The sequence below is a fragment of the Lycium barbarum genome, chromosome 3, assembly GCF_019175385.1.
Source record: "Lycium barbarum isolate Lr01 chromosome 3, ASM1917538v2, whole genome shotgun sequence".
Classification (NCBI taxonomy): domain Eukaryota; kingdom Viridiplantae; phylum Streptophyta; class Magnoliopsida; order Solanales; family Solanaceae; genus Lycium; species Lycium barbarum.
In genome coordinates, this window is record NC_083339.1 from 141,783,169 (window position 1) to 141,853,817 (window position 70,649).

Genomic DNA, 70,649 nt, shown 5'->3' on the forward strand with positions numbered 1-70,649 from the left:
TGATAATTGTATCGTGTGTATATGTTGAGCGAGTTTTGTTATATTGACTGGCTGAAAATGTGACGTATATGTATTTATGCGTGGGTTGATAGAGTAAAATAAATCTTAAAAGGGAGTTAGAAGGGGTTAATGCCGTAAAGCTATATTAAAGCAGGCTCACCGTTCGTCGGCTAGTTGATGGACTTCTTTATGTTGAGTAGTATTGCTTCTCTATTGTAGATTTGAATTATAAGGAATTACCCAGGGATGGAGGACACTATGGTAACAATATCATCTCTTCTCATGAATAGCTTATGTTGGAATACTTTCCCGCAATTCGTATCTATTGTTTGTCAATTGAAGAATGATGTTCATTATGGTATTCTTCACGTCAAAGTTGAGGCAGTTGTATTTCCAATCATTTGAGTTGATCTTTACCTTACGTGTAATCCGTATCAAGTATATTTCATATTCTTTACATTTATGGTCTTCTTGATTGAAAGCTAAAGAACGTAGCGACAATAATGAAAATCGGAGGGTAACGACGACAGGTCACTCCGACTCTTTTTATGATGTCTCTTCCGAGGTCAGTCTTGCATTGCACTTATATATATATATATATATATATATATATATATATATATATATATATATATATATATATATATATATATATATATATATATGTATATGTATTTATTTTCATTACCGAGCCGCGCTATAGTCGGCCGGGTAGGCACTTATATGTGCACCTAGACATGTTTCTTTCTTTACCGAGCCGTGTTGTAGGCGGCCGGGTAGGCACGTAGCTGTGCATTGCCACTGATCAGTTGGGCAGAGATGATGATATGATGATGAGCTCACCCCACAGAGGGATATATATATAAGTGTGAGGAATGATTTTACGAGCATGCATTTACATTTATGTCATGGTTATGGTCGCCCTCAGTGGCCTCGTTCAAAGTTTCAGGTTGTCTCTACATCTTTTCCCATTTTATCTTTATCTCTTATTCTTATGTTAGGTTTATGCTTATCGCATTACATACTCAGTACATATTTCGTACTGATGCATTTTGTGCGCTGTGATCATGCCCACAGGTACAGGTAGACGGATTGGTGTACCTTTCTCAGTAGGATACCAGAGTTCAGCAGGGATGTTTGCACTCCATTCTCTGGAGTTGCTGGTCAGAGTCATTAAATAGGATGCATGCATATATATATATATATATATATATATATATATATATATATATATATATATATATATATATATATATATATATAGATAGATAGATAGAGAGAGAGAGAGAGAGCGAGAGAGTATGACTATGGGTACGTCGGGGCCACTATCCCGACCAGTTGATGCATATTAGTGCTCTTAGAGGCTTACAGACTATCAGTCAGTGTACAGGTGTTGTGTTTGGCCTTGTCGGCCTTCTGACTAGTTGTCTTTCTTGGTTGTGGCCTTGTTGGCCCTTGTAATGCGTATATGTGTTATTGGGCCTTTTCTGCTTGCAGGTTGTTATGATATACTTCTTACTATTGTTATTCAGCGGCCTCGTCGGCCTATGATTTACGTTACAGAGTTTAGATATCACAGTTGGTTCGCTCGACCCTTTGGGTGCCGGGTGCCGGCCACACCCCGAAGGTTGGGGTGTGACAGATGCGGTTTGTCGGTTTCCTTTATACACCCCTAATTATTACTAATAATATGGATCTTTCGTTTTACTCTCAGATGACATGCCTTCATCCATGAAAGCGAAACATAACCTTAAGAATTGCTTGGTTTGCTTAAAATTTTAGAATCCTAATCATGCACACCAAAATATGACTTAATATCTCTAAATTTAAATATCTATGCCAGCACACCAAAGTACTTCAGTATATAAAAGTATAATAGAATATCTTTCTTCTTTTTCTTTGCGAATACTAAGGAGACCGTCCTCTTTAATTTGTTTCCAGTAGAAATGGGTATACAAGCTAATACAAGAAGTGAAAGAATTTGTAAAATGTAATCCGATTACTCCTACATAAAAACAATACCTCATATGTTGATCATTATTCCAACTACAATATATTGATACCGAACACAAAATTAGAAGATAATGACGAGAACTATAATAATATGAGTATGACAACAATTACGAGGAAGATAATAACAAAAATTACTGCAATTACCTTTTAAGAAACATGATACTAAAAATGTTTTTACACCATCGATACGTAATTAATTACACTAATAATTTTAATATTTGTAGCATATAGAACTTTTCTATAAACAGTAGCCAATTATGTGTTGGTAATTGCTTCCTTAAAAATATTGAAGCATTGCGGGTATCGGATTCAACAATATTCGGCCAGATGTACATGCGTGTTTGTTTTTCGTTTTAAGACTAAGATGTCTAAATTTAACTATAATATGATTTTTAAGATAGTATATTTAAATTTGAATGCTAAATTATTAAAATTCATAGTTTTCTCTACATTTAAATGTGTACAATCTATATTTATTTAATACTTAACTTAAAATTTAGATAAAATAATACTTAAAAATATAGAAGAAAAAAAAAAACGAGCAGCTTCTTCTAATGGCTTTTGTCTGAAGGAAAGAAAACCACAAAATTTTTCACATAAACGTAGTGCCCGGAGAATAAAAAAGGACTTATAACGAGGGACTTGTGGATATTCAGACAACATTTGATAAATTGGATAGGCTTAATACCCAGATGGATCCTTAAACTTGGCATGTTTTGTAAGATAGGCATATAAACTTACAAGGTGATCAGATAGACACTTAAACTTACTCAAAGTGTATTTTTCAAGTTTTCCAGTTATTTTGAAAACAAAAACTATATTTTTCAAACACTCACAATTTTCATGGCCAAACAAGCCCTAAATATATCACAAAATATTTTTTTTAAAATGCAAAAATAAGGCAAACGCATATACATGAGACTATAAATGTGCACTTAAACCAATAAATACTCGCTAATCACAATTTTGCAGCTTTCAATTAACTCGTTTTTTTTTTTTTTACACTTGAATAATTAAAAAACAATAATTTTAACCAATAAAAATCCTTAAAAAAAGAAATTTCAAATTAAGAAATTTCTAAGTTAAGTATTTCAAGTGTAAAAGAAATTTCAAATTAAGAAAACTGTAAAGCCGAGAAGAAAATCCTTAAAAAAAAGAAATTTCTTAATTTGAAATTTCTTTTTTTAAGGATTGTTATTGGTTAAAGTTATTGTTTTTTAATTATTCAAGTGTAAAAAAAAACCGAGTTAATTGATAGCTGCAAAATTGCGATTAGCGAGTATTTATTGGTTTAAGTGCACATTTATAGTCTCATGTATATGCGATTGCCTTATTTTTGCATTTTAAAAAAAAAAAAAATTGTGATATATTTAGGGCTTGTTTGGCCATGAAAATTGTGAGTGTTTGAAAAATATAGTTTTTGTTTTCAAAATAACTGGAAAGCTTGAAAAATACACTTTGAGTAAGTTTAAGTGTCTATCTGGTCACCTTGTAAGTTTATATGCCTATCTTACAAAACATGCCAAGTTTAAGGGTCCATCTAGGTATTAAGCCAATTGGATATGAATGGCATTGTAGTTGAGATTAAGATTCTCACATAAATTGGATTCAATATCCCTTAATCATATACGAAAACGTAATTGGTCATGGGACAGATGGAACTAAGTGACATTGAGTGCTTCAAGTTGACCTCTATATTTATGGCTAAAGAAGTTCAAAAAGTATATACTTTCACTAAACCCCGCCACTAGCACAAAGATACACTAGTGATTATAGTGGTACTCCATCTACTAATTAACTTCAAATCATAGATTACTTCGTCTTTTGACGTCCCACAATCTAGAAATTAAATGATGGGATACAGGCAGACTGATGTTAACTCTCACACAGAACCGGTTTGGTCCTACGCACAAATGCAGAAAAGGAAAATTTATAATTTCGAAGGACTTGAGATGGATGAGATGTTTCTACAGCCCCACCAACTATTTCCTGCACTGATGAGCAAAACTCAAGAACGGATTATTTATTTGTTTGATGGATCATCAGGTACAGAGCATGAGCGAAAAGCAATTTTTAAGCACCAGGAAAAGGAACAACACTGGCCAAAAATGAAGAAAAAGGAAAAAAGAGTGAAGAATATGGTGAAAATCCTCAAACGAGCTAAAGGTCCTCATTCCACCTTATATTTGAGAACATAATGCCTCACTCTTCATGAAGTTAAAAAAAGACGAATAAAGAACTCACTAACAAGTCTCTCTAGTCTCTTGAAGAGTATCCATCTGATCTCCGTCCTGGATATTAGGTGAACGATGAAGCATCACCCTTCTTGAATTTAGAACTATGGTTTGATACATCCATCTTTCAAAATGTAATAATGCAAGAATGCATCTCATTTAACTACAGTAATTGAACTTGTCGTTTCTGAGATATGTGTTTCCAGTTCATTTACCCTGGACAAGTTCTTTCTTTATAATGATTCACCGTCAATTGTCAAAGCTTAAGCTACAAGGATTTTTCTCCTGACAAGTTCCTTAATCTTGGCTAAATTGTAGTGTAAAAATTTCAAAGCTCTTCATTTCAAAATTTGAAAGGCATATCACAAGGTATGGTGGTAATCATGACCCTCCAGAATCATTAATAGTTCAAGAACGTTAAGATTGAGGTACAATATAGAAAATCTTATGCACGTGATTAGTTATCTTATGAAAGACGGCATGCTAGAAAATAGAGATACCAAAACAACATCGAATCAGAAGACGGACCTCATGGACCTCTCTGCATTCTGAAAGCTTTCTGCTTGAAAAGGATTTTCCTAGTTATCTTTTATTCTTTAGCCTCTGAAAGTTCGGCTTTATGGGCTGGCTCGAAACAATTGCCTGACTGTTAGTATTGCTGGGTCCAAAGGGGATCAAAGGCTTCTTTACTGAAGAGCTTGACACTGTTTGGGAAGCCGACAATGTAGGGGAAGCTGCTTTTCTTTTTAGCTGCTTTGGTATCTCCAGCCTTTCAAGGATTCGTGAAGTTTTGTCATCAAGTTTCACAGTACTTTGTGGGTGAGATAAAACCTTCTTATCCAACTTCGGCTTGGAGATACAAGTGGGAGAAGACATCTTTGGCATCTCAGATACAACCAGCTGTTCCCATTCTTCTGTAATTTTAGCACTAGTTTTACCATCAGTCAATTTGCTATCAAACACATTGTCTTCTATAACCTCCACATTGTTGGCTTGTACTGATAAATCTTCTAGCATAGGGTCTTGCAGGGCTGTGTTTGATGCTGTAACCAGTTCTTTAGCCTTAGCAGGTATTGGCCTGAGACAGCCAAACTTTTGAGATGAAGGTGCATGACAGGCCCATGAGAATAGTGAAAAGAAGTAATTAAACTCAATGCCTACATAATGCTGATGTACACGTGATCATCATGTACACGAGCTCCTACAACATATATCTTAACCTAAGGGGCACTTAAATGGATATTGTGGAGTAATCAACAGTTCACCTCAGCAACTTAGTGCAGTTTCCAGATAGATCACCAGCAAACCTTTCAGGTCCATTATTAGCGGAAGAAGAAAACGAATGAATTTCAAGAAACAACTAATGCATAGATCTCATATGGCTAATTGGTGAAATATATTTTACAGCATGCAGATGAAGAAAGAACTCTACAGAAGAGAACAAAGGTTACCCAAATTGTAGGCTCTCTTTGACAAGCAAGTTTAGTCTTTGATGGAAGCCCCTGTCGTGCTGAACTGGATCATAATTTCTTAATTCAATCTGGAATATAATAACAAAGAGCATCAACTTAATCTGGAGAACTACCAAATTGACTTTGCTCTATGCACCAAGGAAACACAGCTCAGCCCTTTCTTTATATCTAGCAAAGTGCAAATAGATTAGGGATAGAGCTACGTTATTATTAATGATGAGAATGTGAAACAGCAAATCCTTTAGAAAAATAAAATGAGATCCAGTTATTGGCGCTTGATGTATTTATAAATGGATGCTGCTTCATCTTCGATCTCATTAATGCATCTAACTTGGCATTGCTCCCAGTAAGGAACAAAGAGGTTTGGAAGAATCAACTAAAAGCATAGGAATAGAAGTTCCCTAATGAAACAGACCTTAAGCAAAGAGGCTTGCAGAGAATTTTCAATATCCTCATTGACTCGGATGCAAGCAATATTAGTGATGTCAGGGACAGGCAAGACTTCCTCTGATCCAGCAAGCCTCTGCAAATAATTGTGCAGTGACATTACATAATAAAGAGTAGAGAAACATATTGTAGGATAACTGGACATAATAAGACAAGAATAAACCAGAGATCGTTAGAACAATAGAATTTTCTCATCACAGGTTATAATGTGGTGACACATTGGACTTGGGTACCAGCCAGAAAACATAAAGACGTTAAAGGAAACAACAACAACACAACAACAGTAACTAATTGCACGTTCTCATTGGTGGCATCTCGCTAGTTAAACTTAGTAAGGATTATCTGTCACATGAATATTTAAAAAAAATATGAGAAGGAAAGAAAGCACTAATGCTTGATCAAAATGAAGAGAAATGGAAGGGAAACAGATGCTGTTGACTTCTTTTTAGCAGGAAAATAAAGGTTCAGATGTTGGAGGGACTACGTACTTACTCTGAGAATCATCACTCCTTTCTCTGAAGGTAAAAGAATATAATAGCACAGGAAGGAAGTTTGCTTTGCAGTTTCTACGTTACAATTTGATGAGCACACCAAACCCTGGTCAAGGGAATGCAGTACACCACACAGCACTTGAAAAACTGCCAAATCACAAAGCCAGATTATGATCTCTTCATCAAGAGGATTTACAGTTTAATCTCACCGACTGTGTAACATAAAAGTTTATAAGCTCGGCAAGTTTATGCAGTATATATGGAAATGCATGGCAAGAATAATGGTAGGCATTCTGCTTACGTTTAACATTTAGCTCTGATTTGTCAGTATCATCCAACTCAGAGAAGGCTGGGGTAACAATGTAGGAAGCACCTAAAATAACCCCTGACAAGAAAAAAAAGCATATATTGAGTGTAGATCACCAATGATAGAAAAAGGAAAAAATGCATGTTCGAATTAGGTGCCAAACTGATTAATCATGTGCATCATCAGAATCTCCAAGTGAAGTAATTAGTGCAAAGATAGGGTATCAATATAAGTTTTGTCTTTGTTAGGTCTTTGAATTCTCATAACGAATATATTTTCAACTGGGACTAGACATTAACAATATAAATTCTAAACATTGGTATCAAAATCATAAACTAGATGAATCATATATTATCATCTAGGAAATGGCATATCTTGTATTCTTTAATTTTTAGGATGCAAACATTACAACAGAATGCTTTTTAGTTTCATTCAAACTTACCTTCATCAAGTGAGCTCAAGTAAGTTCTCTCAATAACATTGAAGTTAATTGGTAAACAAAATTTCTGAATGTCCTGGCAACATTGGAAAGAGGGCATATAGAGGACTGAATGTTCTCCTATCTTCACAGAGCTATCAACCAAATCCAGTGCTCCAAGCTCAATGCCGGTTACTGGACAAGAAGAGATATTGGTCCGAATCATTTTTGAGTTGTCAAATGGAATGCCATGACACCTGCATGACTGTCAAAGGAGTGACAAATCTAAGAAATTTCACATGACGCTTACCGCTAACTACAAGAAAGTAAACAATGTATACTCCTGCACACCCAGCGGAAGTAAAAATGGGTTACTGATGCAATTAATGGTAGGCATATCAATAACATTCACAGTAACATATCTTATAACAATTTGCAAAGATGTGTATTTTATTGCAACCAAATAAACTGAATTCACATATCAACATGCTCGGATGGTCAGATTTATGGCAGCTTCAGAAGCACTAACAAACATTATGTGTAGCTTCTTAGGATAGAAGATGCCTTCTAAGAGAAGCTTCTCTAATAAAGATAAATTTCAGCAATATGCTTCGTATCCAAAACAAGTTCTCAGCTGCAATGCCCATAATACAGATTGGCACTGCCAAAACGATTCTGCTTGAACACTTCTGAACTTCCTAATAAACAAATTGGATAATTTAACACTGCATTCTTCCAATATACTATCCTTGGAACATATTTGAAATTCTACAGGGGAGCCTGTCTGGATAGAGACATTTGGGTTTTAGAGGGATTTTCAGATATTTGAGATTAATCTGATATAAAGACAGAAATGAATTGATAAACTGATTTTTTATTTCAAATCTAACTTTTCTTAGGTATATCAACAAGTGTAAAGGATTTAACTATTAAGCCTTGGAATTTGAAAAACATAAGACAAATCTACAATTAAGCATGATCAGAAAATTAACAATGCCGTCGGACTAAAAGAAAGTAAAAGGATTCTGCCATTTGTGGGGAAGACAACATAAATGGAAATAGTTGTTATAACGGTAACAATTTGTTATTACAGAGAAGTCAAGAAAGAAAGTACTTTGTGCAGATGAGGATCGCTCTTTGGATAGGAAGACTAAATGAAGATCATATCAAACACAGAGGACCGTACTTGATGGTGTTCCTTTTCAATAATTCATCCACTTTCTAGGTTTGACCAAATAATCTGTTGCATATTCTATCTTCCGTTAATTGATTTTAATGTTTTTTCCATTCTAAAGACTAGCACTGAAAAGTTAATGTAAGCTCTGAAGTTTGTTAATATTTCCTATAGGACAAGAACATACGATCTATGTGAGGTTTCAGCACTATGTTATAGTATAATAAGGGAACTACTTTTCTACAATTGCAAAAGCAACAAGTACTTCAATGATTTTGCAAGGTTTTGCGTGACTTCCTACTCAAATGTGAGACCCAAAAGTGATATGAAAACTAAAGGGAAGACCAAAATTAGTTATTAGTGTGACACAATTCTAGACAGGCATAAGGGCTTTTTGTCAATCAAAGATTTACTATTAGAGATTGGTTCAAGAAACTAATATGGGAGTGCAATTATACTAATAAAAGGTATATCATCACGCAAAATTGTAAGCTTACTCAGAGGGATAAATCGTAAACTTACTCTGAGAAATTAATATAATATCTCATGGTTAAAATCATAGAATTTAAATTATCACATGTTTGCTAACCAACTTAAACTTACTCAGAGAAATTAAGATAATATTTCATGGTTAAAATCATAGAATTTAAATTATCACATGTTTGCTAACCAACTCATCAGGCCATCACACAACACGTAAGTAGTTTAAATACATCATAAAACAAATCCAAAACTTGAAGGCCAATTACCAATCAGTTAAAGAATGTAACTTAACAGTAGCAAGAACCCTAAACAGTGAGAACACAGCGATCTTACTGAAGAATCTATAACCAATAATTCTTATCATCCTGCTCATCAAGACTTTCACCTTTAAAATAAGAAGACATTCTTGAAATAAACCAATTGTTTTGCATAATATCGTAATGAACTTTATTTATACCTTACAAGGAACGAATTCATCGATTATCTGATTGAAAGAGGTGCACAAGTTGCAGGATATCTGGTTTATTGAGCCTAAAAGATTGCTCTTAAAGACAAAACGAGCCTGCAATTGTTCTTCCAAGTCCTCCTTCAGTTCCTGAAACCATTTCTTTACCAAGCCAGACAAAGCATGTGCATCTGCAGATCTATTCGTTATAAATATCAAGAGAAAACTTGATTTTACAGAGAATTATACAAAGATGTTAGGGCCAAGATGTACTCATCCATTGAACTAAACGAAGGAGATTTAACCTTTATGATTCAAATTCTATTATAACCAGTCAAGGATATGTCATAATCCATCAAGGAAAATTTAACCTCTTTGAATACTCAAGCAAGTAAATGTTTTAGCTGCTATTATCATTACGTTAACAAGGATCCAAAGACATAAGAAAGAACATGACGAACCACAGATGAAAAAGGACAACTTATCATAGTTTCATTTTAGAAATACATGGGCATTAAAATCATTATCACTGTTGAGTAATTTGAATCAGTGACAATTTTATGTCTTATAATTGTAAATGTTACAACCTACAACCAGAAGAACAGAATAGGCATTTCTGAAATCTTATCTGGAAGCCAACTTCCTACTGACTGAAAGGATCGGAACAAAGTGCTCTCTATGGTAACTAAGGGTACAAAATCGATTCTATGAATCTGATATAGAAACCAATAAAGATAGGCCTTTCTCAATTAAACAATTTATTATATCTACCCTCAACAAGATCAAGATGAGGAAAACCAAATTTTAAAACATATTTGAACAATTTATTATATTTAACCTCAACACTCAGTGAACAAATATGTTTAAAAGTATCATCTTAAATACTCCTATACAGAAAGATTAAGTTGTTTCCTTAACCTGGAATATAGTTTTGAAATGAGCAGTTCTCGAGATCACCAATCTGTTTCAGGAATTTGTTAATACTTCCAGGAGTATCAACAAGATGACTTGAATTTTGCTCCAGAAAAACAAACTCTACCGAAACACAGTTATCTGCTGCATCCTGTCAGCAATTCAAGAGGTTTAGACTTTTTTTTGGACACAGGCAAAACATTACCATTTGTTCATTATCCTTCTAAATTTAGTAGTAAAACTGAACAACTAATATATTTAATCATCACCGCCAAGGCTGGAGAACAAAAGTAGAATGGATAATGATAGGAATGCAGCGAGTAGATGCCTCACCGCGAGAGACTTTTTGGTAGCAGAGTCCATGGTCTCAAATATGGAGGAACTAATCAAAACCACCTTTCTCGTAATATCTTTACTATGAACTCCCCATGAGTACAAAACTCTGTCATTTAGGATACTGCAAAGTTTCAAATCTGCAAGTGCCAAACGGTGCGCACACTAATTGTAACAAGAGCGATCAAATCAAATTAAGTGTGCGCATGTAGCAGCACAGCAACTTGAATATATTTACATTATAGAAACCTATAAAAAAATCACATAAGAGTTACCGCTACAACATAGAGCTCCAGAACCGTTGAAATCAGGTAAAAAGGCATCGGAAGGCAAATTATTCACGGCATGGTGGAAATCACGGAGACTGAAGTTGCCTCGTGGACTATAAGCTACCTTAAGCTGCGTACAACACTATTTATCAGTTTACAGGACTACTTTACAAGTTTATCAGGTAAACATAGTAGTTATACGCATTATAGTCTACAAATGAATACACGGACCTGAGCATTTAAAAATTCGAGCGAATAGAGAAAATTGCCTCGTGGACTATAATTAGCTACCTTAAGCTGTGTACAGCACCATTTATCAGTTTACAGGACTATTTTTACAAGTTTATCAGGTAAACACAGTAGTAATACGCATTTCAGTCTACAAATGAATACACGGACCTGAGCCTTAAGAAATTCGAGCTAAATATAGGGAAAGTTGCCTCGTGGACTATAAGCTAGCTTAAGCTGTTTACAACCCTATTTATCAGTTTACAGAACTTTCTACAAGTTTATCATGTAAACAAAGTTGTAAGACGCATTATGAATACACGAACCTAAGTATTTAAAATTTCGAGCTAAATATATAGAAGAGATATTATATTTACTTCATCAGTGCGTGAGATCCGATTTTTGAACACATAGCAAAGTCCAATGCTATCAAGCAAGGGTTTCGATCTCGAACTGCCTGTACTATTAGTTGAAGACGATATCGCGTAGAAATTTGCGAGCTGTAACATCGACTGGTAGAGAAGAGAACATGATAAGTATGCGATTCGAAGTGAAATTAACGATAATCATGAAAAAAATTAGACAATGCAATGCTTTGTAAACTCAAATAATTCAACAGATTGATCAATTGCCGTATAGCATTGTTCATGCGTAAATGCATGTGGATATAAAGCACCTGCTTCAAATCGCGAAATTCGAAGATGGTGAAAAAATAGATAACGCAAGCAAGTCAAAAAATCAATCAACAGATTGAATTGCGGTATAGAAATTGTATATGCGTAACAATGTGTATATATTCATTCACCTGCTTCAAGTCGCGAAGCAATGGAGGTGATAAGCTCCGTAGATCCAAGACGAAGCAAAGCATCACCATTTTCTCGATCTCTCACTCTGTTACGTTACATGTTTTTTCCTCCGGTACTCGCTTATTTATAAACTGCTTTTGGCGCCTAACCTTTCATCAGCCTTCCTTGGGATTGGGTTTTTCACTTGTACCGTTGGCCTTCCTTAAATATAAAACTGACCCCATCCTTTATTAGTTAAGTGACCAAAATAATGGCTTTTGGATTAGAAAAGTTTTAATATTTGTTTAGTTTTACTCTAATTTGTGTTTTTTAAAGGGCAAAGTGCATATTTGGATACGATCTGAGAGATTTTTTTTTTTTTTTTGGAATAATTGCTTTTGGTTTTTTTCTTTTGAAATGATAAAATAATAGTTGCGGCTTTTACTGAAATGCAACTAAATGATTTCCCTGAATAAAAATATTTTTTTAACGAGACGGAATTAGGAGCTACTTGGGCAGGGGATATAGGTCTCTCATTGTTACTTTATTTTCGTTCACAATCATATGGGCCTCATGTGGCCATTCTGCGAAAGCATCAAAGGAACCAGTATGTGTTGGAACCGTGAAGGAAGATTTGGAAAAGGAAGCTTAAGGAGTAAAGTTCTTCGTATAATCATGTCCACCCAATTGTAACATAGTATCCGGATCAGCTTCCACGCACTTCAACAAATTCTACAGGTCCCGCCAACATAAATATTGGATAACTCTATCCATCAATGCTTGAACACATGAAAAGAAATCGCCTGACAATTTTGCCACCGTTGAAACCTACTTCATTGACAACAAGATCACACCCTTGGGTGCAATCCAGTCCACTCATTTAGTACAGAGATGCTTTGAAAAAATAAATTACTATATATTAAAATGAAATTAAATAGAACATCATACTTGAAAGAGAAGTTTAATTGTGATGAGGAGTCCAGAAGAGGTTAACAATTGGGGTAACAGCAATTTCAGAATAAAAATTCCTACAAGAAAGTTGAGATTCGCAACTTGGTTTGAAGCAGAATCAGTTGAAACCATTATCAGAGGAAATAAGGCTCTTTTGATCAGGCTCTGAGGAAACTTCTGTTGTGTACTCATTTGGAGCAGTAAGAATTTCAGATATGAACTTTATCAAAGAGCAGAGACCCCCCAAGAAGTTATGATCAATGACACCTCTTCCTTCAATAACATGAGCAAAATCAATCAACTTGATTTGTCCACCTGGATTCTGTCCTTCCAATGCAAGTCCTTTTTCAAACGTCATCAGAATTGAGCAAGAATAAAAATGGTACATGGTTTGATCCTCGAACCACGCTTTCAGCTCTAGTAACTGAGATAAAATGCCAGTAGAACCGCCAAAAACAGTTGCTGCAAAAGCACAATCTGGTGGCGAGTGCATGTCAGTCGACGTATTAGAAGAAACAAACTTTTTCAGGATTAACTTGACTTCCTCTGCAGGAAGGTTCTGCATAGTAGTCCTTTCGGGTTTCCAGTAACCTGATTCTTTGCTTCCATAGATTTGTATCCCTGATAACCTGAATCCTAACGGAAGGCTTGATGTCTCTCTATCTTTTTTCAAACACTTCTGGATGTACTCCTCAGATGCTTCCGGTGGCCAGGTTCTTGAACCAATTTTAATATCCACAATTGATGGATTGACTCGACCTACAGAGAGATCCTGTAAAACTAAATGGGGTTTCAAGCCAGATCCATCGGATGCCTCTATGAGCTGAGTGCCATGAAAGGTAGGGAAGAATTTGGAGATGTGTTCTGGAATCCTAGTGTCGGAAGAAAATGATGTGTAGAATTTAAGCTCACTGGACCCTCGTTCATCGCCTTGGAGAGGCTTGTAGAAATGTCCCGATTCATCCACAAGGGGACCAAGCTTCCCCTTGCCTGCTTGGTGTCCTGCAACTTGGTTGGGAGGGATATTCAGCATCCTCACAGAATGAAGCACAATATAGCAATCAAAGTCTCTGATGCAGACGTCTTTCCTGTGTATTGTAGATGGGTTGCAGTTAAAATCAGCCCTTAGGGTAAACAAAAAACCCAGCCTGACTAAACAGAAAAGGGAATCTTGGCTTTGTTGATTTCTTTACTAGCAAGTAGCAACAATAAAAAATTCATGTAGATTGAATTTCAATTTCTGGTATAGGTGTTACAGGATATTACATCATTTGAATTAACTCTCATCATGATCGCCATTAAATAAAGAAATATATAAATAGCTGATCCCTCTATTGTTCACAGGTCCCAATACCCAATTTCCCCATAATAAAATCTGTCATTCCATCTCCTAAAATATAACAAAAGGCAGTAGCATTGTTCAGACAGGACTACTTTCAGAGCCATGCTCTCCTCAAAGACAATATTAGGAAGCATTTGCCTTACCGGATTAAGATTGATCTACTCTCATAAGAAAAATACAAAGCCAATTACTAACAATGAAGACGTGTCTAGTAAACACAATCATGACATCGATCTCCATTCTTTCAATTTTCCTTCCCTAAGTAGATAAAGAATTTGCCCGAGGACTACAAATCAAGCCGTAAGTGAACATAATGACCACATCATCAAGGCAAGATCCCCAAGTAACTATAAGCTTGCAAAACACATACTATCTCCACAGAAAATTCATGGATATGAATTCAAAAATATCCACTTAAAACAAAATATCTTTATCGAGTACATATAATTTTCCTCAAGACACCAGCTAGATATGATATCATTCAACTCTTTTTTCCACAAACATCGCACGTGTGATTCAAAAACATCTAGCAGATTGTAGAATGTGAATCAAGAGACGAAAACTTCTGTTAGAACAAATATAACTATGAATCCAAAATGCATTTACCAAATCACGATACTATTATAGCACTTCTGCTGTCAAAAGGAAATGGCTTCTTTCCAATTCTTTCACTAGCTTTTTTCACATCACTCTCTTATCTATGCCTAGACTAGAACTTTAAGTTGGTAATACCTACCATTCCTAAGTTTCTTACTTCTTAGAAATAAAAGAAATATTACCAAGAAAAAAAAAATGATTTCCTATACATTGTGTTAATGGGCATTACTATTTCCTCATAATGATGCTATAAAGTTAATCTAAAAGTAATTCAATTTATTTGTCTTTACATTGCTTGTATGAACTGAACCCTAAACCAATTTTGTATCAGAGGTAGATCCGACACTTTAGTTATGGGTTCTATTTAGACTAACAACTTTTTCTGTTTATTAGGTTCTGAATAGATTATTTATATATATTAAATGAATTTTTTAACACAAATATCGGCCGAACCCCTAACTGTGACCGGAGATCTACCTATACTTATTAGTCATTCTAATAAGAGGTTAATAACAATCAGAATTTTACAAGTATGTGCATACTTTTGAGTTCTAGAAAATGTTAGAAGTTGGTAGAAGAGTAACGTGAAGAAACTTAGGTGGAAAAATTAGAGAGGATCATTCAATAACCCTGTCAAAAAGTAGCCATTAAATTCTCTGGGCATATACGCAAAACACATGCTCAATAAACCAGATGGCAGATATGTCATTAAAATAAAATAAATCCCCAATTTAGTCATAGGAAAAAGTGCTTAAAGTTTTGACAACACAAATCACCAAAGAGTGAATCAGAAACATAAATAACACGATCTCACTTCCTTTTTAGTACTTATAAAATAAATGGATCTAATAAAGACAGGAATTATTTACTGAATGGAATATCAAGGATCTGCATTAATAACAAGATTTTATCAATAAAAAATATTGAAACACGAGAGAAAAACAAAACAGAATGAAAACTCAACTTACAGATTAGAAAAAGCAGCGATTGCGTTTCGTGTTTGCTGAGATTTTTCTATTTAAATAAAGAATCGTATTCTAATTTGGCACAGGCAATATATAGTAAATTGAGATAAATTTGATGCTATGAAAATTTGTTTTTTTTTCCTAAAAAGACGTGCCTTTATCGGCTCCGGAACCAAAATGCCCAAAAAAAACCACTTTGAACCAAAATACCCTAACAAAAAAAAAGTTACAAAAGTACCTTTAGCGCAGTAAAATACTGCGCTATAGCACTTCACGAAGACGGAGCCGTTAAGTGCTATAGCGCAGTATTTTACTGCGTTATAGAAGCAGTTAAAAAAAATTCTATAACGCAGTAAAATACTGCGTTATAGATACCAACAAAAAAAAAGTTTTTTTTCTATAACGCAGTAAAATACTGCGTTATAGAAACAGTACCAAAAAAAAAAAAAAATTTGGCCAACTTTATTTTTTACAACACATAATGTTTTTTTTTTTCATACTTTGACCAATGATTAATCGTGTGTCAAGACTCCGAAACATCAATATTTTATATATAACCTAATATTTTTTTCTGCGTACAATAATGTAGGCCCGATACATCAAGGATACGTAGACGTTCGGATCGTCATTTTAGGGGTTGAAAAGGTGCCCGAAGTAAGTTTTGTTTGGAAAAACTTAGTGTTTTTTCCATACTTTGACCAACGATTAGTCATGTGTCAAGACTCCGAAACGTCAATATTTTATATAGAACCTGATATTTTTGCTGCATACAATAATGTAGGCTCAATACATCAAGGATACGTAGACGTTCGGATAGTCATTTTAGGAGTTGAAAAGGTACCCGAAGTAAGTTTTGTTTGGAAAAACTTAGTGTTTTTTTCATACTTTGACCAACGATTAGTCATGTGTCAAGACTCCGAAACGTCAATATTTTATATAGAACCTGATATTTTTTCTGCGTACAATAATGTAGGCTCAATACATCAAGGATACGTAGACGTTCGGATAGTCATTTTAGGGGTTGAAAAGGTAACCGAAGTAAGTTTTGTTTGGAAAAACTTAGTGTTTTTTCCATACTTTGACCAACGATTAGTCGTGTGTCAAGACTCCGAAATGTCAATGTTTTATATAGAACCTCATATTTTTTCTGCGTACAATAATGTAGGCTCAATACATCAAGGATACGTAGACGTTCGGATAGTCATTATAGGGGTTGAAAAGGTACCCGAAGTAAGTTTTGTTTGGAAACTTTAGGGTGTTTTATTTTTTAAGATTTTGATTTAAGCGTGTTATTTTTTAATCAAGACATAACTTTATTTTGAATATAAATATAATTCTAAAAAATATAGGGAGAAAAACTAGTTGTAAAGTCGTCAAACTTTAGATGGTTATAACTTTGCGCTCGTACGTCCGTTTTACGCTTTTTTTTTAACTTGCGTATTTTTTCGAAATCTATGTGGACAAACACATTTTATAGAGAAAATACTCAAAATACCCCCCAACGTTTGACCAAAATCCCAACTACACACCTAACATTTGCGGGGGTCCTATTACCCCCCTGGATAAATTTTTTCAGTAGCAAAATGGCCCTTTTTTGCTGATGTGGTAGTCCAATCTGCCAACTCCCAAATATTAAATGGCGGTTGTCCACACGCGCCTGGCTAACGTGCCACGTGTTTAATTTTGTCCCATTTTTTATTAATTTCCCCTCTTCCTCCATCCATCTACTCTTCTTCAAAAAAAAAAAAATCTCTCAATTTTCCATACTCCATTTTTAGTAAGGATCTGAAAACCCATACCCAATTCTCCTTCATTTTCATCAACATTATCATCATCATCATCATCTTCTTCAAGAGGAGTTGAAAAAAAAAAATCACACCAACTTCCTCAAATCTAATCCAAACAAACTCAAATGTGAAAGGAAGTTTCCTAACACCAAATAGAACAAAGTTCATCCATTAATTTGATCAAACAATCAAGAATTTAAAGAAACTCATTTGGTGTTCTTCATAACTTTCTTCAAATTCCTAACAATGGAGTTTAATTTTCTCCCCAAATCAACTCAAAGAATTAGTGCTTAAACAACTCCAACCAAGCAACAAGTAGCAACTCCAAACAAGCAACTTCCAATCAGATTTTCTTTAACAAGATTAGATTTTTCAACCATATTTTTTTTTCCAAATTTTTCCTTTTTTTTCCTTCAGATTTTTCGTTTTTTTTTTCCTTCACATTTTCGTTTATGGTGGAAAGTTGTTCTTTAACAAGTTGTTCGGAATCATATGTGGATTTTCTTCAGTTTAGATTTTCGTTTATAATGGATATTATTTTGATAAAAAAAATGGAGATGGATATGAAATAGGGTGAAGAAGAAGATGAAGTAGCCTAAAAATGGAGGGAGTTCAAATTTTATCTACGTGGCATCATATGTGGCAGCTTAGTTGGCATCCAAAACACGTCAGATGCTGATTTTTGAAGGCCGTCACGCGCCACTGGGCGATGTATTCACGCTTTCTGCCACATCAACAAAAAAGGGCCATTTTGCTACTGAAAAAATTTGTTCGGGGGGGTAATAGGACCCCCGCAAAGGTTAGGTGTGTAGTTGGGATTTTGGTCAGACGTTGGGGGGTATTTTGAGTATTTTCTCCATTTTATCCCATTCAATTTCAATTTTCCCCCAAATTGGCATGAAATTTTCAGTTTTATTTACTAGATGATGATACGCAATAGATTTCAACGTAAAAATCCCGGGGTAATGTAGCTGTGAATGTCAATTTCACTTCTGCGGTTTCAATTTTTGAAAATAAAGCTGACTAATTTTTCTCGACATATAAAGTTGACTAAAATAACCTTACAGTCAAACACTAAGTTTTTTCAAACAAAACTTACTTCAGGCACCTTTTCAACCCCTAAAATGACGATTCGAACGTCTACATATCCTTGATGTATTGGGCCTACATTATTGTACGCAGAAAAAAATATCAGGTTCTATATAAAATATTGAGATTTCGGAGTCTTGACACACGACTAATCATTGGTCAATTTTATGAAAAAAAACACTAAGGGGTCGTTTGGTGCATGGTGTAAGCTGGGACATCCCAGCACTAATTTTTTGTACCATGTTCGGTAAAAGGTATAAATTTATCCTGAGATAAATTTATACTTTGTACCAAATAAAGTATAAAATGCATCCCATGATATAGGCTGGGATATACCTTCTTATACTACTTATACTGGGACTATTTTATACAATCTTTTAGATGGTAGAAAATAGTCCCAAGATATGGGATAAATTAGTTTCGGGATTATAATCCCGGGATAATTTTGGCCATGCACCAAACGATCACTAAGTGTTGTAAAAAATAAAGTTGGCCAATTTTTTTTTTGGTACTGTTTCTATAACGCAGTATTTTACTGCGTTATAGAATTATTTTTTTAACTGCTTCTATAACGCAGTAAAATACTGCGCTATAGCACTTAACTGCTCCGTCTCCGTGAAGTGCTATAGCGCAGTATTTTACTGCACTAAAGGTATTTTTGTAACTTTTTTTTTTTGCTGAGATATTTTGATTTAAAGTGATTTTTTTAGGGGCATTTTGATTCCGGACTCGCCTTTATCGGAGAAGGACTTTATTTTGGGTCCCCAGTAGAATCAGCATCACGTGAAATTAGAATCTGGTCCTACATGGCTTTTTGTCTTTTTTTTAAAAAAATCTGATGTACTTAACTATTAATATTTCCATAAAGTCAGCTAAAAGATCTTTCTCTTTTTATTATTTCACAGCCAAAATATCTTGACTAACTCCAACCGTTTCTTTTTTTTCTTTTCAAATGAGGTATATTCCTTGTATAAAACTAGTGAGCCTTTTTCAAAAATCCATAACTTATTTTATTTGGTGCAAATTTCAAAGATTATACGTAATTGTTATTTTCTTCTAAAGAAAAAAAAAAGCATGTCCTTTTATATTTAATTTGTTAGTTGGAATTACTATTTTCTTCTGATGATGTCATAATTCTAGATGTAATTCATCATTGTTACCCCCATATATTTTTCATTAATCTTTAATGCAAACTAATGTCTTGTGAGTAAAAAGAGATCACCATATTTCATGAAAATGATATTCTACCTAAATATGAAAATAAATAGGAGTTGGATGATGAAATGAAATAATAAAAGTATATTTTATACGACGGATAGCTTGGGGTGTTGAATGATTAATTTGTAAAGAGGTAGTCCAATATGTTACAAGAAGATGTTTGTTTATTGAAGTCTAATAAGATGACCTTTTCTAATGCTTTGTTAATAGAAATTAAACTAATTTTGACTTCAACAAGGGTAGGCACGTTAAGAGAAATTTAGTTGATAACATTCTTAGTCGTTCGTGGAAATTGATGACATTTTGGGTCTTTTTTTTTTTTTTTTGGTAAAACAGACATTAATATATATAATTTAAACTGCTGCTAGTGCAACCCCATTGTTTTAGCAACCCCATTGGTAAAACAGACATTTTGGTTCTAAGTCAAGGTAGCGACTGCTACTAGCTGGTCAAAGAGGATCATAATTACAAGGAAAAAGGTGCAACTATATTTAGAGCAGCTATACCCCTCGTTAAAAAAGTTATGCATATATATCCCTATCGTTACAAAATTGGTGCAAATATACACTTTCGTTGACAGATTTTTAAAAAAAAAATCATTTAGCTTGTTTTCAATTTAAAAAATGTCACGTGACTTTAAAAAATCAATCTACCTATTTCTTAATAAAAGATAAGCTAAATGATTTTTCAAAAATAACGACAGGGATATATTTGCACCAGTTATGTAACGGCAGAAATATATATGCATTACTTTTTCAACGAAGGATATATCTGCTCTAAATCACAAAGTTGAAGGGTATATTTGCACCTTTGCCCTAAATACAAAGGAAAACACCAAGCTTTGCTTTGTCATTATTGTTGGCTTGAAAAAAAATGTTGGAACCGCCCTTATTTGTTCCTAAAGAGTGAATTTCTCAATAACCTCAAAACCTTGAGCAATTAGTAATTTCTATTCAAGATAACTTATGTTTTGTTCCTTTTTTTTTTTTTTTTTTTTTTGTGTGTGATTTTTACGACTTTTTGAGATGCGAGAATCAATACGTAAGAAAGAAGTAATTTGGCTTAAATGATGATATTATACTTTGAATTGGTGTTGATTTGAACTTGAGAATTATGGGATTGAACCCTTAGCTCCAAACTTAGTTGACTTTAAGACTCCGATTGGAAAATTAATTACATATTTGAACTCACTGGATAATGCTAATGCAAAAGCATATAGGGTTTACCAATTTGAAACCTGTTGTTCAACGGTTGACCTTTGACTTTAACCGAGTCTTAAATTTTAAAAAGGACTCGAGCATATTTTGCATAGATCGGAGGTGTTCGACAGGGGGATAAGGAAATCAGATAAACCAATTAGTTATGCGCTTTTTCAGATACAGGGCAAGTGGAGATCTAAAATAACATTGATTGCTTGTTTTCTTAAAAACATGATTCCGAATGTTGCATAGCTGCTTTAGAAAATGTGTTTTGACTGCTTGGCATATGTGCATCAGCCATCAAGATGGTTGGCAAAAAGATTAGTTGGTGGTGGGGTGGGGTGGGGGGGGGGGGGGGGAAGGTGGGCGGCAGATTTGCCCAAATAGAAAGCAAAAGGCCGGGCAGAATAAATATTGCCTCACAGTTTTGACATAAAATTTATCACATCCCCGATGGAACGACAAAGGAGGCCCGATTATTCAGAGTCGTATAAATTTTTTTTTTTTTTTTTTTTAAATTAATCTAAAAAAGAGAGAACGAATTTCTCTCACCTCCTGAAGTCTTTTTCTCCTAAAGTTACATGTGAACACCACAATAAAGCTAACTCAAACTTTAACCTCTCTATTTCCTTAGACAGCAATTGTCTTGTTTGTATAATTGGAGGTCCTTAGCCTGAAAAGGCACCCATCCAAATTGGCAATTGCCACCAGTTAACCCCGTTGCAGCATTCACCGCTTCCCAGCAGCTTTCCTAGCAGGGATAGCAGAATCCTCATCATCTGATTCAACATCTCCGTACTCCCACATTGCAAGTCTTTTTTGACGTGCTTCTGTTTGATACTTCTCCAATTCATCCAGAGCCTGTTGCTTGTCCTTGGGCTCCCACCTCTTCCTTTTCTCCATCCTCGCAAGTCCTTCCTGAACATTTTACAGGTCCCTTGTTAAAGTAGGAGGCAGAGGAGAATGGAAGCACTAGCTCTTTCAGAAGCCAACTCTACCAGATAAAAGATAATCTAGCTAAATGGAATTTGAACAGCCATATGCAAGACGCGCTTCAAATGATACTGTAGGGGGTAGTGAACAAAAGACCTAGTGGCTATTGAAAAGCTCGCAGAATCCAAAAGTAATAGAAATGAATAAAATAATGTTTGAGTCATAATTAATACTATAAAAGTGGCTATAGTTTCGAACCTTGAGCAAGGTAGCATTTATGCTGACGTCACTTTCAGGATCAACCAAAGTCACCAAAAAGACTGTCCCTGTTCCTTGACCTTTAACTTTTCCACCTGAAGTGTCTTTTTCCTCGATAACAGCTCTAAACTCCTTTGGCCCACTTAGAAGAAGCTCACTTAGGCGGTAAGCTGCCTCCTGACCATAATCACCTTCTAGCCCAGGAACTTTAACATGAGCAAGACTGCAGAGCTGAGCAAGACCGGGACTGGAGGAAACAGATGCATCAAGAGGACGCAACTGACTGTAAGAAACAATTTCTTGGTTTCCATAATCAACGTAGAAAACTTCAAACTTGTCTTTGGAAGATTCCACAGCACCGCGAGGGGCATTGACAATCTTACATATTTTGAAGGGGGGAAATCAGAAAAAAGAATATGATGTGACAAGCAAAAATATAATAATAAAACCAACTATATCCTTCCAGAAATGGAACTTCTTTAACCTACAGTAATGACCAAACAATGATATGCAATATTAATATTGGCTAAAGAAAAAGGGCTTAGGGGACAACTATGAACGAAGTTCAATTCATGAGACAAGCGCAGCAGCAAGACGAAGTAATGAACTATTTAAAGAGCTAGGACATTGCATGAACAGGGATTTGCTTTTAATATATATATGTGTAGTACCAAAAAAACAATAGATTAACTAGTACAATTTATGAGATGACAAAAAAAGTAGTATAGTTTAAGCAATTGGTTTAATTGATTGATGGAAAAGCACACATCCTAACTTTCTTTGATACGAGAAAAGTAGCAAATCGTAATTTTGAAGATTTAACGGTTTGACTTCATACAACTAGCCAAACTAGTAATTTCCATTCACGTTATAGCATACACAAAGTTAGGGTACTCAGTAATTCAAGTCGAATCTACAACTGTTTAAATCAAAGCCTAATGGAACTACATATATAAAATAAAGTAAGAGTAATAGGATTATTGGATCACTTACCATTGCTCGGTTCCATGAATTATCAGCACTGAATTGAGCAAGAACAATATCACCCTTCTTTGGATTAAAGGCACCAATTACAGGAGCCTCCTGAAGACTCAGAGAAGCAAGTTGCTTCTGAATGGCGGCGGCTTTTTGGTCGGAAACCAACTGAACATAAAATTTACCCCCGCCCAAAACTTCGGTGACTGTGACCTGAGAATATAAACGTGTAAAAGTATAGAAGTCAAACAATCATAACACAAAACTAGTATTCACAATGAATCCAGGTGGTAAATTATGATAAACAATAATTAACTGAGAAGTACTAGATCTAATTACATTACCTTCACCTCTTCTTTTTGGCGCCTTTCAGCTGCTCCACCATTATTGCCAACTTCCTCTCCCTCAACATAATTCTCCCATATCTATATCAAGATATTTGTTAATAAATAGTAAAAAACAAATTCGTGACTAATAAGTATAACAGATCTTGCTCTTGCCTTCAATTTCTGCCTTTTGGCAGCCTGTTCAGCTTGCATGAGGAGGTGAACTTCTGGGATTCTATCAGCTCCAAAAGAAGTTTGAAGCCTTGCTAAACCAGCTTCCAGTAGTGTCACTGCCACATTGGATCTCGATTCCCATAATGTGCCAATGAAAGTCCCGGTTCTATCAACTGTTTCTACCTCGATCTATGTAGAGGCAATAGGAAAGAAATAAGAGAGGAATTCAAAATGTAGCACATTACAAATGTTAGAAAGAAAAAATGTTACCTCGACATCCCTCTGCATTATCTTCCGCCTCATCAAGGCAATGGCTTCCTCCGAGTAGGGTTCATTACGACCTGGGCATCTCACTCCAGAAATAGAGAAAGCAATGCTGCAAGTCTCCTTGGGAATGAACAGTTTGAATCTATGACCACTGAGGACATATTCTACTACAGCAGACATCCTCCTGTTACGCTGCAAGAAAGGCAGAAAGTCTCTAGCTTTCTTTGACGATGCCTGCAAGTAAAACAGAAACGGTTAGATATTTCCTCCTTAGCGCCACATAAAAAGAGACAATCAGTGACGAGGACACTAACCGTTAGCAAGTCTGTTACATGCATCACCGGAGGTTCTTTAGGAGAATGGATGCCCTTTTTCCCAGAAGTAGCACGTGATTCTGCTGAGAGAAGGGCATCATAATAGTTTGAACGTTCTTCAAAATCACGATGTCTAACAACAGTTGCAAAACCGCGGGCAACCAAAAGCTCAGCAATATTCACTCCAGGCAACTGGTTGCCTGCAGCAGATGGAGTGGGTGATGCATCATCCCCGTCCTTGGATGCTAGGAATACAGTTCCAAAATCCATCACCCTTGAATCTGCTCCACTGGCGGGAGCAGCAGGTCCATCTGCCATGCTGACCTTCCGAGAGTACTCCATTGAAACATGCACCTGAAAGGATATAAGCTTAGTCAATCATCTCCTTCTGATTCTGTACCTCTGAAATCAGGAGAAGAGATATCAGAAAAGACAGCAATACCTGTCTTCCGATAAGGCGGTTTCTCAAAAATTCCTTTGCTTCACGAGCGTAGGGAGCAGGCTTTTCATCTCTACGAGGATTCCCCATTTTAGGAGTCCTAATACTTGAAAGATTGACTCTTCGTTCTGCTGATGGATCTCCAAATGGCAGAGAATCATCAGCTATAACAAGACAATCTCCACTGACAACCTCAACCACCTAAGAAAAGTCAAGAACAAAACATTTGAAGAGAGAGAGAGAGAAATAGATTAAGAAAAACTTGAACAGCGCTTTGACTCGTAGCTACCTTTCCTGTGAAATTTTGGTCATGAATAGCCTTGGAATTTGTTGCTGGGGCTACATAGTTCGTCCAGATTCTTAAGCGTGTCTTCTTGGCCTCAAGCTCGGCAGTTTTCAGCTTCTTCTTGGCTTCAACTTCAAGCATGTTTGCACTCCAATCAACATATTTAGCATAACCCTATGCCAAAGGAAAGGGGAGGGCATAAACTTTAGATAAGAAAGATCTTAAACGTTCTAAAACTGGAAAACAATTATGCATTTCTTTTCTAGAATTAGGAGGAACTAGCAGATCACCGTCAAGTAAAGAAAGTTACGGCAAGAGAAAGTTAAACATTTAGGTGAAACAGGATCCCTTGCTAATCCACATAAAGAAACCAAGGGATGGTAGAAAATAAGAGAGAGATAATGCCCACACTTAATCTAAAAGTTAATACATTTAGGTGAAAGAGGATCCCTTACTAATCCACATAAAGAAACCAAGGGATGGTAAAAAATAAGAGAGAGATAATGCCCACACTCAATCTAAATGTAATATAAAGACTTTGATAAGAAGCACACTGTGTATGTAAAGGTAATAAAGACTACGATAGGAAACAGATACATACTGCACACAGATGCATAATACTAAAGACTGCTTCTGTACTGTTAATGACCAGCAAAATAAGAGGACTAACAGCGTAACTGAACAAGATATCAAAGCACATCGAAACAAAAAAGCAGAGCCTTCAGAATTAGAGAAAATCTATCAGTAAATAAATAATCTTTAAAAGAGACAACCAACAAGAAAGGTCCACCTAAGCATATGACAGTTTCCCATTTCTTGGAGAAACCAATCAAAAAAAAACAGTGTTTTAAAAAAATCAGTTTCTTATTAGACACAGAAATAATTAAAACAGATGTTCTAAAGTATCAGCAGTAGTATGTATATCACGTACATTTTCAATAAGCTCCAATCCCAGGTCCTTTGCTGATTCTCCATCAGGGTAGTACACTGAGCCAATTAGATTGCTATACTTGTCAACACCCTCCAGGACAATTCGAACCTGTATGTTAAATTACATTAGAAAAAGAATAAACAGGAAACAAAAATCATTAAGAGCTAACAGATAGAAACTCACATCTCTATTTAAGACACGAGTTTCAGTAAAATGCTTTGCTTCTCTGCCATATGGATCAGGAGCAACTTCTGTTACAGATGCTGCTGAAGATGCCAGCCTCTGCGCTGATGTCGGAGTTGCACGAGGTTCAGTAGTTGATTCTCCATTTGGTTCATCGGAGGTAATACTAGTATTAATAATAGTTTCCGATGGTGCTCTTCTTCCCATAGTTGGTGCCTGTTTATATTGAAATAAAAGAGTAAACGAACTGGTAAAGTAACTGGTAAAGTAACAAGAGCTGGTCGTAGAGAAAATTTAACGTGTATTGCATTGACCTGTATTCCAGCAACGAACACTTGGATGAACTGGAAGTTTGGAAGCAAGTACACCCGCAGTGTACTTCCATCACGAACCTGCTCAACAAATGCTTCAATAAGCTTACCTTTACTTTGCTCCAATAGGCCCATTGCATCAAAGTTACTAGCATCACCAATTGCAGATGGAGGTAGATCCCTAATAGACGCCTCAGAAGCACCAGGTGCCTGAAAACAGCAGTATGCCAGGAATTACTACCCACGAAAAAATAGAAAAATAAGAAAAAAAAATATCAAGCTTGAAATTTCACCATATATGAAAAACTGAAATAAAAGGCAAAGATACTGTGCAAAAGATCCACCAGCCAACACAAACCACAGCGACAGGAACTACCCACAAAAGAGCAGTACAGTTTAGATTAGATCTAGTGCCCTTTCTACTTGAAAGAATAACAAGAAAAAGAGTTTCTTTTTATAAGGTAAAAGTTTTATTAATAAAACCAAAAAGGTTGATAGGTACATCCAAAACAGACAGCCCTTGCAAAGATTCTAGTTTCATATTTCCAAGTGAATCCAAAAATTCCATATACTGATCCATGCTCTCTAGTATACTCTTCTTACACCAAAAAAAGAGAAACAAGAGAAAATATAACAGGATAATCTGGATAGCATCCACTGGCTCAGCACTTAACCTAAAGTGCTAGCCATCAAAGCTCAACACATTCTAGATAAAAATCTCGTAGCACAAGGTGTATTGCAGACAGAAGCAGAGCACAAAATCGAAAAACAAATATTCTCAATAACATCTGGAAAATGAAAGGCTAGAAAGAAAGACTTGAACATCAAAATGGAACGCAAATATAAGAATACATAGGCACCAAAAAAGGAGAGTTAAACGACTTCTTAATGTTCCAGTCCACAGAAAATATCATAAAGCTTGGAAAGATATTGCTCTGAAGTTAACAATATCTGTTCTTGATCAAGTAAAAAGGAAAAGTTCACAATATTTGTCCAATAACAAAAACACATCAGAGACAATGAGAAGCGTACCCTACTCCAACGACCTAGACCTTGTTGTTTGGCTTGTTCTTCAGCATCTTGCAGTGGTTTTAAATAGGGGTTAGCATCTTTCTGTTGATTTTGCTCCCTGACCTGGTTCCATCAAAATTAATCATTTCATGAAACTAGATATAATGGGAAACAAGCCAGCTGAGAGAAATTAACACCAAATCCACCAACCCTGGCCCAGCCTGTAGCAACAACTAGCATGGAAACATTCTTGTCACCAAGAAAGACAGTGCCATATTCTCGCCCTATGTTAGGTACAGTGTATTCCACCTTGAAAGTGACCTCCTAAAGAAAGAAAAAAAGGACGAATTTCAATCTTATACTACTAAAAAAGAGAAGCAATATATAAATATATACAATTTAGAATGATCAACGCAAGGACACCTTTCCGATGCAAAGCTTCCTCAAGAAGTCTCTGCTTTGCCATGCAAATGGCTCATCCACTCCACCACGACGTGCCTAAAAGTGGAAAGCTAGAATGAGCAATGAAAAAAGCGATACAGATATAGGAGCACTTTGAAGATATAGATCATAAAAAAGGTAAGGGCTATTAGTGCATGTCATACCAATCGTGGAGCCATTAGAGATGCTAAGGTAATAGATTTTTCAGGGGGAATTTCAGCCTTGGAACTACCCATTATCACCAAACTGTCCCCAGAGGGAACGGCTTTCACTCTTCCCTTCAACCATCCTGTTGATGCCATTTCAACTGCTAAATGCCTGAGAAAAACAATCCAAGTTAGGAAGAAAATTTAATGGAGGACAAGAGTCATACTGCTCTCACCAAACAAAGAGATCTCATCATCCAGGTAGACATGCAGAAACAAAGAAGCCACAGCCACACTATTCAAGACAAAACCTTTATATGAGTAAGGCCTAATAACTATAGATATTAGTAGAATGATGAGATCTTAGAATCTTACATGGACGAAGTAAAGGTATCAAAATCTTAACACGAATTTTGTTATAGATCTCTGCAAAGGTAAAGCTATTGTAATAGCTAAATAAAAATAACGACCAATATCTCAGCCTAAATAACACAACTGGAAATAAAATATGATGCATAGGTCATGCCTAACCAACATACTGTAAAACTAATTAAATAAACATAATACAATTCAGAGGAATGTCAAAGCCGACACGCTAGAAAAATCCTCCCAGACATAACTAAAATATTCCCCGACTAGATCATATCAATGTGAATTTTGTTAGGATTTTCTTTCGGTTGTAATCTTGAAACACAAACAATCTAATTCAAAAGACATTATTGAAGGATCATAGAACATAATGATTTTCAAATAATAATAATAATAATAATAATAATAATAATAATAATAATAATAATAATATTACTTTAATCAAGAAAACGTAATCTTGAATATGTTGAGCGAAAGTCCTTGCAGATTCTAGTTTAAGAGAAATTTCTTTCTCTCCTTTGCACCGTTTTGTTTCTCATGTTACTTGATGAAAATAACCAAGAATTGCAGTCGAGGGAGAACCAGTTTCTTAAGGCCACTTTATACTCCAATTACAAATAGAGTAGGCGTGTATGAAAGTTACTCTTTTCATGATATGTAATAAAGAAGCCCTAATGAGCTACTTATAAATGTAGGAGGATTGCACAAGCATGACCCGTGTCATGTTCCTAGACACTTGTCCAAATTCATCAGCCACCTTATCGTAAACTTGTGCACGGATACCACCTAATCATGAAATAGACAGTTAATTTTTCACTTTCCATCAAAGTGGGGATTATTTAATTGCCTTATAAAATTACCTCATAAGTTCTACCCAATATACTTTTATTAGCTCTTTCATTTATTAAAACCAACTTAAACACGTGGGAGATTTTTTTTTTTTTTTTTTTGGAAACTGGTAAATAAAAACACGTGAGGGATATATCATGCATTCTCCCACATAGCGCACGTGACCTAATTCACTAAAGGTTTTAATAAATTCTCTTACATTAAGTGCACAAGTGGGTAAAAATTTATATTGGTTCTATTAGTCGCTATTAACTAACGAATGAATACGGTCATGGCAGTTGTACATCACTTTATTTGACATAGTCCCCTCCCTGTACTACAATACTAGTTAGTTATTTAACACAAACTATAAATAGGGAATATGTCTTTGGTCCAACAATAATGCTTAAAATATCCTTATGTAAGCCAGCGCCTGTCATCATCATTCTCAGCATTAGCTATACAAGGGAAAACATGTAACAACATAAATATTTACATAAATGAGCTCAAAGTACCAATTGTATAAATATAATAAAGTAACTCATTGCTATCAATAGTGCCCACTTTTTCAACATGTTCTACAAACATTTTAGGAAGTAATCTTTTCGTCAAAGGATCATCAATTATAAGTTTGGTGCTAATATGTTCAATTGACACTTTATGTTTCTGGACTTCTTTTTTAACTGCAACGTATTTCAATTCCATATGCCTGGCAGTAGCACCCTTCAAATACTTAACGTTTTTTCTAGAAGAAGACAGTTTTGAAATTATCACAATAAACTTTAAGCGGCCTGACATATTGTCGACTAGCCCAAGTCCTGAAATAAAGTTCCGCAACCAATTAGCCTGACAGTAGCCTCAAACCATGCCGCAAACTCAGCTTTCATCGTGGATGCAACAATAACAGACTGCTTCATACTCTTCTGTGATATTGCTCCTGCTCCTCCATCTAACAGGAATAAATAACCAGATGTGGATTTTATCGTATCCACAACCAGCATAATCTAGATCTAAATATTCACCCACATCAAGATGATTTGATGTTTTATAAGTGAACATATAATTTTTCCTTCCTTGTAAGTATCTTAATACTTACTTTGCAACTTTGCAGTGGTTCATTCCTGGTTTACTTTGATATATGCGCAACATCCCAACATCAAATTGATGTTTGGCCTCGTACATATGTCGGCATACATTAAGTTCCCAACAATAGATGCATAAGAAATATCTTTCATTAGCTTTCATTCCAAATCGTTCTTTGAACGATGCATGAGACTAAACTTATCTCTTTCTGAATTGGAACGAGCCTTGATGAGCAGTTTTTCATTCTAAATCTCTCTAACACTTTATTAACATCGGATTTTTCATACACCTCAATTGAACGTTGTCTCCCTTCTCGGCGGGATCAAGCTTGGTGGTAGTCTGGAACACCGTGTCTGTCATAGTACTAGCCTATTGATGCAGTTTCTTGCATTGGATATCTGTTATTATCTATTGTTCATTTGTGTTTTGGATATCCCAATATTTCGTTGTCGTCGTTCTTTTTTTGTATGCCATGTAATGCTTTCATTATTAATTGCCAAGTTTTCTTCACTACTCTATTGCCTTTGATCATAACTACTTTGATTGCTGCACTTGAGCTTGGGGTCTTTTGAAAAGAGCCTCTCTACATGTTTGAGGTAGGGGTAAGGTCTGCGTACACTCTGCCCTCCCCAGACACCACGTGTGGGATTACACTGGGTATGTTGTTGAGACACCCCAACAATCGTTATGAACTATCCTGAGGTATTTCTATTCGATCACATAGGATGCCTCTCTTATAACTTTCATTTCAAAGTTGTTAGGGAGAAATTTCTCGATGTCATGCATCTACCAAGATCATTAGTAGCAAGCAAGAAGTCATCAACGTACATAACTACCATAATAAGTCATCAACATACAAGATTAACATTATAAACTTACTTTCACTGACCTTCTGATAAATACACCGATCAACATTGATTTTCTTAAATCCAAATATAATAATAGCTTCGTTAAACTGAAGCTAAACTTAAGAAACCTTTGTCGAGAAGCTTGTTTAAGTTTGTACACCATGTGTTCCTTTCCTTTAATGCCAAAACTCTCTGGTGGATCCATATAAGCTTCTTCTTCTAAACTCCCAATCAGAGAGGCAGTTTTCACATCCACCCAAAATAGCTCTAAGTCATAATGAACCACTTAAGCCATTATAATTTTTGGTGATCTTTTCTAGAGAACATTGAAAGTCTTTTTATGAACAGTGCATCCTTCTGAGCGAAATCTTTGGCAACAAGTCTGGCCTTATGACGATTAATGTTGTCATTTCAGTTGTGTTTGGTCTTAAAGACCAACTTACACCCCACTCGTTTGCAATCTTTTCGTAACTCAACAAGGTCCCAAACTTCAGGTAAAAACATCAAATAATATTACTTTAATCATGAAAACATACACGAATTCTTATACCATTTTCTTGAATATCTTGAGCGTATGTCTTTGAAACTGCTTTCTTTCCTTTACACTGTGTTCGTTCTCGTGTTACTCGATGGAAATAACTGTGAATTGCAGTTGAAAGAGAGCCAGTTTCATAAGGCCACTTTATACTATAATTACACGTACAGTAGGTGTGTTTTACTAAGCTATTCTTTTTCTTGATGTGTAACGATGAAACCATAATGAGCTGCTAATAGATGTAGGAGGATTGCATAGTGTGAGAAGGGTCATGCTGAAGAGGCACGCATGCTGACCACCCACACATGCATGCTGATATGTGTAAAGCAACATCAGTGTTTTGGAAGGTGCACGGCGACAAAAGGAGACAAGGGTCTGCCTCGCCTTTTTTGGGAGGCGAGAGGCAAGGCACTCGCCTTTTTGAAGTTAGGCGCCAATTAATACCAAAAAATTAAAATATTTAATTGCATATATAAATAATCAAAATCTCGATAGCAATAACGTATTAGCAAATATTTCAATTCAAAAATTAAAAGTAGATAGTAGATATTAAAAGTCTAGAACTTGAATGGCTCAATAATTCATAAGACAAGCAATAATAAAAGTCTATTCTAATTCTTCTTCAAGATTTTCAAGTTCTTGAGTTCCAAGATTCTCAACAGTATATTGCTCCTCATCTTCTTCCTCCTCGGAGTCTTCATTTACTAAGGACCGACTTGAACGTGTAGTAGCAACTCCTTTGCCCTTGTTATGTGATCTTGAACTTGAAGAACTCCCCCTAAGACCATAGATATTCTCCGCAACTCCAACCTCCCTAAAAACAATACCCCAATGAGATCACGTCCCTTATATACTAGCTCATCTTCTTGATCTTCGGGGCATCCAACTAATCATTCATTTGCTTCATCAATATTATCCAACTGAATTGGATCAATGGTATCGCTAGCATGATAACAACACTACAGTGTTCAATTGTACTTAATGTACACTAGATCATTGAGACGCGATAGCTCAAGCCTAATCCTCTTTTATGTTTTAATTCAGGCTCTTTCTCGCCTCGTCGCCTCATCTTGCCTTTTTGTAACTGGTCATCTCGCCGGAAAAAGGTGATACTCCATCGCCTCGCCTTGCCTTGCCTCTCACCTTTAATACACACTTATCCAAATTCGTCAGCCACTTTATCGTATACTTGTGCATGCATACCACCAAATCATGAAATCGACACTTAATTTTTCACTTTCCATCAAAAAGCAGAGTTATTTAACAGCCTTATAGAATTGCTAAGTACTACATAAATTCTAACCAATTAAACATCTAGGACATATATCCAACAAATACGACCCAAACACATACAAAGAGAAAATCCAATCTTCAAACCAGCGATTTGAATTCATAACTTATGTAAAACAAAAGCAGCACATAAAAACTAACGAAAAATTTAAAGGTTTGCATCAGCGATACATTCAATTGGAAAATTAAGTTGATTTGATACAGAAACACAATGAGAGCGTTAATGAAATATACAACACGATCTAATAAGTAATAACAATTAATTACCTGAATGATCAGCGCTGAATGGATCGATTGTAGACGGAAGGAAAGAGAGAAAGCAAAGTAACGTAACAGATCTTAAAGCAAATCAGCTAACAAATCAATGCAAAATTGAATTTATTAAGGTTAACGTCGGATCAGATCGGAGAGACTTTTATTTTATTTTATTTTAGATAAAAATCCTAATTGCAGAGGGACAATATTTATATGTGAGCGGGGGCGTACAAGAGAGGATGTGATAAAAAAGATCCACCTCTTTTTTGGGTAAAATTACTTAAAATGCCATATTGGTTTGACTATTGTATGGTAGTTTAAGAAAGTGAAAAAAAAATTAAAAAAAATACCCTCGGGTTTTCTGATTTGGTTAAATAAAACAAGGTAGTTACTGACTTTTTAACCCAATAAAGAAAAGAAAAAAAGTGACTGTACTTGGACCAGATTAGGACAGGCGGATTTTCCGTAGTTATGACGACGACGGAGTGCCACGTACGAATATTCTCCCTTTAGGCTCCTGCAATGTCACTCTTAGATACGTTACTTTTGCCAAGTCAGCAGCGATCTGTGGACACTTTTCGCCCCCATATTTCTTTCCTTTTTACCTCATTTGTGGGGTAAATTTGTCAAAGATAAAACTTAAAAGTTGAAGGCCGGCCCAATCAAACCCAAATTTTATGAGTTGAGCTCAAGAAAAGTCCATATTGGACTAGATTTTAGCCCAACTCAACATAACTTATTTTAATGTGATTTTCAACTTAGTCTAATTCTAGTCTATTTTTAAGATTTACTTTAATTTGAGTTTATTACTTGAGATTTACTTTATTTTTTCTATGTATTCACTTTTCTTGTATCATGTATCTCATAAGTTCGGGGTGTGTTTGATATTTGTGAAAAAATATTTTCCATGAAAAATGTTTTCTGTGAAAATATTTTCCTAGAAAATAGACCCTTAAAAAAAACGAGATCAAGTTGGGCGATCATGACCCAGCCCATTTTTAGCCCATTTTAGCCCTACTAACTTTTGGGTCAATGTTAGCTCAATCCATTTATTACCTCAGCCAATTTTGATGGGCTCAATTTTAGCCCAACCTTCCCATTTGACACCGTATCACTTTTTTTCCACCAAAGTTAGTTAACTATGTTTTCTAACACAAAAGTCGCATAATATTCTCTTTTTTCACCAAAATCACATAACTATGTTTTGTAACACCAAAGTCACAAAACGTTAAGCTTCCTAACATAAAATCACACCTACCGGAAAACAACTTCTGATGGTTAATATTTTTTTAATCTAATAGATACAAACCTAATTTAAAAAAATCGACCGGACCAAATACTCATATGCTACTAAAAGGGTGAATAAATTTAATTAAAAATTATCACAAGATTGTTACTTTCGATGCAAATAGTAATAACTATTACTCTATAAAATTCAATTTCCTACTATCCAACAAGATGTAACACTTTGCAATATATATTGAAAAATTGGTCAATATACCCTAAGATTGGAAAAAAAGAAGTTATTTCGTGTAAATTAATCAAAGTTAACTAATATTTAAATCAAGCAGTATAATATTTGCGTAGGTAAGTTTTTTTTTGAAGAACAGCTCTCCAAAAAATTTAGTAGTCGTCATTCGTCCAGGAGAGAAGCAAGCTACCTTTCTTTGATCCCCCTTTCCGAGTAGGGAAGAGAACGAAAATGGACAGCAGATGGTAATCGTGGTTGATTCGAGGATCTTACGCGGCGGAGTGAACGTTTCTATTGTTGCATTTTCTCTAGCAGAAACCCCCCCCCCCCCCCCCGGTCTATCGTATTGGAGCGATTCGAGAAGAACAATAGTCGAGCATATGATTAAATAATGAAGGACAATCTTATCTACGATCATGTCCACCTTTAATACATTTTGTTTGCGAACCACAATTACGGAAACTTCACTATCCAACAGTTAGCACAAGCCAGAACATTTTATTTCCGCTCATGAAAATGAATCATATAGAAAATGCCACGACCCAAATCGGAAATTGTGCGGGTACCTACCCAATCTCACTTAGTAGGTGAACCCATTTTTCTCCAAAAGCAACTCGTATAATAGAAAAGAATGAATAACTCAACACTACCTCATTTCAGTTATCAACAAATTGAAAATAATACAAGGATACCTATACAATAACCAATTCCCAAAACCGGTCAAAGACTAGTACAAGAGCTTCTAGATTTACAACTCGATAAGTGTAATACAATGGAGTACAACCTCGATTTTATAATAGAATCAACAGAAGACTTCGAGATGGACATCGGGAATCCTCGAAAGCTAATGATCCACGAACTCAACTTGTAACAACTCTACACCCCGAATAGGATGTAGCAACAGTAGTATCAGTACAACACTCGTACTGGTAAGCATCATAGGCCGACAACGATTAGGAGAACATAATAGCAATAGTAATCAACATATAAGTATGGTAGGCAGTAACTGTTACACCACAGAAATTTCATATTTGTTGCCTTGGGAGCAGGCTAACATGAGCTTAAGGTGATTATGAAACCCTTACGAGATTAAGGAAAGAATTAGATAGCTTAAGGTGCATACTATAAGATTTCGAAGTCATATGAATATACGAAGTTTAGTTTGTTGAAGGAGGTGGAATGTAAGTCGTGTTCAGAAAGGTTTTCGCTATAATTGAGCTAATATTTATTTAGGAATATCTTGAGGGGCTGATATAGGGCCTATTGTATGGTTAATGAAGTGTTACATAAGTGCCAAGAAGGTTCCACGAGGATTGGAGGTCAAACGAGTCGACGAGAATGAAATTCGGATTTCCCAGTTGTACGGCCATTTGTACAGACCGTATAAATTATACAGCCCGTATAATGGTCCGTAGATTCCTTCCAGAGAAAGGTGTCCCCTGGTGAGATTATATGGTCCCATTAATACGGACCGTATAAATTATACGGCCCGTATAATTGGCCGTATAATCGGGTCAGGTCAGATTTTTTTTTTATAAACATAGTCGACCCTCACTTTATTTTTCATTTCCCATTTTCTCTAAACTCTTCAAAGCTCTAAAACCCTTATCTAAGCATCTTACACTCACCCAAGAGATTACAAATATTAAATAGCAAGAATCGAAGTGTTCATGTGTTAGAAGGCTTCTTAGGGTTGGTAGATTTCAAGAAATTCTTGGGTAATAAAGCTAGGGTTTTTGCACAAGTTGATAGCTGCTCAAAATCTTGTTCCTATGGGATAAAAATGTTAGTTTTCATGCTTATTTTATGTTATTAAGAATGCTTGGTTGTAGCAAAACTTGGGTAGAAGAAGAAAGTAGAAATGAAGCCTAAATGTAGCTTTTATGATGTTTATGAGTAGTAAACTAAATTGAGTCATGATTCTTAGTATGATGTAGATATGTTCTTGTTATAAAAGGTAATAATGGTGATGAGGAAGCGTTGTATGAAAATGTGCAAAAGTTGTTATGAAGTTACTAGTATGAGTTGAATATGAGAGTGAATATTGAAGGCTTAGTGTAATGTGGTTACTTGATTATGATATTGTGGATGTTACTGTGGATGTTTGGGAGTTGTATAATAATATAGTGGAAGCCGATGAAATAGGGGAAATGCTGCCCAATTTTCGTTAGATCACGAATTACTCTAGTTTGAATTTAAGAGTATCATTAAGGCTTAACTATGGTATGGCTCCTTCTAAATGTAGATTTCTCAAGCTTCGACGGTGAAAGTTAAGTAGTTAAGAAGACGACGAGGTATGTAAGGCTAACCCTTCTTTCATTAAGGCATGATTCCTTTGCTATATACCATCTCATGGATTGCAAAATGTCTCCTAAATGACTCCATCCCTAGAATTACTAAAGCTCATGATTCTCGATATTTTCACGATGTTATTGCCTCTTTTATATGATAGTCGATCCTCCAAGAAAAGAAGTAACGAAAACGATGATGATGATGATGTTGGTGATACATATGGACTAGTATGTATACGTGTATAAGTATGTATGGCTATTATGTAACACCGAGCTTCATGTATGGCTATTATGTAACACCGAGCTTCTATGGCCGGGTATGATACCTATCACGCGCACACCACTGCAGTTGGGTACGGATAACACTGAGCCTTGGTAGGGCTAGGTATGTATAACACCGAACCTTATCATGGTCGGGTATGTAAGACACCGAACCTAGTATGGTCGGGTATGATACTTCTAAATGTATGAAATGGAAGTTTCCCATTAGAAAGAGGGTAAGTAAATAAGACGAACGTCGCTAGAGGTATACCTAGCTCTTTCATTTCATGACTTGTCTATCTTATGTTATTTCTTATGCTTTCATTATGTTATTGACTATGCTTTACATACTCAGTACATTATTCGTACCGACGTCCTTTTATTTGTGGACGTTGTGTCATGCCCGCAGGTGGACAGGGAGATAGACTTGATCCATAGATTACTTGTTCAGGGACTGCATAGAGGGGCTCCATTTCATCCGGAGCTACATCTGTTGGTATTATTCTTTTGTGTGTACATACATATGGGCATGGTGGAGTCCTGTCCCGTCTATATGATGCTACATATTCTCTTTAGAGGCTCGTAGATAGTTGTATATAGCTAGATGGCCTTTGGCCTTGTCGGTCCACATTTTGTATATTATTTTTTTAGCCTCGTTGGCTTGTGTATATGAGTATGGGCATTGTTGTTGATGATGATATAAATGTGTTGTTGCCCAATGAGATTAGTATTATTGATGTATGAAAATTATGAGTAAGTCATGTGGTTCACCTAGATGTAAATATGAATGTATGATATGGGGTGCCCGGATGGGTTAGCACCGGGTGCCCGTCATGGCCCTCCGGTTGCGTCGTGACAGTAACCCAGTCAATCCACATAATACGTACGCCCGAGGGGGGGGGGGGTCACCACAAGAGATACAAATCAACATTCAAGCCTAAATATGAACTTCTACTCCCCAATCTACTAATCATACAAATCAAGATTCACAAATATTACCTCAAGCCATCACATAGAAGTGACCTTACTAAGCCCAATTATAGATCAACTTTACGCCTATTACTCATCATGTGTCCACTCTCAGCAGGGGGCTCTTCCATCTCATTAACAAGATAAACTGGCAACTCATGCCACAAAAGTGGAAAACATAGGGACTCAGGATACCATATGCAAATACACTATTAAACAAATACCTTCAAAAACACAATCCCACACAACAACTCAAGAGATAGAAATATTAAATCATAATCCAACAAGTAAGTAAATGTAATAAAATTTAATAATGAGTGCATATGCAGCGCAATGATATGCAATGGTCAATGAAATCTCCGTACACATGCTCCAGGTGGAAAACCTCCACGCCTCGACAGTCATGACCCATAGGGGACCCGCGAAGTCCATGTACCACTCTCGCGATCCAGGTAAAGACCTCGGGCATTCAACACTCTCTCGATCCCGGTACAGACCTCAGGCATGGCCTCTCATCTCTCTCATCATCATCATCAGTACCAAGTCTCAGCTCATATCAGTGTATCATGAAAGATGAGAATGAATGCATGCATAATGTCAATGCTAATGAAAATATTTATGTATCAATCATGCCACACATGGACACATATCACAACATCATGATCAATGTCAAAGCCAATTGTGCCACACCTAGGCACATATCTATCAATATCAACAATAGGTCAAGTGCTCTCCTTTATCCAAGATATTACCCAATAAGTGAGAGACAACGGTTTCACAATAACGATAGGGCAACTAAGTACCAGGTCTAATATCACACAAGTGGCGACAAGCCAATAGATCACAGTAAGGCATCAAGCCCAAAACAAGCAACAATACCAACCTAGGTAATCCATCCCAACACCATGTTCGGAGACCTAGGCATGCTTTTTCCATCAATCTCTACTGTACATATTTGAAATCCTAATCGGAGTCTAACTCAAATAAGCCGTAACCTACCTCGAGGCCGAGCAGGTGCCGCCAATATCCACTTGATTTTCATCTTCTCTTTCTGAAAAGGAAGCCGAGACGGAAAGTTCTAAGAATAGCAAGGAGTCTGAGTAAGCAAGTGTCAAGGATTAAGGTATTCATACCCGTTAAGAATCTAAACACAACTCCGGGCCCACAAGGGTAAAACCAAAACTTCTCCTCTAATTAGGTTTTCTAGGTTTCCATTGACGAATAATCTAGATTTCATGGTTATCTACACCAAAAAAAGTCATAAATTTCATTCTTATTTAAAATCCCCAATTTCAAGAAAATCCAAGACTTAACCCATTTGCAAAATAGTGGAAGAAATAGGATTTGAAGTTGGTTAATTGGCCTAGAATAGGAATCTAAGAGTTTCTTTGAAAATGCCCTGATTTTTAGTCAAGAAAGCCATTTTACCATCCTAGGGCTTTGCAAGTTAGGAAATCACCATTTTTATTAATGTTACACCTCGGAAAATTTTCCGTTGATGCACAGTGAATGGGCTAACGAAGAGTACGAGTATACGGTACTTCAATGAGTAAGAAATGACATTCGATGACTCTAGTTAAGAATTCAAAGATGTTAGAGATAGGGTAAGAAAGTTGGCCAAGATAAAGAGAGGCATACGATAGGTATCGGAAAGGAAATACGAGTAACGAGTTAATGAGGCTTTAATCATGTCTTGGAGAAGATTGATAACGTCCCTTAGATTGGTATTGAAGTGTTGAACAAGTGTTAAGAAGGTTCCACAAGGATTGGAGATCAAACGAGTCGACGAAACGAGCTTCGGAATCACTGGGGATTATACGACCAAACATACTGGTTGTATAAATTATACGGTCCGTATGTTGGGAGCGTATAATCAGCCCAGAATGGCATGAATTTTTGGACCAAACATACGGCCAAACATACGGCCCGTATAATTTGTACGGACCGTATGTTGGTCCGTATATACGGTCGGGACTGAAATGGTTCATTAAATAAAGGGACCAAGTCTTATTTCATTTCACTTCTATATCACACCCCTTCTCTCTAAAACATCTCTCTACATTAATTCCACAAGAATTCAAGGGTTATTAGTGATCAACAACATAAATCAAGTGAATCAAGTGTAAGAAAACCCATTAAAGATCATTCAAGTCAAGAAATCTCATTGGAGATGGACTAGGGTTTTTGCTCATGTGGAGTATTACCAACCAAGGCTTGTTCCTACAACATCCAAGGTAAGATTTATGGTATTCCTATGTTGTTTAAGGTATTTGAGAGTTGAAATACTTGGATTGTAGAAAGGTATAGAAAAATGGGTCATGACTGTGGAATAGTGCCATTTTGAGTAATAGTTTGAATCGAGTCGTGATTCTTGATGTGTTGTGATATAAATATGTTATAAATGACGTTGAGAACATGCGATAGGCAATGTAAGTGAATGAACGTAGTCGTGTGTTATAGCCATGGATATGAGTAATTGAAAGTGAATTGAGAAATGCGGATAATGTGGATGGATAATGACTATTGTTATAGTATTGTGAATGTATTATTGATTATTTGGGAGTTAATATACGCTATGGAGGAATGTCGTATAAATAAAGGAGATGTTGTCCGATTTTCTCTAGTTTTAGTCATGTATGCTAGCTATCGATTCTAATGATAGTATGACTTCAATGAAGGTAGAAACGCTAGCGTTGGAGGAGTACGCGCAAGTGGTAAAATAGTTGAACGGAAAGGTATGTAAGGCTAACCCTTCTTTCATAAGGCATGATTCTTTGGCCAAATATCTAAATCTTCTACAAGGCTATGATGTCTTTCAAATGACTCGATCTTCCGAGCTATTAAGCTCACGACTCTTGATATGCTACGATTGTACTAAGTTTCTCATAGGACGAGTAGGCCTATAAAGATAGATGAGATGGATGACGATAATAGTGATAATGATATTGATGACGACTATAATGGTAATAGCGATGACGATAACAATGACGATGATGATAGTGATGTTAATAATAAAGATGCTTATGAGCTATTATGTATATGTATCTATGTATGACGATTATGGAACCCCGAGCTTATAAGACCGAGTAGAATAAGTATGTATATGATTATATAATGCGCGCACACCTCTGCAAATGGTACGGATAACCCTGACGCCTTGGTAGGGCCCGGTAGATGTAACCCTGAGGCCTTGGTAGGGCCAAGTATGTGTAACCTCGAGCCTTGGCTGGCCAAGTATGTATGAAACACTGATCCTTCATGGTCGGGTATGCTATGTAAATGCTATGTATATGATATGATGATGTATATGATATAGATATGAGAATGAATGCGAATATGATACGGTTACGAATAAGAATATGTACATGATACGAATGTGAATAAGGACATGTAAATGAATACGGATATGGAAATGGGTGTGTGTACACGAATACGCGCTAGAAATGGAAAGTCCCTATGACAAGCAAGTAAGTGCTTATGACGTTGATATTGCTATCTCCCCTCCTATGCTATTTCTCATATTGCTTATTATGCTCCTATATTGATGTTGATCATGCTTTACATACTTAGTACATTCTTCGTACTGACGTCTTTTTGTTTGTGGACGCTGCGTCATGCCCGCAGGTGCACAGGGAGACAGACTTGATCCATAGCTACATTCTCAGGGACTACATAGCAAAGCTCCACTTCATTCGGAGCTATAGCTTTGGGTACTTATTCTTTTGTGTACATAATTATGGGCATAGGGGGTCCTGTCCCGCCTATATGTATGTTATACTCTCCTTAGAGGCTCGTAGACATGTGTATATGGTTAGATATGTCTAGCCTTGTCGGCCTATATTTTGGATTTCATTTTGTTAGCCTCGTCGGCTATGTACATTGATATGGGCATAGATGTCAATAGTGATATAAAGGTATAATTGTCCAATGGGACTAGTATGATTAATGAATAGAAATGTATGTTTAATTATGTGGCTCACCTAGATGTAAGTGTAAGTGTAAACCAAGGGGTGCCCGGGTGGGCAAGCACCGGGTGCCCGTCGCGGCCCCCTAGTTGGGTCGTGACAATTAACTCTTAGAATCAAAACGTAACAAGTAAAGGAAGAGATCAAAGAAAGATGGAATAATTAAGGTCTAGATGTTACCTATCCCAAGGTTCCATGAGATTTGCTCTGAAAATGCCTCAAATGGCGGCTTGGATTGAGAGTTGGGTGAAAAATGAGGTCAAAACCCGAAATGAACTTTTAGGTCTGCCCAGCGCTATTCATTGTGGCGATCAAGGGACCGCTGTGGCGAATAATCACTATAGCAAATAATGGACCGCGGGGGCACTCTTAAGGAGATTCGACCCTTCCGCCGTAGGGGACATGAAACTCACTGGGGTGGTAAGCTCTACCCGTGATTAGTTCGCTATGGCGAGCAACTGTTTGCTGAGGCGAACCCGCTGCAGCGGTTCACCCATCGCCGTGGCAAAGAACTAGGTCCAGTGGACCTAACTCGATTTTTAATTTCCTTCTATCTTGACTACGGGTCAACTTAAGCTGAAAATCCCTCGTGTACAGCTAACGGGCACAACTAGTCAAGAATGATTAGGATACGAATTGAAGAAAGTTGGTAACGGCCAAACGGGTCGTTACAGAAGAAGATTTTAAGTTGCATTAAAATTATGGAAAAAAAGGAAATTATCAAACTGAAACAGTTTATCCTAAACATTTTATTTCCAAATATTTTTGGCTTGAGAGCCTCCTAAAGAGAATGGACCGTGTATTTAGTGGAAGGATTGGTTCTGTTTCTTTAATATTTCAATTTCTGCATATGGATTTTGGGTCGAATCGGTTCAATTTAATGGAGTTTATATTTGTTAGATTAAAAATAGTAAAATATATATTACCCATCAGAAGTTCGAAATTCCGGTAGTGGGAGATTTTTGTGTTAGTAAACTCAAAGTTACGTGACTTTTGTGTTAAAAATATAGTTAAGTGACTTTGGTGGAAAAAAATGATAGTTATATGACTTTTGTGTTAGAAAACATAATTAAATGACTTTGGTAAAAAAGTGATAATTATGTGACCATCTATGAAATTTACCTATAATTTGTGGGGTTTGCTCTCATCGTCGTTGTTCTGAAAAATTTAATTACTGTATGAAAGTCGAGAAACACGATTCTCCGAACAAATTTGTCCACTTGTATTGAAGCTTGGTACAATAATTACGTGTAGTGCCAGTTAAGTGACTTTGGCGAAAAAAGTGATAGTTATATGACTTTTGTGTTAGAAAACATAATTAAGTGAATTTGATGAAAAAGTGATAATTATGTGATCATTTATGAAATTTACATGTAATTTGTGGGGTTTGCTCTTGCCGCCCGTTGTTCTGAAAGATTTAATTACCGTATGAAAGTCGAGAAACACGATTGTCCAAACAAATTTGTCCACTTGTGTTGAAGCTTGGCACAATAATGACGTGTAGTGTTTGAATTGTCTTTTCCTGAATGAAAACCTTAGTCTAATAAAAATTATTTAATCTTACAGAGATATATTATGGTGATATTTTTACCCACAAATAGTTCCAAATCTCCCAATTATTATGTCATTGAATAACATTTCCACCTAAGGCTCTACCTCTTCCTTCTTTCGATCATGCCACTACTCACGATTGCGTTTGGTCGTGACAATGATTTTAAATGGCATGATCTCATTTTATAAATCGTAATGGTATTTAAATTTTCATAATTTAATATGCTTCTACACCAATATATTTCATGTCTCTTAATTTTGTCATACTTGCCGAGGGGAAAGAGGCTAGAAAAGAAGATCTATGGCTGATAAAGAGGTAGGGCTCTGGCCCGCAGTGGAAGTCATGGGGGATGATTATAGAGGAATAGGGATAAGGGTTTATCTCCATCTCTTTTTTTTTTCCTTTCAATTAAACTTTGTCTAATACACTAACTTAGGCTTTACCTCTATAACATTCAACATATTAATTGAAAATATTTGTTTTTTGTTCTCTTTCTTCTCATAAAGATAATTGAAAAAATGTAAAACCTACAATAAACAAGAACAAATCAAGATGGTAGGCAAAAAAGAATAGTTCGGGGAACACAGGGAGTGTGGTAGACTAAGCCGAAATAGAAAAGGAAGAGATAACGGAATATCCCAGAATAAATATTGCCTTACAGTTTTGACATAAAATTTATCACATCCCTGATGGAACGAAGGACAAAGGAGGCCGGTTTATTCAGAGTCGTATAAATTAAAAAATATAAGTTAAAAAAAAAAGGGGAAAAAAAGAAAGAGAACAAAATTTCTCTCACCTCCTGAAGTCTCACTCTCCTAAAGTTACATGACAACACCACATTAAAGCTAACTCAAACTTTCACCTCTCTATTTCCTTAGACAGCAATTGTCTAATTGGTGGACTTTAGGCTGAAAAAGCCCCATCCAAATAGAGGCAATTACCACCAGTTACAACTCTGTTGCAGCATTCACCGTTTCCCCGCAGCTTTCCTAGCAGGGACAGCAGAATCCTCATCATCTGACTCGACATCTCCATACTCCCACATTGCAAGTCTCTTTTCCCGTGCTTCTGTTTGATACTTCTCCAATTCATCCAGAGCCTGTTGTTTGTCCTTGGGCTCCCACCTCTTCCTTTTCTCCATCCTAGCTAGTCCTTCCTGAAAATTTTACAGGTCCCTTGTTAGAAAGCTGCCAGCACAAAAACAACATAATCCTTAAGTAGGGGGCAGAGGAGAATGGAAGCAGTAGGTCTTTCAAAACCCAACTCTACCAGATAAAAGATAGTCTGGCTAAACCTTCAAGCTTTTAATCAAATGGGACGACACAAATGGAATTTGAACAGCCAAATGCAATGCACTGCTTCACTATGATATTGTCGGGGGTAGTGAACAAAAGACCTAGTGGCAATTGAAAGACTTGCAGAATCCAAAACTAATAGAAATGAGTATAATAACGTCAAATCACAATTAATATAAAAGTGGCTATAATTTCGAACCTTAAGCAAGGTAGCATTTACGCTGACATCACTTTCAGGATCAACCAAAGTCACCAAAAAGACTGTCCCTGTTCCTTGACCTTTAACTTTTCCACCTGAAGTGTCTTTTTCCTCAATAACAGCTCTGAATTCCTTTGGCCCACTTAGAAGAAGCTCACTTAGGCGATAAGCTGCCTCCTGACCATAATCACCTTCTAGCCCAGGAACTTTAACATGAGCAAGACTACAGAGCTGAGCAAGACCGGGACTGGAGGACACAGATGCATCAAGAGGCCGCAAGTGACTGTAAGAAACAACTTCTTGGTTTCCATAATCAACGTAGAAAACTTCAAACTTGTCGTTGGAAGATTCCACAGCACCGCGAGGGGCATTGACAATCTTAACATATTTTAAAGGGGAGGAATCAGAACAAAGTATTATCATGTGACAAGCAAAAATATATCATAAATAAAATCACATTTATCCTTCAGAAGACATGAAACTTCTATAACCTACAGTAATGACCCAACAGATATAAGAATTGGATTAGCAAAAGGAACAAAAGGTTAGGGGACAACCGATGGTGAACGAAGTTCAATTCATGAGAAAAGTGCAGCAGCAAGACGAAGTAATGTATTGTTTAAAGAGCTAGGGACATCGCATGAATAGGGATTTACTTCTCTGTGTGTGTGGTTTGGGGGGAGGGGGGGGGCAAAGAAACACAAAATTAACTATTACACTTTATGTAATGAAAAAACAGTAGTTCATTTTAAGCAAAAGTTTATTTAATTGAAGGAAACACATACGTTTTTACTTTATTTGCTACATGAAAAGCAACAAATTGCAATTTTGAAGATTTAACGGTTTGACTTCATACAACAAGCCAAATAGTAATTTCCATTCACATAATAGAATATGCAAAGTTGGGGTACTCAGTAATTCAAGTTGAATCTACAACTGTTTAATTCAAAGCCTTACGGAACTGCATAATAAAATAAAGTACGAGCAATAGGAGTGTTGGATCACTTACCATAGCTCGGTTCCATGAATTATCAGCACTGAATTGAGCAAGAACAATATCACCCTTCTTTGGATTAAAGGCACCAATTACAGGAGCCTCCTGAAAACTTAGAGAAGCAAGTTGCTTCTGAATGGCGCCTACTTTCTGGTCGGAGACCATCTGAATATAAAATTTACCCCCACCCAAAACTTCCGTGACTGTGACCTGAGAATATAAACGTGTAAAAGTATAGAAGTCAAACAATCATAACATGAAACTAGCATTCACAATGAATCCGGGTGGTAAATAATGATAAACAATGGTAGTCATTAACTTAGAAGCACAAGACCAAATTACATTACCTTCACCTCCTCTTTTTGTCGCCTTTCAACTGTTGCTCCACCATTGGAAACTTCCTCTCCCTCAACATAATTCTCCCATATCTATATCGAGGTACTAGTTAATAAATAGTAAAGAACAAATCAATGATTAATAAGTATAACATCTTGCTCTTGCCTTCAATTTCTGCCTTTTAGCAGCCTGTTCAGCTTGCATTAGGAGGTGAACTTCAGGGATTCTATCAGCTCCAAAAGATGTTTGAAGCCTTGCTAAACCAGCTTCCAGTAGTGTCACAGCCACATTGGATCTCGATTCCCATAATGTGCCAATGAAAGTCCCTGTTCTATCAACTGTTTCTACCTCGATCTATGTAGAAGGCAGTACGCAAAGAATAAGCGACAAATTCAAATGTAGCACATTACAAATGTAAGAAATAAAAAATGTTACCTCGACATCCCTCTGCATTATCTTCCGCCTCATCAAGGCAATCGCTTCCTCCGAGTAGGGTTCATTACGACCTGGGCATCTCACTCCAGAAATAGAGAAAGCAATGCTGCAAGTCTCCTTGGGAATGAACAGTTTGAATCTATGACCACTGAGGACATATTCTACTACAGCAGACATCCTCCTGTTACGCTGCAAGAAAGGCAGAAAGTCTCTAGCTTTCTTTGACGATGCCTGAAAGTAAAACAGAGAAGGTTAGATATTTCCTCCTTAGCGCCGCATAAAAAGAGACAATCAGTGACAAGGCCACTAACCGTTAGCAAGTCTGTTACATGCATCACCGGAGGTTCTTTAGGAGAATGGATGCCCTTTTTCCCAGAAGTAGCACGTGATTCTGCTGAGAGAAGGGCATCATAATAGTTTGAACGTTCTTCGAAATCACGATGTCTAACAACAGTTGCAAAACCGCGGGCAACCAAAAGCTCAGCAACATTTACTCCAGGCAACTGATTGCCTGCAGCAGATGGAGCAGGGGATGCATCATCCCCGTCCTTGGATGCTAGGAATACAGTTCCAAAATCCATCACCCTTGAATCTGCTCCACTGGCGGGAGCAGCAGGTCCATCAGCCATGCTGACCTTCCGAGAGTACTCCATTGAAACATGCACCTGAAAGGATATAAGGTTAGTAAATCATCTCCAGCTGATTCTGTAACTCTGAAATCAGGAGAAGAGATATCAGAAAAGATAGCAATACCTGTCTTCCGATAAGGCGATTTCTCAAAAATTCCTTTGCTTCACGAGCGTAGGGAGCAGGCTTTTCATCTCTACGAGGATTCCCCATTTTAGGAGTCCTAATACTTGAAAGATTGACTCTCCGTTCTGCTGAGGGATCTCCAAATGGCAGAGAATCATCAGCTATAACAAGACAATCTCCACTGACAACCTCAACCACCTAAGAAAAGTCAAGAACAAAACATTTGAAGAGAGAGAGAGAGAGATAGATTAAGAAAAACTTGAACAGCGTCTTGACTCGTAGCTACCTTTCCTGTGAAATTTTGGTCATGAATAGCCTTGGAATTTGTTGCTGGGGCTACATAGTTCGTCCAGATTCTTAAGCGAGCTTTCTTGGCCTCAAGCTCGGCAGCTTTCAGCTTCTTCTTGGCTTCAACTTCAAGCATGTTTGCACTCCAATCAACGTATTTAGCATAACCCTATGCCAAACAAAAGAGAGGGCATAAACTTTAGATTAGAAAGACCTTGAACGCTGTAAGCTGAAAAACAATTATACATTCCTTTTCTAGAATTAGGAGGAACTAATTTAACTAATAGAAAAATTATAGATGAGAGAAGTGCTACAACTTCAATTTCATTATAATAATAATAATAAGAAGAAGAAGAAGAAGAAGAATGTTATCATAGAAGCCATCTAAGATTATGGCAGATTCCAATTTCTTGGAGAAACCTATCATACAAACACACAAAGTGCACCATTTAGAGTGACTTTTTTAAGAACATCAGTTTATTATTAGACACAGAAGTAACTAGAACAGATAAACAAAAGTATCAGCAGTAGTATGTCTGTCACGTACATTTTCAATAAGCTCCAATCCCAGGTCCTTTGCTGATTCTCCATCAGGGTAGTACACTGAGCCAATTAGATTGCTATACTTGTCAACACCCTCCAGGACAATTCGAACCTGTATGTTAAACTATATTAGAAAAAGAATAAACAGGAAACACAAATCATTAAGAGGAAACACAAATCATTAAGAGCTAACGAATAGAAACTCACATCTCTATTTAAGACACGAGTTTCGGTAAAATGCTTTGCTTCTCTGCCATATGGATCGGGAGCAACTTCTGTTACAGATGCTGCTGAAGATGCCAGCCTCTGCGCTGATGTCGGAGTTGCGCGAGGTTCAGTAGTTGATTCTCCATTTGGTTCATCAGAGGTAATACTAGTATTAATAATAGTTTCTGAAGGTGCTCTTCTTCCCATAGTTGGTGCCTGTTTATTGAAACAAAAGGATAAACGAACTGGTAAAGAAACAAGAGCTGGTCGTAGAGAAAATTTATCTTGTATTGCATTTACCTGTATTCCAGCAACGAACACTTGGATGAACTGGAAGTTTGGAAGCAAGTATACACGCAGAGTGCTTCCATCACGAACCTGCTCAACAAATGCTTCAATAAGCTTACCTTTACTTTGCTCCAATAGGCCCATTGCATCAAAGTTACTAGCATCACCAATTGCAGATGGAGGTAGATCCCTAATAGATGCCTCAGAAGCACCAGGTGCCTGAAAACAGCAGTATGCCAAAAATTACTACGCACGTTAAAATGGAAAAACAAGAAAATAGCGTCAAGCCTTGAAAGATATTGCTGAATTGCTAGCCAGCAAAGCTCAACACATTCTAGATAAAAATGTCGTAGCGCAAGGTGTATTGCAGACAGAAGCAGACCACAAAATGGGACAACAAATGTGCTCAATAACATCTGGAAAATTTAAGGCTAGAAACAAAGACTTAAACATCAAAATGGAATGAAACTATAAGAATACATCGGCACCAAAAAGGGGGAGTTAAATGACTTCTTAAAAATCCAGTCAGCAGAAAATATCATAAAGCTTGGAAATATATTGCTGTGAAGGTAACAGTATCCGTTCTTGATCAAGTAAGAAGGTGAAGTTCACAATATTTGTCCAATAACAAAAACAGATCAGAGAGAATGAGAAACACACCCTACTCCATCGACCTAGACCTTGTTGTTTGGCTTGTTCTTCAGCATCTTGAAGTGGTTTTAAATAGGGGTTAGCATCTTTCTGTTGATTTTGCTCCCTGACCTGGTTCCAACAAAATTAGTCATTACATGAAACTAGATATAATGGGAAAGAAGCCAGCTGAGAGAAATTAACACCAATCCACCAACCCTGGCCCAGCCTGCAGCAACAACTAGCATGGAAACATTCTTGTCACCAAGAAAGACAGTGGCATATTCTCGCCCTACGGTAGGTACAGTGTATTCCACCTTGAAAGTGACCTCCTAAAGAAAGAAAAAAAGGACGAATTTCAATCTTATACTGCTAAAAAAGAGAAGTTATATATAAATATATACAAGTTAGAATGATCAATGCAAGGACACCTTTCCTATGCAAAGCTTCCTCAAGAAGTCTCTGCTTTGCCATGCAAATGGCTCATCCACTCCACCACGACGTGCCTAAAAGTGGAAAGCTAGAATGAGCAATGAAAAAAAGAGATACAGCTATAGGAGCAATTTGAAGATATAGATCATAAAAAAGGTAAGGGCTATTAGTGCATGTCATACCAATCGTGGAGCCATTAGAGATGCTAAGGTAATAGATTTTTCAGGGGGAATTTCAGCCTTGGAACTACCCATTATCACCAAACTGTCCCCAGAGGGAACAGCTTTCACTCTTCCCTTCAACCATCCTGTTGATGCCATTTCAACTGCTAAATGCCTGAGATTAACAATCCAAGTTAGGAAAAAAATTCGATGAGGCAGATATCATACTGCTGACTCCAGTGTTATCAAAAGCGAAAAGCACAATAAAGCTCTAAGGTCCGTTGGGGCTTTAAGCGCAAAGCGCAACTAAAGCGCAGCGTGGGCTTTAATGAAAAAAGGCACAAATGGAGAAAAAATACAAATATATATGTTTGTTCCAAGACTAATAACTATAAGCATGAACAACAAATATATGGACAGAGAAATTGATTTTTTTAAAAGGAAAATTTTGTCCTAGAGCCTTGATGACGGCACTGAAGCGCACATGAATCAAGGCGAAGCGCTCAACAAGTTTCGAGCCTCGCTTCAGGGCTCAAGAGCTCTTTAAGTGCGCCTTTGACAACACTGGGTGACACCAAACAAAGAGTTCTCATCATCCAGTTAGACATGCAGAACAAAATAAGCCATAGGCCCTCTTTTGGTACAGAAAAATCAAAACTTTAATCTGAGTAAGGCCTAATAACTAAAGATATATCCGTAGAATAACAAGATCTTACATGGACAACGTAAAGGAAATCAAAACAAAAACGAATTCGGTTATAGATCTCTGGATAACTAAAGATTAATAAATAAAATAACGACCAAAATCTCAGCCTAAATAAAATAACAACCAGAATTGCTAATTAAGCAAATATAATACAGTTTCAAGTGAATGTCAAAGCAATCTTCTTTATAAACATAACCAAACCGTAACTTGTTTGTACTTATCAATGTGAATACTCCCTAAACATATAAAAAACAAATCTTCAAACCAGTTATATGAATTCATTATGCATGTACAATAAAATAATCAACATAGAAAATAACGAAATATACGTTCAATTGTAAAAGTAAGTTGATTTGATGCGGAAACACGTAATTAAGAGCGTTAATTAAATAAGAGCAATACCTGAATGGATCGAAGTAACGGATCTATGAGAAAATCAGCTAAAAAAACATGTAAAATTGAATTTCTTCAGAACAATGGACGGCGGATCAGATTTATTTTAGTTTTATAGAAGGAAAAGAAAAAACCTTATTGTAGAGTGAATTTATATGTGAATGGGGGGGATATAGTGGGGCAAGGGAAAACAAGATTCACCTCCTTTTTCTTGTAAAATTACTTAAAATGCCATAATAGTTTTTGTCTGTTTGTACGGTAATTTGAGATCTAGTAAAAGAAGAATACTACCTCCGGTTTTTTGGATTTTGTTAAAAGCAAAGGTTAGTTGAAACTAACTGACTGTACTTGGACCCGATAAGGACAGGCGGATTTTTTTGAGTTATGACGAGGCGAAGCGCCATGTAGGATGGTTCGGCCAATAAGATCATGACATGTCACTCAGAGGTGTTACTTTTGCCAGGTCAGCAGCAAACAGTGGGCTCTTTTGTTCCCCTTTTTTTCTTTTTACCGCGATTAAAGTTCTGAAATTTTTTGTTACTGTATGAAAATCGAGAAGCACGATTCACTCAATAATTTTTCCCACTTGTGTTGAAGCAAGTTGGCAAGTGTATGGTACAATAAGTCAATAATTACGTGGGTGCTTGAATTGTCTAATTTACAAATTTAATTATTACACATAAAATTTATGCTCGTATTTGGTCCAGTCTTTTTTTTTTTTTTTGTGTGGTTGGGGGGAGGGGGGAGGTTTGTGCGTGGTTCGGATTGAATCGGATTTGAGAATTATCGGTTTTTGGATTTTGCAAAATGCAATTCAAATCCAATCCAAATAAGTTTTGGATTAAATCGGATTTTTTAAATTCAGTTTCAGATACTTCGGTTTGGAAAGTTTGGATTTTCAGTTTCAGTTGAATTGTTTCTTCTTTTTACAAACAATGAACAACCAAATAAAATAATCATACCGGATTATCTCAATATATGGAGTAGTTCCTCGTTGCTATCAGAATCATCCAAATAAAATATTCATACGAGCAATCAAATATTATAAGAAAATGCATTAGAAGCACTCCAATATAGTAAAACCATGCCACACATAGAATATCCTGACAATAAAAATAAAATAAAAAATCTAAAAAGTAGTCATTTTTAAAATTTAACAATTTCAAACTGTTCGAATTTCGGTCTTAATTTCAGGTTTATCCAAACTATGCACACCCTTACCTCTAGGGTTCCACCTTTCTATCTTTTCTTCAATTCACTACTATCGATTTTAACTCAATTAACTTCTCTCGATCTAAATTTAGTTTAGCTCATTAATTACCATCCAATACAGAATAAAGTCCTGTTTAAAGTAAATAAATAAATCCGATATTTTTTAATGCTCATAATTATCCTACACGAATGAATTCGTCATATTTAAATTAGTTTTACGTTGACATAGGTATAAAAAGTTCAGATTTTCAGATTTCCAAAAATCCAACGTTCCAAATTCGAAATCTGATCCAAATGAGAATTTCGAAAAATAAATCCAAAATCCAAAAATTCCAAAACTAAAGTCCAAAATGTTCGAATTTCGGCTTTATCCAAACTACGCGCTCCCCTGCCCCTAGGGTTCCACCTCTCTATCTTTCCTTCATTCCACTACTCTCGATTTTAACCCAATTAACTTCTCTCGATCTAGATTTAGTTTAGCTCATTAATTACCATCCAATATAGAATAATATCCTTCTTAAAGTAAATAAATAAATCAAAGTTTTTTAAATTCTCATAATTATCCTACGAATGAATTTCATAATTAATTTAGCTTTACGTTGACATTAGTTTACGGTAATCCTCATCTTTATTACGGGCATATCCAACCAAAATAAATGTCACTAATAAATCCGGAAGGATGCTTCTACGCCATTTAACATTATTGATTGACATATCTTTATGAAGTTAAGCAGTATGCGAAACTAAGCATCACAATGAAAGCCTAAACAGTCTGGTAAGTATAGAAAATACTAGTATGTTAAGTATAGAAAATACTTACTCCTTTTTACGCTTTTGGTAACATAATATCCTTACAAATCTTGTGAAATTACCTTAATAATGACACATAACGTCATTCTAACAGAACATTTTCGTTAAAGCTGACGAAAGTTGTGCTACCTCTGTCCAAAAAATTGACCATCAATAGAGTGACAATATTATTAAAATTGACTTAGTACTTTTTATTCTGAACATATTATAAAAATTGACCGCCGCATTTTATTTTGAACAAAAGAATTCTGTCTAATTCATTAATTCGGGGGGAGATACTAAATTTTTATATTTGAAAAAGATTTTCGTAAGGATCTATGAACCAGTTTGATGAATTATTCCTAAAAGTTGACATCAAACTAGTGCTAGTTGATGAAAAGTTACTTCATAAAGAAAAAAATAAAGTCAAATTTGTCTGGGATATTTTCTCAATTCCATGAATATGCAATCAGATAAAGCATGACTTGGCGATATTAAAACATTGGTACATAAAGCCACGATCTCATAGATATACACCGAAATCTACAATCTACTTAATATAATATAGATATATAATCTAAATCTAAATAAAAATTTAATATATAATATAGATGATTTTATTGTGGTGCTGCAAGTAGAATAAAGTTTTGGCACAAAGTTGGTAAACGGACAACAATATGTCCAGTTCCAGCATTCTGAAACTTTATCTTATATTTCAATACTTCACACAAACTTATAGTAACAACTTCAAGCGGTTATGAACACAGGTTGCTCCAGCACATGTTCAAAACTGAATCTGTCGCGATCATCAAAGCAGCAACAGAAACATTTCGTTTAAAGGAAGAAAATAAATTATGCTAACACGTGAATCTTGTTTCTACGATTGTCTTATCTCCTAAAAAGAATAGGAATAATATCTCCAAAAAGGACAAGGAATAAAAAATGGAGCCCAGATCTAAAAGTAACCTTGTAACACCCCTTATTTAGGAAAGTGGAGGATGGAAAATTTTACCTTTGTTTACACAAATGAAAAGGCCAGAATTGAGACAGCATATCATCAAGGAAAACCAAAAAAGAAAAAACCTAATATTGATTTCAAATTCTCAGCAGAAGTGATACTCTTCAGCTTGGATATATAATACACCAAAATACATAAGTTAAAATCATTTATAGATCAAAGTAATAAGAAATTTCACAAAATTAGAACCATAAAACAGAGAAAGAGGCCTAAGAGAGAGGAAGTAGACAGAATTTTCTCTTCCTCAACAGAAGTTTAATTAATATTTTTCATGGTTTTAACTGCTATAAATGCTGGTCTGAGACACAACAGGTTCAAGCACATGCAGGTTCACATCAAGCACTTGAGAGCATAAACAATCTTCAACCCACTACAGGGATTTTGGTGAGTCTGGAATCAAATCATTTGGCCCAAGGTCGTCAATTGGTGGCCGCTGCTTATGATGATCGGTGACTGATTGATAAGCCATTGCTAAAGCTAAGGCCTGGACGTAAAACAAACAAAATCAAGGAGTGCATGAAAGACTAAGCAGCACAGTCAGAAGTTCAAAGCCATAACTCAACAGCACAGCAAAGATGATACATTTATCCAAGACCAGAATAATATAGCACATAAGTCCTTTGCTACTACACTAAAAAGAGGCTCATAACTAAAGAACACTTACGACATGATCACGGTCTGGAGGAGCATATATTCCAGTAGTGATTGTTGTTCTCCTGCGAGTATCATTTGATGCATCAGATATCTTTTTGAATCCTGTTGGAACAACTACAACTGGGATACCCACAAGATTGCCAACACAAACTTTCTCCCAGTCAGTTGCATTTCCAATAAATGCATCAACTTTGAAGCTTTCTCTCACTTGCTGAATCAATATACCTCTAGCTCTTTGTGCCTGTTGAGTATCATACAAGTATTGATCTTAGTGTTGACAAATTCTGAACAACTATTTAAAAGTGGATTAAGCCCTCCGTTCAATAACTAGGCCAGTCAGATTTTGAGATGTCTGAAAGAATTTAATTTATAGAGTTTTCTCCTATACAAGTAACAATTTTAAACATCTAAACCGAGAGAAACTTTGTAGATCAAGACAATTACCTGAACATAGTCAACAGCAGATATGGCACGTGCTCGGCGAAGTTCAATAGGCCATTGATCTTGGGCTTCATATTCATCATCCAGATTTGAGCGTTGCCACTTGTCGAAGTGAGCCAGCATCTCAACATCCATTGTGAAATTGAGGATGCCTTGGGCAGAATCAACAGTGTAACTCAGGTTAAATGGGACCATATTCACTCCCTTTGATTGAAGTACATGAACAACCTGTCATCACCGTCACAAAGCAATCCAGTTAAGGCATCCATCAAATAGGATAAAGAACCTAATTAATTCAGCCACATTCCAATATTGGGAAATAGTCACTTACGCCCATATCAGCATCCTCAAGATATCCAACAGTGAGCTTTGTGATGTCAACTGAGAATGGATCGCTAAAGGGTATGTCTCTGGATGAAACATCATCTGGGTCCTTTCCTCTAATGGCATCCAGAACAATTACACAATCCATAGAATTTCTACAAAAAGGGCCTAATTTATCCTGACAAAAAGTTAGATTTTAGTGTACTGTACTCAAAACTAATATTAGGAAAGGAATTGGACTGTGGAATAATTATGAGTACCAAGCTTTCAGCTATGCTCATAACGCCCGTTCGACCAACTGCTCCAAAAGTGGGCCGCAGTGCCGTCACACCACAGCGAGAAGCCGGATAGGTAATAGAGCCGCAAGTTTCTGAACCAATTGCAAATGGAACCAAACCTGCAATATCCAGTCTCTCTCTCAAAACAATACTTTCTGCCTACTAATCAGTAATAAATCGGCGATGGAACTATCATTTGTTCATTCTTCCAATTGGGGAGACGAACTGAAATTAGATATCGAGCAGAATTGTTATGTTAGCAAATTTAGAAGACAGGATGCCTCAAGGAGAATCTAATCAGGGATAGCTCAATAGCTTGAAGATACCTGCTGAGGTGCAAGAAGCAGGCCCTGCTGATGATCCTGTAGAATATTCCTCGATATTCCATGGGTTTCTTGTTCTACCACCAAACCAGACGTCATCATATGCTAAAGAACCAGTTACTAACTTTGCAACAAGAACTGCCCCGGCAGATTTCAGCCTGCATCAACCATAGCTAGCTTATTATAAATACACGCACAATAAGAATCGGTGTTTAGATCTGGCCTTATATGTCATTAATTTCATGATTTGTTATACCTCTTATACACCCAAGCTTCAATATCAAGAACTTGGTCTTTAAAAGATGTTGAACCCCATGTTGTGGTATAGCTAGGTACAGCTATGATGTCCTTCAGACCATAGGGAATCCCATGAAGAGGACCTATATAGAAAAGAAGATGTTATACTTGTAATCCCTTTGAGCTAGAACAGAGGAGCTAGAAAGCAAAATATTGTCAAAGGGGTTATGAGTCCTGAGGCTAGTAGTGACACAAGGGAAAGTGATCAAACAAAAAATTCGAAAAAAGCATTTTTCGTATTACTCTCCAAATTTCATAAAGAAGTACCGAGAAATATTGTTTCAAGAAGCTACCTATGCCATATACTCCTAAAGTAAGTTTCTCTAAATCAAAAAGAAATCGGGAAAAATTAATTCAGAGCATGAGGTGAGAAGCGAAGGAAGCATTGGAAGATTACTCTGGCTGGAAAAGGTAACTGTAGGAAATGAACAACCTTAAGTGCTTCAAGGGTAAGGTAAACCATAACAGCATCAACAAATGTTCAGTGTGAATTAACTGTAGAACATTGTGGCCTGAAGATTTAGGATTTCCCAGATTATGTGTAAAGATTCGATGGTCTAATTTTGATATGACTGATACGCATATAATCTATTCGAGGGTCTATTTTCTTCCATGGTACTTACAGTGCTCAGATCTTAACTTTTCATTATGGCGAAGTTGGATGTAACCATCATTTTTTCAGCTGCAAAGGTCCATGACATCTATGGCGTATTAAATTGAAGTTTCTATTTTGTCTCTTCCCCACAAAATCCCCCGGCCCAGATGTATAAATAGAAGTTCATACAGAGAATCCATTCATCCAAAAAAATTGAATGGATCGGAATGTATATGAAGAATTCATTATTATTGGGGCACTGTTCATTGATTGATTAATGGAAAATCCAAAATTATGAAGGTAAACAGGAAATACGTGAAACAGGTTAGTGGAGGGGAATTGGGCAGACCGTTACCCAAATATTTGCCTTCAGCAAGCAGTTGATCAGCCTCTTTTGCTTGTTTGTATGCTAATTCTTCAGTAATTGTAACAACGGATTCAAGGACAGGACCATACCTGTGACACCCCCAGAACATGCATCATTATGAGGACTAGATAATCAATAACAAGAAATAAGTGGAAGCAAACACTAGTTCTAACACCTCTTCAGTCTCTTCAAAAAAATTCCAGTCAGCTCTACTGATGTGATTAGATTTGCCTTGAGAAGTTGACCGAGTTCAAGAATCTGATAAACAGCATAGATGCATGAATAGAAGGAAAATGCCATAAATTTGAGCGCATAAGTCCTGATACATAGATTAAAGGGAATAGCAAGGAGCACTTACACTCATGAATGCTATATCCTCATCACTTTTTGGTCTTTGTATACGAGCAGGTGATGGATAATTGAACCTTTTGTTTGGTTCATTTTCTAGTTGTTGGACCTTCCATGCAGAATTGAAGACTAAACAAGAAGGGTTTTGCAGACCTCCATCAGTAGAAGCAACTAACTTTCGGTTGGATCTGATTATAGGTATGTTAAAGTCATTTGCTCCCTTTTCGATTTCAAGCATCTGAAAGGAACGAACAGTAGAGCCAAATATTTTAGTTCAGAGCAAGAAGGATAACCAGAATAATTAAACTGTCACAGCAGTACCTTATTCTTGTTCAAGAAGCAAGAGTCCAACATTTTGAATCCACATTCACATATAGGAAGATGTTTGGCCTCTTCCGAGCATACACCGGGGTTTTTAGGACCCAACTTCCCTATTTCCTGATTAATGGTCAGATGACAGAAAGAAGCACAGTCCATAAACCCTGAACTGCTCTACAAATGATAGTTCAGAAAACGGATATAGTCTGAACAAAAGGAAAGACACAAGCCAAGTGACCACTTTGCTATTGATAACAGCTTTGGGCATTTAAACTTTTCAATAACAGGCTGGAGATAAGATTCTTCATTTACAATTTAACTTTAGTCAATAATCTCAACTATGATAGTGATTAGTAATGGATCAGTAGGATGTTTCTAATTTATGTTATGCGCGAGCTATCACTTTGCATTGACTACACTTTAGCAGCAGGCGGCAATGGAAATGAAACAAGATAAACAAAAACTTTGCTGCATTCTTCTCTAGTTACCCCCTCCATCCCAATTTACGTCGCTACTTTGACGAGGCGTAAAGTTTGAGAAAAAGAAAGATCTTGGAAATTTGCAGTCTAAAACAAACCTTAGATATTTGTCTGACTATAAATCATTAAGATTAACGTGAAATTTTGAAGTTAAGTTGTTTCTGATTAAGATATGTGACATTCTTTTTTGGAACAAACTAAAAAGAAAAGTCTGCCACATAAATTGGGACGGAGGGAGTAACCTCTAACAACGCAGTGATAAACACAGACCAATGTACTTGTAGTAGTTGCATAGAAAGTCCAAGTAAAATGAGAGAAAGGCCTACCATATCTGTGGAATTGTTGCAGGTAAAATCCCAGTATCCTGATGAGTAGGAAGAAACACAGTTGCTATTTATCAACAAAGTAAATACAAGTACGAACATGGGCAACTGCAATAACCGACGAAGTGAACGTGCCGGAAGTTGGTAACACACGTAGCCCTTTTTACTCGCCACGTCATCCATGTTCCGGTAACCCTCTCTAGTATGTAGTATCTGTTTTTTTTCTCTCTCTGGTCAATGCCTTTCTTTGGATCGAAGGCACCAATTATACAATCCCCAATTAACTGAAATTCCCAAATTTGTATTTAATAATTAAAAACATTGACTAGTTGAGTCAACGAAGAGAGTCTTTGGCGTAACTGGTAAAGTTGCTGTCCTGTGACCAGGAGATCACGGGTTCGAGCCGTGGAAACAGCCTCTTCCAGAAATGTAAGGAAGGCTGCGTACAATAGACCCTTGTGGTCCGACGCTTTCCCGGACCCCGCGCATAGCGGAAGCTTAGTGCACCGGGCTGCCCTTTTTATTGACTAGTTGAGTCGTTGACTACAAAAATACTTCAACTGATTCAAATTTACCTGTACATATTCTGATTCCTGGTTTATTCAGAAAAATCAACGTTCTCCTTAGTAAAGACATAGCAATCGGCACCTTTGATGTAAAGAATTTATCAAAAAAGTTACATATGCATAAAATTACTGATGCACAAAAAATTGGCTTGCAATTCATTTTGTATCAGTCCACTGACTTAGGTTAATTGGTAGGCTAGTTCAACTTGTTAGGAGCAATCACATTACCATTAAACAGAATATACGAGTATGAAAATATTAATTACATTTCACTCAACTCTCTGCTCTTCTTCTTCGATCTTCATTTTCCTCATCTTTTTACTGCGATTTTGAGCCCTTAAAGTTTAACTTCTTCCAGCTTCTGCAATATTTTTGCTATCAATTAACCCATTTGATTCGGGCTGAGTCATCCTCCTTATTTTTTTATTTTTTTTGGCATAATACGTTAATAAGCCCCAAAAATTAGCGTGAGCTGACAACTATGCAATTCAACTTTATTTCTTTACAAGTAAACACTTCAACTTATCTTCACTTTATCAGTTGAACACTGCAATCTATAAAATATTCATCTAGACACCTTCAAAATTTATGTATCACGCCAGCATTTGTGTTTACATATTCAACTTTATACAAATTGAGGTGTCTACTTGTACACACAAAATGGAGGGCATACTTGACAGCTGAGGTCAAATTTGAGAGCTTGTTTATGTATTATGCCTCTATTTTTTATCACTGCCTAGTTATCTAACCAAGGCTGAGTCATTCTCGTTTTTTACTGAGATAAGGGTCAAAAGCACACCCCAACTATCACTTTTTTTTTAGTTTCATACCTAAACTATCAGAAGGTTGAGAAAATTACCTAAATTATCACTATCTAGTTTGCAAAACACACCTCAAATTATTCTTGAATGGCATGTGATCTGCACTCTCCATTTTATATAAACATGTTGCCAAGTGTTGTTCATGTGGATAAATAATGTCACAATGGCACCAACATGAAAATTAAAAAAAAAAAAAACTATTTGTTTTAAAAAAACAAACTGAAAAATAATATTTTTTGTAAAAAAAAATAAAAAATTATAGAAAATAAAAAAATAGTTTAAAAAAATGGATTTTTTTTTTTTTAAAGAATAAGAAAACTGATTATTTAGTTTTCACATTAAAAAAAAATCAACTTTTCTATTTTTTTAATCATTTTTTTCTGATTTTCTAAATTTTTTGATTTTCATATTTTTTTTAAAATCCAGATTTATTTTTTAAAAATGCTGATTTTAAAAAAAAATGCAGTTTTTTAAAAATATATAAAAAAAAATATTATTTTTAAATTTCTATGTAGGTGCCACCATAGCATACTTATGCCATGTGGACAATTTTTTTGAGAAAATTTCAGCTTCACTTGTCTTTGGAGAGTGAGTTCACACATATAGTTCAGATGTGTTTTGTAAATTAGATAGTGATAGTTTAGGTAGTTTTTTCAACTTTATAATAGTTTAGGTATGAAACTAAAAAAAAAAAAAAAGTGATAGTTAGAATGTGTTTTGGACCCTTATCTCTTTTTTATTATAGATAACTCCTCACCCAAAATGCAGTAACAAATGCTTGGCCCCTTCTTAATTTTCGTTCTCAATATTTTCTAATTTTTTAAAGGTTTACAGATATTTTGTTATTGCATCTCGCATCACCTTAGGCGGCACTAATTGCTTACTTGAAAATCCTATATTAATAACCAGTTATATGTGTTTATTATTTTTAAAGTTAATGAACTGTAACTAGTTAGAATTTAAATTAGCAGATCATTTAGTTGAAGATTAATAGCAGATCGTGGGTACCTGTTGAACTACCCACGTCCACTAACGGCTTCAGAAAGCCTTATCCAAATGGCCCATAATTAGAGAGTCGCACAAAACAACCTTGTGGATCGTTAGGAACTGGGTCGTAGTACCATACGGCTGGACACGGTAATTTTAGATACTCTCACGAACTAATTTGTCAAGAAAGACTGTCTTGGTCGGAGTCTCAATTGAGTGGGGCATCGTAAGGGAACTGTAACTTCAACTTCGATCCTGTCGGAATTATGTTTGGTTCAATGTCACATTGAAAATCTAAACACGCAGGATTATCTCAGTATGAGCGCGCTTCTTGTGAGGTGCATGAAACTCCTAGGTACAAAAAGAACATAGAAAAGAAATTTAAAGGAAACCTCAGTATGCGCCATGGTGAAGTGCATGAGACTCCAGTCTTACAAAAGAAAATGAACAGCATTTTGAAGGATAATAGAATAGTAAAAGAAAACAATTCTTCTGATAAAATCTATGATAAAGAGAGGATACTACGATCAATCCACATCCAGATAAAAATTGTCTCATATACACTAACTGTGATACATGCTTGTTTTGAGGGGAAGGGGGAGCAAATTGCTGGAAAAACTTGCTTGCCTTGGGTCGTCAAGAATTTGATAAAAGAGGAAAAGGAGAAAGAAAACAATAGGAAAACAACTAGCTCAAAGATCTAAAAGAAGTCCGACTGAGGTCACTAGTGCCTTTTCCCATCCTAATTGTCGCGCCTAGTCCTCCGACGAGGAGCAGCAGCAGCATCGTCACTCTGCCCTTCCTTCTCCTCAGCAGCTTGACTATTGGAAGTGGAAGTTTCGGCTCCATCAGTTTTCTCTGTCACTGTCTCTGCTGTCACTGTCTCTGCACTAGCTCTAGCCTGCATATATACACACAGCAGAGACATCAGACCTAAAAGGAAAAATGAAACAGGAGGGTTCTTTTATTTTTTCTGTTTTAACTTGAATGGTAGGTGTTAGTGCTTACAGGCTGCTGCTTCTTCCCTCCGAAGATGAGCTTCAATAGAACTGAGAAGACAACAACTATGACTGAGACAACAACACCCACTGTGATATTGGGCTGTGTCTCAGCTTTCTCGAGAAGTTCCTAGAGATAGTAGTCAAAAATACATTAGCTACTTGCAGCAAAACGAAACCCTGCAACAAGAGAGAGCAAGTGCCTTCACTTACCATTACTTTGACCTTGTGTTTACCCAGGACAGGGATGTCAGCTGCCTTGTGGAGGAGGTCAAATACCACTTTCTGCAAAGTATTCCCACATATTTCAAATTGTGCAACATGAGAAATAAAAGCATAGGGATTTATATGGTGAAGAAAGTTAAATCCTTTACCTGGTATCCTTTGAGGCCACCAGATTCTGCTTCTTCCTCGGCTTTCTGTTTCTCCTTCTCTACATCAAACTTGGGTTTCCAGGCAGTCTTCCTATATGATTCTGCAACTTTTTCATCACTCGCTATCAAGATATTGTCAAACAATATGCCGTCTTGCATTGTCCAGATCTCAATGCCAATAGCTGCAATAGGCTCAAAGTTGGGTTTGTCAAGTTCAAAATGGTCAGGATTTGGGATATCTCTGGGCTTCCATATACCCTTGTAATTGGGGTTGTCAATAAGTGGAGCATGCCATTTTCCCTTGTAAGCTGGATTTCTCTTCATTGGTCTTTTCCACTCTCCACATCCAGGAGCTGCTTCACATTTTGGGTTGTCTATCTTTGGAGCCTCCCATTCACCATCCTCCTCATCGTCCCAGTCTTCAGGCTTTGTGGCCTCGGGATCATCAACCTCCTCAGGCTCATCATCCAACCATCCTTCAGGCTTCTCAGCTTCCTTGTCTTCAATTTCCATTGGTGCATCCTCGTCCCAATCATCTGGTTTCTTAGCATCTGGGTCGGGAATCTTGGCTCTCTCATCCCAATCCTCAGGTTTCTTATCTTCTGGGTCTGGAATGGTCTCAGCAGGAATGAGTGGTGGCTCAAAATCATCACTTGAGAGGAAGTTAGCCTTCTTCTTCTCTTCCCCGTCAACCAATATCAGAACTTCATTGTCCGGTTTCAACACAGCAGTGTAAACATGGGTTAGTTTGTCAGCTGGTACAGAAGGAGGAAACTTGAGGTGGTGCTCAATGTACTCCCCGCTCTTAGGGTTCTTATGTTTCAAAATAAAGTGCACCTTGTTTGTGGCTCCACATTTATCAGGTCCAAACATTATAGCATAGGGCGACTCATTATCAAAACCTTTTGCGGTCCAACCTGCTTCCTGAGGGCGGAGGTATTTTATGTAAGCACCACCACATTCAAGTCCCTCCTGGAGACGAACCTCATATTGAAGGACAACAGTTCCGTCTTTGAGGTCAACAACATTGTCAAGCTCCTTGACAATAGCGTATTTCCTAGCCTTCTCACTAACTAGAAGTCCATAATCATCATGTCCCTCGCTCTTGGCATGTTTCCACACACCTGACATACAATTACATGTCAATTTAGACTTGCACATCTTCCAAGATCAAATATTTGACATCACATCATTAATGCAAACACAATGCACAAACATATAAGACACTGTTTTATTTCAGAGATATATTACTTTTCAATAAGGGCTTTCTGCAACAGAGATACTACTTCAGCCTACATAGCAAACTAGAGAGTACAAAGACATAGGAACTTTAATTGGCTACATGAAAATTTGGTTCTCATATCATACTTGGCAGGGATAATCGAAATATTTCAATGCTTAAGACTGCATAATAGTCAATTAGGTCGCTTAAATTGCACCTCCACATAAGTTCCGCAGCTTAAAGCTTCAAAACCAACTCACTTTAATTTTTCAAGAGTAAGAGTACTTACTATACTTACTCTTAGTAACTAAGATAGGATCATTTACAAGCACTGAAACCCTATTACAACTAAACAATTTTATGTAGTTAAGCGACAAGATAAGCATCCATAAAAGCTAAGAACATCACAACAATTTTCGCTCCCCAATCACCAAGCAAACATTTCAAGCGAGTCATATTCCTTAATCACTACTTCATCCTTTAGCCTTAAAGTTTCATAATCACTTCTCAACCTTCTGACTCTTCTATCCTACTCCATTAACAAGGTTTAAATGAATCTGAAGGAACGCTAAGTACAGAGTAGCAGCTAATAATATGAAGTATGAATGCATATGACTTTTTAAAAGATACAGCAATGATCTAGAAGCCAATAAATGATCGAAATAAATACTAAAGAGATCCCAACAAAACCTCACCTGAATACTCCTCTTTCTCAGACACAATCCATCGCCCATCAAATGCTTCATCAAACGATTCATAGAACTTCTACAGATAAACAAACAACCAAATCTCAGAACAAATACAATACAATACAGATCGTTAAAAAACAAAGTTACCGATATTAAAATCTTACCACATCAGAAGAAGCGTAAAGTTGAGAGAAAAAACAACAGGACAATAGCAAAAGCGCATATTGCGCACAGATCTTCCTTTTACTTTCTTCCATAACCCAATATGGACTATGCGAAGAAGATAATATACGAAACTGTATCAGAGATCTGTAAGGCGTGTTTGGATCAAGGAGAAGATAAGAAGACTCTAGAAACTATTAGAGGAAGAGAGTGAGAGCTTATTAGAAGGACGCTATACTCATGAGTGCATAAATAGATCTTGAGAAATAAAGGCATCGACTTGTTGTAGCCAATGGAACTTCATGACACGTGAAGTTAACCAATGGCTGTTTGCCACGTTCGCATACGCGACGAGGTTAGCGAAATTAGGATCTACGGTTGAGATTGTTTTCAGCTGCCCCATTGGTCACTTTTGACTCTTGTTCTTCTTTTTCCATTTCGATTAGGATCTACGCCTATTTAACTATTTTTTAATCTTATCTTAATTTCCATTTTCTATTTTTCTGATAGAGTAAGGTGATTTGGACCATTAATGAATCTTTTTATTTACTAGAATTTTGGTACATTAATTTTTTATTTAAAAGGAAACCAGGTCAATTATATTTACATTTTTGGTTGATTTCAATTTCTTCAAATATTTTGGTTAAATGACGTATAGATTTGATTAATTTAATTTACTAAAGTTATCTGGTTTTCATAACTAAATAAATCTGTTGCAAAAATTACACAAAATGTATAAACATGTGATCTAATATTCTTATGTGACGAATTTTATATGTGATGCATGATATGTAGGTTTGCAACAAATTTTCTCAAGAATAAATTGCAATCACAAAACAAATGAAAAGAGTAATTTCATTTATCAAGATTGTGAGTACATATCTGTATATTCCCTTAATTTTCTCTCCTAAATATTTCGAGGCCGTTAGTACTTAGTAGCGTATTCCGCGAACGTACGATGATTTGGATTTGAATATGTGTGGACCTTTTTGGAATGTATTTAATCACCATGAAAGGATATTCTGGATCTTTTTGAAGTATTTAGTTATCAAGAAATATCCAGCCACATATTGATCTCTTTGTGCATATCCCAAGAAGTTATGGGATTTTCAAGGGAATATATGCCACTTTATATGGGGTAAGCTAGGGTTTAATTAGGATAGAGTAGCCTTCTGATAGATATTGGGCTCGTCTTGGAGATTCGCACAAAATTTCAATGTCTATAAATGCCCCCTACTTCAAGGCTTGTCGGATTGAATTTGTCCAAAATCATGAAAGACAAGACTTGAAGTACCCATGAAAACGGAGGTTTTATCTTTGCGGTTTGGTGGCTCCAAATTTTGCAGATCTGATTTGAGAGAGAATAGATGAAGGGCAGATTTGGTCCCACTGGGAGAAAATAAACTGCAGTCACAAAATAAATAAAAAGAGTAATTTCATTTATCAAGATTGTGATTTTAATATGTGTATTCCTTGATTCTTCTGTCCTAAATATTTCGACGGTCGTTAGAAGCGTATATCTCGAACGTATGATGATTTGGATTTGGATATGTGTGGACCTTCTTAGGATGATCTTCGTGAAAAGATATTGTGGATCTTCTTGAAGTATTTGGTTGTCAAGAAATTTTCGGCCACATATTGATCTCTTTTTGCATATCCCGAAAAATTTATGGAATTTTCGAGATATCTTTTCAAGGAGATATGTGCCCCTTTATATAAGGGTAAGCTAGAATTTAATTAGGGTAGAGTAGCCTATAAAAAACGTGACAGAGCTCATCTCATAGATTCCAACAAAATTTCAGTGTCTACGATGTAATCTTCACTTTTCATTAATCTAAAGATAAGTTTACGTTTTTATATGCTTTCAAGCTTAATCAAATATTATATTACAAAGAAATATGTAAAGGATAAATTCATTTTATTTGATGAGCAAACAATATGCACAGTGTCGTCTTGTGAACCGCTAATTTTTATAGAATTAAAATATTGATAGGTTAAAGTCATAACTCTATATATAACAACAAATAAAATTTAATTACAGAATTCTAAATTACTAACATTTCAATTTTTTTTTTTACTTGAAATTTGAATTGAATTCGAAAAATCAAAAGATAATTTTTTTTCCCTCTCAAGGCCTCTGTTTGCAACAAATTTTCTCAATTACAGAAAATAAACAGCAATTATAAAATAAATAAAAAGAGTTTTCATTTATTAAGATTTTGGGTACAAATCTGTGTATTCTCTTGATACTTATCTCCTAGATTTTCTCCATGATTCGAAAGTAGTTTATAGCGTATTTCCCAAACGTAGAATAGTTTGGATGAGGATATTCTTAGGATATATTTGATCTCCATAAAAGAAACATTTATTGACTTGACAGTAAGCATTTTCACAATAATTTTAAAGTCCATTTAGTGAAAACTTCAAATTGTAGACTAGTAATATTCATGAGTAAATCTCCCCTAAAAGAAACCTTTGATTTCATGAAAACATTCCTACTAGATTAGCACATCGGAATAACTATTGTACTATATATAGAGAGAGAGAGGCGTAAAATCATTTTTTACGAAATTCCTTTGGAGAATGGAGTGATAAGAAGAATTACATTTCATTATTATGTATTATTAATGAACAAAACATAGGTTTTCTATAATTAGCGCATGCTTACTTTAGGATAGTCAACTTAATCCAAGTAGTTTTTCTCGCAAAAACGCTTGGAACCTTAGTCAAAGCACAAATTATTGTTCTAAAATTGGTAAACACGTATCCTTCCAAATTGATTAATCAAATGTAAATTGACCCTATGCAAATTTTTTTGGAGAAACACATTTCACAAAAAATATTTTTCATGATAAGCAAATTTTGGGAAGTTTGACTAAATAGGCTATTAGATGTAACGCTACGAAGTTGACCATCAATTTTTCTTGATTTCTTATTGAAACTTTGTAATCCTAGTTCAATCATTTGTAGCGATTTTATTACGATTTAAGATGATGATGATGTTGATTATTTTAAAATTTTGAGGTATTTATGCGAGTATCGCACTCAGAAAAAATAAATATGACTTCAAAGACAATATATTAAAGTTAGATTGAGAGTTAGTGTATTTAATTGCAATTACCCATGCCAGAATTGACCTGTTAAACAATCCATTACTTGTTAGGTGAATTACGACTTTCCAAAACTTAATTTGGTATTCAGTAGCCTAGCGCTTCAACTTATTATTATTTTATTTATTTTTCTTTCCTATATGAAATTGAGAGGATGAGATGGACTTATGTCACATTCCACAAAAATCCGTTACGTTATTTTATCTGGAAGGATTAAACAAAATTTGTGCCTCAACACACACAACTTATACACACCCAGAGTCTCAGATATTTGAGCTATATTGTGTTTAGATTCTTTTAAAAGATTTAATTAAAAAACGGATTATCACTAGTCACAATTTGTTTTGTTATCCTAAAAACACTTTAATCTAGTCTGGTGAAAATAACAGATAATATCCTTAAGATAATTAGTTCAATTAATTATCAAATAGCAATATGTTTAATAATTCGATTTCAATAAGCTAAATCATGCAGGCCTTTGTTATATTCTTTAATGCATACAATCGTATTCCTCATCATGAGGTGAGTAATTGGGACGATGGGATCTCTTTCCTCTCAATTAGCGATCTCTATTTGAGTTTTGTGAATGGGAAGTTTTTGGTAAAGATCATTTTAGGCAATCATTTAAATTTTATCTCTAATTTTAGAAGTTGGATAAAGATAGTCGTTGGACTAACAAGACATTAGATTTTTATGTATACTTACTAAATTCGGGAAAGGGCCAAATATACCCCTGTATTATTGGAAAATTTTCTTTTGTTTTGTCCCCTCGAGACATCCGATAAAATTGGAACGATACAGAGAAGATTAGCAAGGCTCCTGCGCAAGGATGACACACACATATCGAGAAATGGTATTATTGAAAAAGAGGTCAAATATACCCCTCGTTATATTTTGGGTTCAAATATACCCCTGCAATTTTTGCATCATGACTTAACATTTCCTCATAGATTTTTCGATTTGCGTTGAGATCTCTAGAGCGTGGTCTAAAAGTTCAAAAAATTGTAAGAAAAATAAAAACAATGATAATTTATTAAGCACCTGTCCCAAAAATAGAAGTGTACATGGACGGGGTTGGTTTGAATTTTTCAAATATCAAACCAAACCAATCGTATCGGGTTTTTAAATCTATAACCAAACCAACAAAAGTAGGGTTTTCCAAACTCGGATTTTCTCGATTTTTTTTGGGTTGCTCAGGTTTTTTGGGTTTCTCGAATTTTTTGTGGTTCGATGTGACTCATCTTACAATAAACCTAACAAAATCTGAGTTAAACACATTAGTTACTTGCAATAAGGATTTTGAGAGAATACTTCCTAAAGAAATACCATAAAAGCTCTTAAAAATAGGTACTGCTAAAACATAATCATGTATTATGAGAATTCTTCAGCAACTTTTGAATGACAACACTTTCTCAGGGATGTATAACCAACCCCTTTTGATACTTACCGATTAACACAAAATCACATTCATATCACCTGACATAAAAGAAACCATGGGATCAAGTTGGCAAGCTTTTCCATTTCAAAAAAATAAAACAAAAATATTGGCATGCTTCTGCTTGCCACCGATTTCACCACTTAAATCCTAGGGTAATTGATATGACAAGGGTAATTGCTAAAAATAACCTCAACGAGGAAATGATTGCCAGAGAAATTCAATACTTAAATCCAACCGCTTCCAATAACATTAGAGACAAAACAGAATATGACAAAACTACAAACTACATTAGAGTTGATGAAGTAATACTCTAAGATCATATAGACTATTACTTGTATGGGCTTCAAAACTTATGGACCATTTCATAAATTAAGTCAAACCTGAATGTAAAAATACAGAAATTATGAAAAAAAATTAGAAAATATTTATAAATTACATTCTAATAAATATTTTTTATGTATAAAATAATTTAAAAGTAGTATAGATGTGATCGGGTTGGTTTGATTTTGGTTTAAGCTAAAAAAGGTTATCCTGAGCAATTGTAATAATTGGGTCCATTGATATTCCTGGTATAGTAGATGCTATCACACATACAATCATACTCAATTCGATGGAATTGTTTGATCTTAAAGGGGATCTTCTATAATTTCGTACGTGAGGGGTTATTTCTTGGTTTTGTCCAGTCATTAATAACTTGATTATTTTTAGATAATAGAAGATAGAATAAATAGAGTTTTCCGAAAAAATCTGCTAGTGGAGGAAGACCTCCTGGGGATAAGAGACATAAGGCTAAAGAGAGAGCTAAAAAAGGATCTTTTGTGTACAATCCTGCATACTCTTGAATTTGACTTTTTTTTAGTTAAAACCAAACCAAATCTATTACGGTTAGTTTTTTTTTTCTTTTTCCCCAAACACCAAAATTAAATCAAACCAAACCACTAATCAAGTTTTTTTTTCCCGGTTTGATTCGATTTATTTGTTTGGT

General features: G+C 35.9%; 6 protein-coding genes and 1 non-coding gene across 10 annotated transcripts; 1 reads left to right on the top strand and 6 right to left on the bottom strand.

The window, feature by feature from the left end:
• Window positions 1-3,772: 3,772 nt before the first annotated feature.
• Window positions 3,773-12,768, bottom strand: LOC132633127 (uncharacterized). The gene is made up of 12 exons (XM_060349352.1): window positions 12,032-12,768; window positions 11,604-11,738; window positions 11,005-11,128; window positions 10,730-10,869; window positions 10,403-10,547; window positions 9,497-9,675; window positions 7,407-7,647; window positions 6,959-7,042; window positions 6,659-6,804; window positions 6,135-6,242; window positions 5,699-5,787; window positions 3,773-5,325 (listed from the first exon to the last, which is right to left on the bottom strand). The coding sequence occupies exons 1-12, from the start codon at window positions 12,098-12,100 to the stop codon at window positions 4,830-4,832; spliced, it is 1,956 nt and encodes a 651-aa protein (XP_060205335.1). The 5' UTR covers window positions 12,101-12,768; the 3' UTR covers window positions 3,773-4,829.
• A 138-nt stretch (window positions 12,769-12,906) lies between these two features.
• LOC132633128 (inositol polyphosphate multikinase alpha) lies at window positions 12,907-16,021 on the bottom strand. Of its 2 annotated transcripts, none has more exons than XM_060349353.1 (2): window positions 15,870-16,021; window positions 12,907-14,050 (listed from the first exon to the last, which is right to left on the bottom strand). In XM_060349353.1, exon 2 carries the CDS (start codon window positions 13,993-13,995, stop codon window positions 13,081-13,083), a length of 915 nt encoding a protein of 304 aa, XP_060205336.1. In that variant the 5' UTR covers window positions 13,996-14,050; window positions 15,870-16,021; the 3' UTR covers window positions 12,907-13,080. The 2 variants fall into 2 exon arrangements, with proteins under 2 accessions (XP_060205336.1, XP_060205337.1); XM_060349354.1 differs by lacking the exon at window positions 15,870-16,021 and adding an exon at window positions 14,911-15,400.
• A 5,543-nt stretch (window positions 16,022-21,564) lies between these two features.
• Window positions 21,565-33,549, bottom strand: LOC132633129 (ribonuclease TUDOR 1-like). Of its 2 annotated transcripts, none has more exons than XM_060349355.1 (17): window positions 33,375-33,549; window positions 28,173-28,326; window positions 27,991-28,065; window positions 27,778-27,891; window positions 27,589-27,690; window positions 26,560-26,766; window positions 26,246-26,461; window positions 26,063-26,170; window positions 25,135-25,305; window positions 24,849-25,046; window positions 24,407-24,760; window positions 24,096-24,326; window positions 23,826-24,014; window positions 23,670-23,750; window positions 23,344-23,538; window positions 22,351-22,728; window positions 21,565-22,077 (listed from the first exon to the last, which is right to left on the bottom strand). In XM_060349355.1, the coding sequence occupies exons 2-17, from the start codon at window positions 28,308-28,310 to the stop codon at window positions 21,889-21,891; spliced, it is 2,946 nt and encodes a 981-aa protein (XP_060205338.1). In that variant the 5' UTR covers window positions 28,311-28,326; window positions 33,375-33,549; the 3' UTR covers window positions 21,565-21,888. The 2 variants fall into 2 exon arrangements, with proteins under 2 accessions (XP_060205338.1, XP_060205339.1); XM_060349356.1 differs by lacking the exon at window positions 33,375-33,549 and adding an exon at window positions 28,960-28,984.
• Window positions 33,550-44,497: 10,948 nt separating this feature from the next.
• LOC132633130 (ribonuclease TUDOR 1) lies at window positions 44,498-51,699 on the bottom strand. The gene is made up of 17 exons (XM_060349357.1): window positions 51,541-51,699; window positions 50,454-50,607; window positions 50,271-50,345; window positions 50,058-50,171; window positions 49,870-49,971; window positions 49,222-49,428; window positions 48,922-49,137; window positions 48,719-48,826; window positions 48,170-48,340; window positions 47,884-48,081; window positions 47,442-47,795; window positions 47,131-47,361; window positions 46,861-47,049; window positions 46,707-46,787; window positions 46,375-46,569; window positions 45,366-45,743; window positions 44,498-45,027 (listed from the first exon to the last, which is right to left on the bottom strand). The coding sequence occupies exons 2-17, from the start codon at window positions 50,589-50,591 to the stop codon at window positions 44,839-44,841; spliced, it is 2,946 nt and encodes a 981-aa protein (XP_060205340.1). The 5' UTR covers window positions 50,592-50,607; window positions 51,541-51,699; the 3' UTR covers window positions 44,498-44,838.
• A 2,984-nt stretch (window positions 51,700-54,683) lies between these two features.
• LOC132633131 (uncharacterized) lies at window positions 54,684-60,239 on the bottom strand. Of its 2 annotated transcripts, none has more exons than XM_060349358.1 (12): window positions 59,301-60,239; window positions 58,499-58,615; window positions 58,188-58,415; window positions 58,005-58,087; window positions 57,818-57,918; window positions 56,827-56,950; window positions 56,574-56,728; window positions 56,230-56,366; window positions 55,977-56,147; window positions 55,649-55,873; window positions 55,215-55,445; window positions 54,684-55,034 (listed from the first exon to the last, which is right to left on the bottom strand). In XM_060349358.1, the coding sequence occupies exons 1-12, from the start codon at window positions 59,478-59,480 to the stop codon at window positions 54,921-54,923; spliced, it is 1,866 nt and encodes a 621-aa protein (XP_060205341.1). In that variant the 5' UTR covers window positions 59,481-60,239; the 3' UTR covers window positions 54,684-54,920. The 2 variants fall into 2 exon arrangements, with proteins under 2 accessions (XP_060205341.1, XP_060205342.1); XM_060349359.1 differs by having other exon boundaries at window positions 60,130-60,213.
• A 1,969-nt stretch (window positions 60,240-62,208) lies between these two features.
• Window positions 62,209-65,351, bottom strand: LOC132633132 (calnexin homolog 1-like). Its single transcript, XM_060349360.1, has 6 exons — window positions 65,119-65,351; window positions 64,961-65,030; window positions 63,044-64,167; window positions 62,883-62,954; window positions 62,680-62,799; window positions 62,209-62,572 (listed from the first exon to the last, which is right to left on the bottom strand). The coding sequence occupies exons 1-6, from the start codon at window positions 65,209-65,211 to the stop codon at window positions 62,414-62,416; spliced, it is 1,638 nt and encodes a 545-aa protein (XP_060205343.1). The 5' UTR covers window positions 65,212-65,351; the 3' UTR covers window positions 62,209-62,413.
• Window positions 65,352-68,989: 3,638 nt separating this feature from the next.
• On the top strand, window positions 68,990-69,087 carry LOC132634590 (U6 spliceosomal RNA). Its single transcript, XR_009580290.1, has one exon. It is a non-coding gene; the product is annotated as a U6 spliceosomal RNA (small nuclear RNA).
• Window positions 69,088-70,649: the final 1,562 nt, after the last annotated feature.

Bases quoted from the DNA above. Each gene is read 5' to 3' on its own strand.
- LOC132633127 (XM_060349352.1), bottom strand. From the start codon at position 12,100: ATGGTGATGCTTTGCTTCGTCTTGGATCTACGGAGCTTATCACCTCCA. The intron at 10,870-11,004 runs GTAACTCTTATG...TGGCACTTGCAG, and splicing joins TGGAGCTCTATGTTGTAGCG to ATTTGAAACTTTGCAGTATC. The intron at 6,805-6,958 runs GTAAGCAGAATG...GTGATTTGGCAG, and splicing joins ATCAGAGCTAAATGTTAAAC to TTTTTCAAGTGCTGTGTGGT.
- LOC132633128 (XM_060349353.1), bottom strand. From the start codon at position 13,995: ATGCTGAATATCCCTCCCAACCAAGTTGCAGGACACCAAGCAGGCAAG.
- LOC132633129 (XM_060349355.1), bottom strand. From the start codon at position 28,310: ATGGCATCAACAGGATGGTTGAAGGGAAGAGTGAAAGCCGTTCCCTCT. The intron at 24,761-24,848 runs GTATTGCTGTCT...ATATCCTTTCAG, and splicing joins ACCGCCTTATCGGAAGACAG to GTGCATGTTTCAATGGAGTA. The intron at 23,751-23,825 runs GCAAGAGCAAGA...ATCTTGATATAG, and splicing joins CCAAAAGGCAGAAATTGAAG to ATATGGGAGAATTATGTTGA.
- LOC132633130 (XM_060349357.1), bottom strand. From the start codon at position 50,591: ATGGCATCAACAGGATGGTTGAAGGGAAGAGTGAAAGCTGTTCCCTCT. The intron at 49,138-49,221 runs GTAAATGCAATA...TTCAATAAACAG, and splicing joins TGTTCGTTGCTGGAATACAG to GCACCAACTATGGGAAGAAG. The intron at 45,028-45,365 runs GTTCGAAATTAT...TAAAATTTTCAG, and splicing joins TAAATGCTACCTTGCTTAAG to GAAGGACTAGCTAGGATGGA.
- LOC132633131 (XM_060349358.1), bottom strand. From the start codon at position 59,480: ATGGATGACGTGGCGAGTAAAAAGGGCTACGTGTGTTACCAACTTCCG. The intron at 58,416-58,498 runs GTACTGCTGTGA...CGTTCCTTTCAG, and splicing joins GCTTCTTGAACAAGAATAAG to ATGCTTGAAATCGAAAAGGG. The intron at 55,874-55,976 runs GTAAGTGACTAT...CGGTGATGACAG, and splicing joins TTGAGGATGCTGATATGGGC to GTTGTTCATGTACTTCAATC.
- LOC132633132 (XM_060349360.1), bottom strand. From the start codon at position 65,211: ATGGAAGAAAGTAAAAGGAAGATCTGTGCGCAATATGCGCTTTTGCTA. The intron at 62,955-63,043 runs GTAAAGGATTTA...AATACTTTGCAG, and splicing joins GTGGCCTCAAAGGATACCAG to AAAGTGGTATTTGACCTCCT. The intron at 62,800-62,882 runs GTAAGTGAAGGC...TACTATCTCTAG, and splicing joins AACACAAGGTCAAAGTAATG to GAACTTCTCGAGAAAGCTGA.